General features: G+C 42.9%; 2 protein-coding genes across 11 annotated transcripts in view; both read left to right on the top strand.

The window, feature by feature from the left end:
* iqgap1 (IQ motif containing GTPase activating protein 1) overlaps positions 1-30334 on the top strand; it is a 44301-nt gene extending 13967 nt beyond the window's left edge. Inside the window, exons 3-37 of one of the 2 annotated variants that reach the window (XM_069175126.1) lie at positions 5412-5568; positions 6579-6656; positions 7839-7915; positions 9172-9239; positions 9531-9644; positions 10376-10554; positions 11735-11819; positions 11931-12088; positions 12177-12261; positions 12661-12824; positions 13565-13725; positions 13824-13948; positions 14175-14338; positions 17494-17584; positions 17700-17867; positions 18052-18194; positions 18308-18478; positions 19089-19172; positions 19271-19342; positions 19637-19706; positions 19798-20162; positions 20604-20767; positions 20853-21077; positions 21557-21697; positions 21803-21887; positions 22997-23229; positions 23347-23479; positions 24063-24165; positions 24590-24725; positions 24832-24919; positions 25915-26124; positions 26225-26391; positions 27490-27612; positions 27828-27936; positions 28725-30334. In XM_069175126.1, coding sequence (XP_069031227.1) covers positions 5412-5568; positions 6579-6656; positions 7839-7915; positions 9172-9239; positions 9531-9644; positions 10376-10554; positions 11735-11819; positions 11931-12088; positions 12177-12261; positions 12661-12824; positions 13565-13725; positions 13824-13948; positions 14175-14338; positions 17494-17584; positions 17700-17867; positions 18052-18194; positions 18308-18478; positions 19089-19172; positions 19271-19342; positions 19637-19706; positions 19798-20162; positions 20604-20767; positions 20853-21077; positions 21557-21697; positions 21803-21887; positions 22997-23229; positions 23347-23479; positions 24063-24165; positions 24590-24725; positions 24832-24919; positions 25915-26124; positions 26225-26391; positions 27490-27612; positions 27828-27936; positions 28725-28838 — 4810 coding nt within the window. In that variant the 3' untranslated portion in view covers positions 28839-30334. Of the gene's footprint in view, positions 1-5411; positions 5569-6578; positions 6657-7838; positions 7916-9171; positions 9240-9530; positions 9645-10375; positions 10555-11731; positions 11820-11930; positions 12089-12176; positions 12262-12660; positions 12825-13564; positions 13726-13823; positions 13949-14174; positions 14339-17493; positions 17585-17699; positions 17868-18051; positions 18195-18307; positions 18479-19088; positions 19173-19270; positions 19343-19636; positions 19707-19797; positions 20163-20603; positions 20768-20852; positions 21078-21556; positions 21698-21802; positions 21888-22996; positions 23230-23346; positions 23480-24062; positions 24166-24589; positions 24726-24831; positions 24920-25914; positions 26125-26224; positions 26392-27489; positions 27613-27827; positions 27937-28724 lie in introns of both variants that reach the window. The other variant, XM_069175125.1, reaches the window with a different exon arrangement.
* Positions 30335-31862: 1528 nt separating this feature from the next.
* Positions 31863-64030, top strand: crtc3 (CREB regulated transcription coactivator 3). 9 transcript variants are annotated; one of them, XM_069175151.1, is made up of 15 exons: positions 31863-33245; positions 38335-38445; positions 40762-40892; positions 42538-42597; positions 47516-47578; positions 49797-49900; positions 53254-53292; positions 53409-53494; positions 55243-55292; positions 56087-56325; positions 57557-57792; positions 58058-58270; positions 59441-59521; positions 60338-60563; positions 61211-64030. In XM_069175151.1, the coding sequence occupies exons 1-15, from the start codon at positions 32805-32807 to the stop codon at positions 61414-61416; spliced, it is 2286 nt and encodes a 761-aa protein (XP_069031252.1). In that variant the 5' UTR covers positions 31863-32804; the 3' UTR covers positions 61417-64030. The 9 variants fall into 9 exon arrangements, with proteins under 9 accessions (XP_069031252.1, XP_069031249.1, XP_069031251.1 ...); XM_069175148.1 differs by having other exon boundaries at positions 58019-58270; XM_069175150.1 differs by having other exon boundaries at positions 53242-53292.
* The last annotated feature ends 6401 nt before the right edge of the window (positions 64031-70431 follow it).

Raw genomic sequence — 70431 nt, 5'->3', positions numbered from 1 at the left:
CGGTTCATCCTCACAATAGGAGCGCTGGGCAGGACAGGTACTTTGGACACTGTGCTGCTGCCAGATAAGCCTCGACCACAACACGATTTGCCTTTTCCAGCTATTCTGTAAACACACCGCCGCCTCCTTCTCTTATTTTTGTTTTTCCTTTTCGGAGAGCACATCAGATGCATTTATAACGCCGGGAACAATGCGGAGCAGAGCGGAGAGTCGCCGAGAGAAAGTACCGTCGCTTTGTGTGTTGTTGCGTTGACGTCACTCCACCTTTTCCTGCTTTCCATCACACGCCGGAGCCTCTGTTGTCTAAAATTAGCTGAACTTTTTAGCCCAGCGACGCCCGTTTCATGTGTTTTCTGGTCGTTACATCATCGACTGTGTTTACATGCGGTCGATTTAAAGGCGTTTTCTCACCTGCCGGTTGAGAATCCAAAACCAAATGTCGAGTAGACCGACGTTCTTTTTCTGAAACACATTTGACGACTAGATAATCAGTCGATACTCGTTTGACAGCAGATCATATGTTTCGTTGCATTTTGCTTGAGGGTTTTTATTTTGAAAGAGCAGCAGGAAGTGAGTAACATCTACTCTCCTACAGTTATTTTAAGTTTTGTCTTTCAAATAGTTACAAAATAAGAAGAAGTAACAGTTAATGAAAAGTGTTTCTAGTTTTTCTCTTTAACTTAATTTTACACTCAAGACTTAAAGTCTTCCCGGAATAGTTTTGGTGAAAGTTAAAGGTTTTTTTTTTTGGACATTCAACTTCTCTGTAATTATTGTTTTAACAGAATTTCATCAACTATATTATACTAATAGATTTATTTTTAATTTTTTTCCTACTACACATTAAAGTATTTGCCGTATATGTTGTGTAGAAATAACATAATTTTAAACGGATTTAGCAACGTTTTTCACATCTTTCACGTTCTGTATGATTATATTCTGAAGGCCTCCGTGTGCCTGAAAGATGACGGATGAATGATCGCTGTCATTGTTTCTCAATGGCTCTCTGACCCAACTTCTCTAAACAATACTAGGCGGCTCCCAGAGAGAGAGAGAGAGGGGGAGGGGGGGGCGAGAGAACAATACTTTTTCTGAGCGGTACAACTTAACGAGGCCTGTTAGTACAAGCGTTGAATTATCTGGCGGTTATTAAACATTAACTGCTGCGGGAAGGACTCCGCCGGTGGCTCAGGGTGAAACCCGGGAAAGAGGAAGTCCAAAGTTTCTTCATCTGCTGCATTATTAACCTGCAGTTAAAAAAGAAAAAATCTCTGCAATCGTCCCAGATACGGAGGATGTACCTCGACAGCAGCCGGGAAACGAGACGTGCTGGCGAAGGATGAGTCGGTGTAGTTTTCCCAGAGAGGCAGCGGTCAGTAGCGGACCTCTTCCTATGAGGACGACCTCTGAACTCGGCGTGCAGGATCTAAGAAGGGACTCGGTTTCGCTTTGTTTTTCATGTGTGCACTAGTTAGCTTTTAGATGTCTTTTTCTATAATGGATGATCATTACACTGTTGATTCAGAGACAAAAGCTTTATAGAAATGTCCAGGCCAATATTTACACAAGTCACAGTAAATATGTATAGGAAAGTGTTCGCACCTTCCCGCTCTGAAAAATGAGGCAGATGCAGAAGCGTCTTCAGCTGCAATACCAGCGAGTGCCACTAGAGGTCGGCTCCAAAAAGCCTCCGGCTCCATAGACTCCCATTCAACTTCTCTCATCAAATCCAAAGTGAATAAAATGTGTCCATCAGTTATCTCGGTGTTGTTAGCTAAAGTCACTCCTTCTTATTAGTTTTCTGGAGGTCCATCTGAAAATAATCCCTCATTCATTAGAAAAGAAGATTCAAAAAGACCTGTTTTGGGGGGCGTGTCTTGTTTGATTGACAGGCCTGTGGTGCAGTCAGATTATAGCTATCGGTGGGCGGGATGTAGTATCGTCAGGTTTCCAATCAGATCAGTCAGATCCACCTCTCGTGGACTGTGACTGTTGTGACATTCGTGCATTAATAGGATTGATAGAAGCTTTAAGTTTCAGTAAACACTATCTGACACTTTCTTTTTACTGCTGCGAGGTATCTATAGGAAGCTCATTGCTTTATGATGGTCTAACTTAGCGCAATTTATCATTTTGAATAGTTTGATCCACCCATCTGTTTTATGCCACTTATTCAGGTTCAGGCTGAATTCATTTTGTTAAGTACATCATGAGGGGTCCTTGTTTTAAGATAAATAATTCTTCACCATCTTATTCCTACTGGTTATCCATCATACCTTCACACTTTGGTCGGTATAAAAAAATTTGATTTGATTTCATGTGGTTTGAAAAGTCCTGTGAAAGTTTACAACCTTTTTTTCCCCCCGCTGCTCGTTCAAAGACAAAATAATCCAAATGTTTTTGATATCTCCAACTTGCAAATCACAACTACAGTGACGTGATGTTTTTTTCCCACTCGGCCGCCTCATAGTTCTGATATGAACGTATCTTTTGCCTTCAAGACATCTCGTCCCAGAAGACACTCTCACACCTTCGTATCTTTTAATCTGACTTGTTATTTAATCACAGAAATTCTTCGAGATTCCAAACGATTCTTTTCATATTTGTGGCTTTTTTGTTTTGTTTGTTTTTGTAATTGCAGACGTGTTTCTCCGTGTCACAAACGCCATTTGACATTGGTTTATTTTTTTATATTTTTGGCTGCTCGCTGCTCGTTGTTGACGACACCGTTGAGATCCCATTCATAGCTGCCGTTCTCGCTGGTTAAAGAGGAGGGTGTGTCTGTGTTTGTGTTAGCCCTGGAAAAGGGTGTGTGTGTGTGTGTGTGTGTGTGTGTGTGTGTGTGTGTGTGTGTGTGTGTGTGTGTGTGTAGCCCTGATAAAAGAGTCATTACTTTGGGAGCCTCTATGGAGCCTTTTTCACTTGGCTTGTTCCTGGCTGGCAGGCCGCGGTGGTTTCGGTCACCTCGGGCCTCAATGGCGAGCCTGTCCGCGGACCCCCGTGTCGCCACTTCCTGGGAGGGAAGTTGTTTCAGCTGCCGGTTCGCTGGCCGGCTGCAAAGTGTGGGAGGGATGTATCTCGGTGTGTTTGTACAAGGGACCGAGTGTTTTGAAAATCTCCAATTCAAGACTTTGAGTTTTTAATTCTAATAGTCAGGGAAAGCTGTCACTGCTCTGTTAATACATGTGTGTGCTTGTAGAGTCAGGGGTGGGGTGGGGGGGGGTCTTTTTCCTCTGTAGGAGGAAAGGAATCTTTTAATCTCACTCAGGATATAGTTAACCTTGTTGCCGCCTCACAAAGACCCCAGTGACTGAAGAGTGGGAGTGTTTTTTCCTTTGCAGATGAAAAAAAGAAAAAGAGAGAGACTGTTTGACTTCACTCCGTCTGTGAAATTCTTCACTGCCGACGATAAACTCCCAGTCGTCATAACTGGAGTCGGTGTTTGAAGCAAGGCAGACGCTGGAAGAAAACCCCCGTTTTTTTTCATCATTGATAGATGTGTTGCCTCGAGGAAGGCAAACTAGCAGTACATTTTTTTTTTCTGCTGACTCGGACGACCTCTGACCTAGATTTGATTAATGAGGCGTTTCTATCGTTTCCACAGCGATAAAATATAATCGATAAAAGGCTCTCGTGTTGCGAATAAGATAGATAAAAACTCTTTTCTTTTTTTCATCAAATCCAAAGTGAATAAAATGTGTCCATCAGTTATCTCGGTGTTGTTAGCTAAAGTCACTCCTTCTTATTAGTTTTCTGGAGGTCCATCTGAAAATAATCCCTCATTCATTAGAAAAGAAGATTCAAGAAGACCTGTTTTTGGGGGCGTGTCTGTTTGATTGACAGGCCTGTGGTGCAGTCAGGTTACAGCTATCGGTGGGCGGGACGTAGTATAGTCAGGTTTAAGGCATTTCTGCATCGGCATCATATATCGGAGCCGGAAGCTACGAGCACTTTTATATACCGTCAATATTTAACGTGCAGAGTTGCAAGGAAATAGACCAGAATGCATTGCAGCTACACGACTGGACTTGCTGAGTGGAGTAAAGCTATTGAGCTATTTCACCTCTATTCTTTTTTTCTTTTTTTTAAGCCTTTTGTAGCGAACCAGCAAGAAATCAGACGATTTAAAGTTACAGCTTTATCCAACGGAGTGAAATGAGGCGGCCAGGGTGATTTATAAAACCTTTTATATTTTCAGACACAAAAACTTGGGCTGCCTCTCGCGTGTAGTTGGTTACCGGACGGCGATGACATTAAGGTGTTGGAATCCCAGATCCAGTTTGAGAGCTCAGCGTGTGTTCACTGTGGCCCGGCGCTGACTCGGGCACGCAGCAGGAATGTGACTCCACAATATCAACCTCCGAGAAATGAAATGTCACACATGAGGAATGCCGGGAACTCTGCAGAGCTCCACAGGTGGAGGTTGAACTCATTTTACTGTGGGATTCAACTTGGCGGCTCAATACGAGGTTAATTTCAAACCTCATGACGGATGGCCCTCCTTAAAGGCTCCTTATTTACTGTAATAATAATACATTTTATTTGTATAGCACTTTTCAAGACACTTTACAGGTTAAAATGATTAAAAAAAAAACCATTAAAAAAGTATAAATCACACAACAATCACGTTACCAGAAAAACAATATGAATCAAACATTAAAAGCAGCTTTGAAATAATGATGATGAAGTTAATCAACTGGAGTCTGTTTTATAATTAATATTTGCTGGTTAAGAGGTGCCTGCTTTCCTCCTGGAAGCATCCATTTTTTGTTTTTATCCTCCATGCTTTGAATTTTTTTTGTCCTCTTGTAACTTTTTTTTTCAGGGGAATTATATTTGACACCTTAGCAGTCCTTTTTTTTTTTTTACATTTTAAATGCACTTACTTAGTTTCCAGTTTCATTTCCATCACGGCAATTTATGGTTCCGACATCCATACTGACATACTATTTAGTATGCCAGAAAAAGATTTAGTACGTCCCAATTACACAGTGTGTGAAACGTAGGATGCCAATTTCCAAAAGTTAAAAAAAAAAATCCTGACCCTGACCCACAATCCTTTGCGCGGCGGAAGATACGTCACATCGACTGAGCCTCCGAGACGGTCGGTGGCGCTGATGCTCCGCCCACAAAACGAAGAAGAAGCGTCATTAAAACGAAGCGTACTCATTTCTAAAATCGCATCTTTTTTACGACCAAAAGGGTCCAAAAAAATGTACGTTAAATTGAGTTTCTTTCATCAGTTATGATGTACAGTAAAACTAAACTTTTTTTGTTTGTTTTTGTTTTGAAAACTGCTGTTTATTTTTTTAAAGTGCCCATAAAAAATGAAATCAACTATAAATATGCTCCGTCAGCAGTCTCCTTCAAGTATGACCGTATGTTTTCCTCTCCGTGTTTGACATCTGCAGATGGATGGAGGCCTGCCTGGACGAGGAGCTGCCGCCGACCACGGAGCTGGAGGAAGGCTTGAGGAACGGCGTCTATCTCGCCAAACTGGGCAACTTCTTCGCCCCGAAAACCGTTTCCCTGAAGAAGATCTACGACCGCGAGCAGACACGCTACAAGGTGGGAAGCACACGGATGTTTCCTGCATTTATACAATAATGTATGCCGTGTAATTTGATCCTCGGGCCAGTGGGACACTTTGAGATTTGCAGACAGGTTTTTCTTTTAGTTCTTTTTTCACTTTACGACTGCGTGTAATGCGCTTTGAAAAAATAACTCACTCGTAAGAAGATTAAATGTGAAAAGATTGTAAATCACGTTAACAGATGTCACCTTGGAGTTTCACTTAGTAAAGCAAATAAACAACTTAATCCTGTGAGGCAACAAATCATAAAGTTATCCACCGCTTTAAATTCCTGAGTAAAAAAAAAAAAGAGAACCGAACTGACGAAAATATTTTTGTCTGGAAACCAAAAGGAGCCACAACAAGTGTCTGTTGATGTATCTTGGAGTTTTTGGAAAATATAAGCAACTTCAAATTCTTTGATTTATCTATTAAACAATCAAGATAATAACAATAAAAGCTTTCTGACATTATAAAAATGAATTTATAATCACGTAATTTATTGTTTATTTAACGTGTTGGTTGTTTTGACGTTTTAAAGGGAAAGTTCATCTCTAAAATGAGACAACAATCATCTTCTTCACCGCGTATCTTAACAGCCATATTTATTTTGTAGCTTTTTCAAAAGCAGGAAGTGTCAATCAGAAGCTCTGAAGAGAGTATATTACAATTTATCCAAGTGTTTTAACAAACAAAAAACAAAGGTGACAATTAGTTGACCACAAAACACTCGTCTGACTTTTACGGAGCTGAAGAAAGTTGTTTTTTTTAAACTTCTTAATTTGCATCGTTTTGGTTTCAAATGTAACTGCGAGATGAATTTCTGCTCCTTCGTTTGAATCTTTTAAAGTCTAGTTTTTTCCTTTTTCCTGTTTTTCCCGTGTCGGCTGAACCGGCGGGCTGAAAGTCTGGTTTTACAGTTCCTGTCGTTGAACGACTGAAAGCCTTTTTTTTTTTTTTTTTTTAGGCCCTCACTGAACAACATCTTTTGTTCTTCTCTTTCCAGGCGACCGGTCTCCATTTCAGACACACAGACAACGTCATCCAGTGGCTCAACGCCATGGCGGAGAAGGGACTGCCGAAGGTGAGCGTCGAGTCCGCTCGATATAGAGTCGAACCCCGTGTTCGATAATTGTTTATAAATCTTCCATTAAAGGACCATTTACTGCAAATCAAGCCCAGTTTATGCTCAACATTCACGTCTAATTGTTTGCTTTGAGATGGATTTCCTGCCTTCGAGGCATCAAATGGAGCCAATTTAATTCCAGTGTAGTATATATATATAAAAAAAAATACAACTCATCTTCCACAGACTTCATTTTAATTCCGATGAAATTAAAAGTAAATTGTTGTTCCACGGTAATGTGGGTGTGATCAAGGGTGTTTTTTTTTTTAAGTCTCTTCCTTTTGTAGTGGAATCAAGACATTTTCCAATATTTGAGATTTAAGTAAGGTGCTTTAAATTTGACTGTGGTTGATGTTCCCGTGAACAAAAAAGTTCAACTTAAGTTAACAAACAAGCAGTTAATCTCGCTGATGACGATCAGGCGACGTAGCTTGGAATAGTTACTCCCAAAGGTTGTAGTTTCTGAATGTTTCTGTGACGATGTCGTACTGTGCGACCTTTGCGTAAAACAGGAAAAGTTCGCAAACTTTTTGATCGCAACTCGCAAAAATAATGTTTTATTGTAAAATAAAACTTGAATGTTTGAAGTTTTGAGAAGAGTTTTTAAATCACTAGTCACGTCACTATTGTATAACGATAGCCAACAGCGAACACCGTCGATTACGACGGATAATTTACCGCAAACAAGGTTGATGTTCACACTGTGGTGTCATGAACTGAAGCCTGTAGCCTTTCCTGGAAGTTAAGAAATCCATTATAAGTTGTATATTCTTCAGAGAAAATGTTAGAAGATTTGTAAACTGTCCTCAAAGGTCCTTTAAAAAAAAAAAAAAAACGGTAAAAGAAGTAAACAGTCACCACTTATATTCACTTTGTGAGAATTTTCCACCCAACTAAAGGAAAACCGAATACTTGGCGTCATATTGGCAGGAAAAAAAAAAACAAAACAACCTGAATATCAGCCCTAAAAATATCACCGACTGGCAGCTGGAGCAGAAAATCGGTGTAACTGCCTGCGAAGGGCGTGTGAACGTTGCGTAATGCTAATAATCTTCTTTGATCACTCCTGCACACGTGCTGCGACACGACATGCCGACTTTTTAACCACCACTCTTTTAATGAACTCATTTGTGTTTTCAGATCTTCTACCCCGAAACCACAGACATATACGACAGAAAGAACATGCCGCGGTGCATCTACTGTATCCACGCGCTCAGGTCGGTTGGCGCTCTCCCTCTTTCACTGTGTTTCATTTTTGAATTCGGGTTTTACTTGTGAAGTTCAGTTGGACCGCAGCTTCGAGTCCCTTCAGGGGTCAACGAACACAAGTGGAGTCTTTATTCACTGCATCACACAAACAGCCGAGGTGTGTGTGTGTGTGTGTGTGTGTGTGTGTGTGTGTGTGTGTGTGTGTGTGTGTGTGTGTGTGTGTTTCAAGCCCATGACATTTTTACGAGGTGAACGGTGCAGTTTGTTCTTAATGGTGTGGCTGTTTGTGTCCTCCATGCTAATATAACTCCAAAAAAAACCTTGACGACTAAATACTGCAGCGCTGCCACCTATCGGCAACCAGCAGTAACGTCACAACGTGACTGAAGCCTTGGCGCCGTCTTTGCTAGTTCGGAGCAGGAAGTGACCATATTTGGGCGAGCGGTGGTGGATCCGACGCGATTTGATTTTCTCTAAATTTTGACTTTTTTTTTCTCTCGCCATTTCTAATGTTTTCTCCGAATAGTATTTCAACTTTATTCTTGACATTTTGACTTTTTTCTCCAAATCAAAATTTGTTTCTCCAGATTTGTACTATTTTCTCGACATTTAGAATTTTCTTACCCGTCCACCGATAGCTGTAACCTGACTGCACCACAGGCCTGTCAATCAAACAGACACGCCCCCAAAAACAGGTCTTCTTGAATCTTCTTTTCTAATGAATGAGGGATTATTTTCAGATGGACCTCCAGAAAACTAATAAGAAGGAGTGACTTTAGCTAACAACACCGAGATAACTGGTGGACACATTTTATTCACTTTGGATTTGATGAGAGAAGTTGAATGGGAGTCTACGGAGCCGGAGGCTTTTTGGAGCCGACCTCTAGTGGCACTCGCTGGTATTGCAGCTGAAGACACTTCTGCATTGGCTTCACGTTTCAGACCCGGAAGCTACGAACACTTTTACACACCTGTTGTTCTCTTCTCTTTTTTCACACAAAAATCAACTTTTCTACCTGTAATATTATTAAATTGAACTTTTACTATGTTATTTTTTGGAATCTAAGAATCCTTTTACTCATCTGTTTCTTTACCTTGAAATTGACCCGCCGACCTTTGAACGACCCGTAACCCGGTCTAAATCGTTATCTGGAATAAGAGTGTGTACAACGTCTGAGTAAACGCCATCTCAGGAAACTGGTTTTCAGGTATTTCATATATTTGACCTCTAAAATTCATCCTCCTTTTTGTCGTCTCTTTGCAGCCTCTACTTGTTCAAGCTGGGTTTGGCGCCTCAGATTCAGGATCTGTATGGAAAAGTGGATTTCACCGGTAAGACTTGTTTCCCTCATTTTTTCCTCTCTCAGTTAACCCAATTATGTCGTCTTAAATCCGGAGCGTCACGGACGTCATCGTGTTGCCAGAGTTCAGCAGGAAGTTTTAAGATGTGAAGATTTTTTTTTTTTTTTACGGGGAGCTTTTTTCCTGTCGGTGGAGTCCCCTGCTCTGAGCTCCCCCCCAGACGCTAACACGAATCTTGATTATCACACGCGAGCCAGGAAACAGTCTGTCTGTCTTTTATTTTTTTTCCACTGCAATCTGTGTGATCATCTCTCTTCCCAGAGGAGGAGATCAACAACATGAAGAGCGAGCTGGAGAAGTACGGCATCCAGATGCCGGCCTTCAGCAAGATCGGCGGCATCCTGGCCAACGAGCTGTCTGTGGACGAAGCTGCATGTGAGATATTGTATATTGTAGCTCAAACGTGCTTTGATAATGATATAGATGCATTTATCTTTGACTGTCTATTTTGATTTTTACTGCATCAAGTCTTTAAGCAAAAACTAAACTTCCAAAGTCAGATTTAAAAATTATTTTATTTTTTTTAATAATAACATTTACAGAAAAAACATGAATTTCACGTGCAAAAACTCGTGATCACAGATCTTTGGAACATTTTCATGGTGTAAAGTGTGAAGCTCATGTAGATTCCCATGTAAAAACTTTCCCACGTGTTTTCCCCCATGTTATCGTATGTTTGGGTAAACGTGTCATACATGTGCTCACGCGTGGAACAAAATTGAGAAACTCGTGTTTTTTTTCTGTCAGGGAAACTTTGAAGTGATCGACAGATTAGAATATACACTTTTCTTTTACACCTTTATTTCAGTTAAAAGCAGGTTGTTTTTTTTCATCAAAATTACTAATAGGAACTCATTTCAGAGGCCTTTAGCTGCTAAATGAAATTTGAAAAAAATATCTAATCTCAGCTCAGCTCAAATAAAAAATAGAATATGAACAGATGATACGTAGAAAAAACAAGCGGACATCACAGTGGTCTTCTGATTTATTTTTTTAGGCAAGAATGATTTCGCTTTTTGAAGTTTCAAACTCTTCCTTTAAGGTCAAACACGATATATTTAAACATTATAGGTAAAATACGTATTAATAATCCGTCTCCTCCCCAGTGCACGCGGCCGTGATCGCCATCAACGAGGCCATCGATCACGGAGTACCGGAGGACACGCTGGCCGCCATGCACAACCCCAACGCCATGCTGGTCAACCTGGCGCCCGGCGAGGCCCGCCAGTACCACGACACGCTGTACCAGGCCAAAGGAGAGAAGGTGGCCAGCTCACGCAAACGGGTAAGAAAAGTTCTTAGAACTTCTTCGGCGGCGGGAGGATGACGAAAGGCAGAAATAAAAGGCGGCCGGAGGCGCGTTAGAAACCATAAAAATCCCATCTAATTAAAAATGAGGCGAGTTCAGCGGGATTCGAGTCCACGTTTTGATTAGAAAATAATTGAACTTTCAGCCTGAAGGTGGAAAAAAGAAATTGTTGGCATTTAATGGTGAACTGAAGAAACCTGCAGGGAAGAAAAAAAAATACAGCCGACTGTAAGAAGAATGAAATCACGCCGTCCTCTTTAGAAGTGAGAAATTAATGTAGATTATACAACAAGTAGCTCCGAAGCCAGCGATCTGATTGGTCGACTGAACATTTGGAACAAATCATCGTGACATCACATCCTGCTCATCACTGGAAATATAACTCCGCCTTCTCAATGGGGATATATAACTGGAATTGAATTTCCTATAATATTGATATAATGTAGTTTCTACTTGTTATAGATCTATTAAATGACCCATTTGGTGAAGTCGGGTCTCTTTTGGTCCTTTTTGGTCGCTCCGAGCACCCGTACCGTAACACCACGGATAGTCACGTACTTACAATCCTAGCGGTGGCTAGCTGGACCGTTTAACACACGACATGGTGCTAAAATGTTTAAAATACATGAGTCCATAGATATCTTTTTTTCATCAGATATCTTAGTTACGACCAGACTGAGCTAGCTGAGCAGTTTTCGTGTTTCTATGGGTTGCATTTATTCGGTTTAGGTCTCGTCTCTATTGCTAGGGGCGTTGCTAAGGGTCGGCCTACTTCCCGGAGCGGTAAACATCGCGTACGTTACATAAGAGTCTACTGACGTTGTTTTCCTGTTTTTTAGTCATACCCTGTGTGTTGCCATGGAAACAGAGATTGCATGAACAAAAAAGTTTAATATTTTTGAGAATTCGATTTTATTTAGACGGTAACTTGCTGCACAATCGAGGCCGTGCTTTAACGTCATTATTATAACGACGTTAGCGCACACCCTCGATGATCGTAATCTCGCTCAAGCACGAGATGTATTATGATTTCAAATGTGAAAAATATACATAAATGACCCAAAATTATCCCAAAATACGTCTTTTATTTTCCGACGGGTCCGATTGGCGCGTAGTCCAGTTCCCGGTGTTCATATTTTCTTTGCCGTTACAGCAGATGGAGAACGCGGACGCAGAGCGAGACGTCTACGACGAGCTGCTGACTCAGGCTGAGATCCAGGGCAACGTCAACAAGGTCAACGGTGAGTCGGACCAACGCACGTACGTTTATTTTACGGATTTATTAATTTGTTGTTTTTGTTTTTTTAAACGTCGACCCCTTTTTTTCTTTTCTTTTTTTTGTCCTCCGACAGTAAGCAGCGCCCTGAGCGCGGCCGAGCAGGCTGTGCTGAGCGGCAACGAGGACAAGCTGTACGAGGCGCTGAAGGCCATGGGCGTCCAGAACCTGCAGGCCCACAACAAAGGCTGGTACCTGAAGCAGCTGCAGGCCGACCGGGAGAACAAAGAGCAGGTCAGTTTAGGGCTCGGTTTTACTTCTACAGCGTGACGAGAGAGAAAGCAGAAACCTCCTCGTTGTAACGCCCTCCTCCGTCCACTAGGGGTCTCCGGGAGAAGCGCTGACGAGGGAGGAGCTGCAGAGCGGCGTGGACGCAGCCAATCAGATGGCAGAGAGCTACCTAAAGAGTAAACCGTCTCGATTTCTACTTCCTGTCCGTGTTTGTTCTTGTAAAGCTTCAGACATATTTTTCGCTTTTAAATTCAGGCTCCGTTGTTTAATTTATCGTTTGAGTTTTAATTCGGTTTTATTCTTCCGTCTTTGTTCTACTTTTCTCTTGTTTTTTTTGTTGGTTTTTTTATTATATTTTGTTGTATGAAAGGGTTTCTCTATAAATATATAAATTTGAGCTATCGGCATATACAGGCAGAGGGTAAAGCAATACAAATGACAGAATAAAAATAGAGCTTGTAAAAAATATCAAATATAACAAATGTAAAAATGCCCATCGTATACAAAATAAATATAGATTAATATTGAATTAAACTATGCCTAAATTTAACTGTTGCCTTCCCGTCTCTGCGTAGTGTTGAAGGCGGTGGAGCGCATCAACGGCGCCGTCCAAGCCGGCGTGCCGGAGAAGACGGTGGAGGAGCTGATGAACCCGGACGCCCAGCTGCCCGAGGTCTACCCGAGCGCCGCCGACCTCTACCAGAGGGAGCTGTCCAGCCTGCAGCAGCAGAGCCAGGAGGTGATCCCAAAGAACGACGAGATACAACGCAAAACAAAAAAAAAACTAGAGCTCGACACCTGCAGCAAAATCAGCATGAAAATAAAGACATCACTTTGGCTTTTTTTAGGGCAAATTACACGATCCGATGACCTGAGAATGAAAACTACTCAGCCTCCTCATCAACAACATGTTTTATGGTTTATACAGAACATAACAACACAGGTGTGAGACTGTAATCAGGCCCTGTCTGCTGATAGCACAGTTTATTTTCTTTGTTTAGCTGAAAAGAAATACAAATTTACCAGCGTTATGATGCATTAAATGCGTGACATTTTTTTCTTTTAAACTGCATATCTTTACTTCTGTTTTTAATCGCAGTGCTGCAGTATGACGGAGCGTTGAGGTCACATTGTGGAAAAAAAAGTCAAACTGTCGAGAATTAAGGTCAAATACTTTTTGGAGAAAAAAAGTTGAATTGTCGAGGAAAAAAATGTCAAAATGTCACAAATAAAGTTGAAATACTATTTTGAGAAAAAATTCAAAGTGTCGAGAAAAAATTTTACATTTCCGAAATGAAATCACATTTCAAGTCAAACTTCTCAGAATATAAATCCAACTTCTTCGAGCGTATGATTCTACCCGATTTTAGTAAATAGGACTAGTCTGTCTCTTTCAGCTCACAAACCCAGTTTGATAATACGTTTTATGACTTTGAAGATGTTGCGTTGAAACATACGAAGCGTGTTTGTGTCCCTCAGGGCTCCCTGACCCACCCGGAGCTGCTGGTCGCCGTGGAGATGCTGTCGTCGGTGGTGCTGATGAACGAGGCGTTGGAGGTGGGAGACCGAGCCGCGCTGTGGAGGCAGCTGTCCAGCACGGTGACCGGACTCAGCAACGTGGAGGATGAGTACGCTCAGAGGTGAGCGGGGACGCGCCGGGACGTCTCGGGTCGTCCTCAGCGGCCGTTCGGTCATTCGGGGCGTTGACGTGGGACTGTCCCCTCCGTGTGTCTCTCAGGTACATGGACGAGCTGATGCGTCTCAGAGCGGCCGCCAGAGAGGAAGGCAGCGACTACCTGACCTGGAACGACATCCAGGCCTGTATCGACCAAGTTAACATGGCGGTGCAGGAGGAGCACGAACGTAAGAGACACATTCAGTTTCCAACATTTTAATTTGAAAATAGTTTACAATGAATACTTCATCAAAAGTAGGTAAAAAAAAAAAGAGGAAGCAGCTCTCTGACCCATAAAGTAAATAATCTCAAGAGATTTGAGTTCGATTTCATCTTTAATCATCGTCCTCCCGTATCATCTTGCGATCAGTCGATTTAAAATTTTTTGTATTAAGTGTATTCGTGCGTCTGCAGGAATCGCCGCCATCGGGCTGATCAACGAGGCGCTGGACGAAGGCGACCCGGCGAAGACGCTGGAGATGCTGCAGAACGGCTCCGCCAAGCTGCTGGACGTGGACCCGTCGGTCGCGCAGCACTACCACGACAAGCTGCTGGAGGCCCGCCGGGAGAAAGCTCACGTAAGACACGCCTCCACGTTTCCGAGGCAACGTCACTCCGTCGGTGTTCCTTTATTTGCCTTTTTTCCCATGCGTGGTGTTGTGGTTTACTGCGGGGAGCAATTATGCAAAAATCGGTTCATGCAAAACAGAACTCGGCTGCAGTCGCAGTGCCGGTTGTTACGTTCGTTTACTGTAGGGCACACGTTTGGCGTATAGATTTGTTTTTAGGGATTTAAATGAATGTATTTGTGGTGGAGTTGTTGTAAAACAAGTCACAAGGGGCCGGACATTTTTTAGAATTCAGTCGCTGCAAGACTTTTTGTTTTTGTGTGATTGATGTGATCAAAAATATTTGATTCTTCAAAGGATTTTCTATAAAAATGTTATATTTACACACAAGTACTACAGAACGGTCAATACAATATAATATTTACACAAATACTACAGAACAATCAATAAAATATAATATTTACACAAATACTACAGAACAATCAATAAAATATAATATTTACACAAATACTACTTAACAGTGTCAGTGAGTCTGCGGCTGCAGACGGCTTCATGTGACTCTGAGCATCACATGACTTGACCAAGACGCTGATGTCACGGTGATGTGATCATCTCCACACACACACACACACACACACACACACACACACACACACACACACACTTCCTCTCAGATCTTCTGTTTTATCTCAGCCTCTTTTACTTCCTCTTCCCTCTCTTGGATCTTTTGCTCGGACCGTCCGGTTCCGTCGGACTCGTTTGCTTGTGCTGTCGTTACTCGAGAGACGCCGGCTTCTCGTTCCGTGGCGTGTTTGTGCAGCGCATTTTACATTCGGTTCATCTTGTTCGGGATGTTTTTCCCTGCCGGAGCCTGTTTTAGCTGAATCCAAGTTAAATGTTCCCATTTTCTCCCAAGTCTTTTTTTTGTCTTTTTTTTTTTTTTATCTCCCAAGTCTTTTTTTGTCCTGCGTAAATACAGATAAACTTCGCCTTTTTATCAGGGTTACAAATACTTGGCCGCCCCACTCCTGTTTTAAATGTCAACATCATGAGTTACATGTAAAATCTTGGGAACTATCTTCATAAAAAAAAAAGAAAAAAATGTGGTTTGGAAAAGAAAACAGCGAGCTATTTTTTTCCTGCCCATTTCACAGGCGTCGGAAATAACAAGCTTGGGGCCTCCGTCGTCTGCTTCCATAAAAGGGCAGAAAGCTGTAGCGCCATATTAAACCAGGGGGGTGGGAGAGGGGGAGACCCACGGGCACACACACACACACACACACACACACACACACACACACACACACACACCGTCTTCTGGTTGAATGAGGTGATGGAGGAAGTGTTTAGAGCAGCGCGAGCTTCCTCTTGGTGTTTCAAAAGCGTCGATGCCAACGAGGTATTTCTCCTCAGAGGAGGAAGAGGAGGATGGACGAAGATGAAGTCGAGCTTTCAGGTGACGTGAGGCTGTCGGCCTTCTCGGTGCGTCGCCTCATTTACCTCTTGCAGGATTTGAAAGAGTGAGTCAGAAAGACTGTGGGTCTGTGGGCTGGGGAGGCGGGGCTTAGATGAACAGCAGGAAGTCCTGCCAGACTGACTAACAAGCTGAAAAATGCTTCTTTCAGATGGTTATCGCTTCACTTTGTAGCTCGCAACAATCGCAACAGGGCACTATGTAAAGAGTGTGTGTGTATGTGTGTGTGTGTGTGTGTGTGTGTGTGTGTGGATGTTTTCAAGTTTCCCACATAAAGACACACAAATGATGTCACGGTTTCTGAGGAAGTTCAAAAAGAAAAAGAAAAGAAAGAACCGTTGTCTTGAAGTAAAGTTAATAAAGATTTATTATAAATATGAGTAAAACTAAGCGGCAACCAGCAGTGATGTCACCCGTTACGAAGCATCGAGTTCGGAATTTGGTCGTCGCCATCTTTGCTAGTTCAGAGCGGTTTGGAGCAGGAAGTGACCATATTTGGACGAGCTGGGGGAGGAGCCAGCAGTGGATCTGACTCGATCTGGTCGGACACCTGGCGATACTACGTCCCGCCCACCGATAACTGTAACCTGACTGCACCACAGACCTGTCAATCAAACAGACACGCCCCCAAAAACAGGTCTTCTTGAATCTTCTTTTCTAATGAATGAGGGATTATTTTCAGATGGACCTCCAGAAATCTAATAAGAAGGAGTGACTTTAGCTAACAACACCGAGATAACTGATGGACACATTTTACTCACTTTGGATTTGATGAGAGAAGTTGAATGGGAGTCTATAGAGGCTTTTTTGCAGCCGACCTCTAGTGGTGCTCGGTGGTATTGCAGTTTAAGGCCTCATATTTCAGAGCACCGAAGCTACGTCCACTTTTACAGTCAGTGGTAGTAAAACCTCCTTCTTCTGTCACTTCCTCTATTTCCACGACGAGCTACAATCAAAGTCCTCCTCCTCCTCCTCCTCCTCTTCCTCCTCCTCTTCCTCCCCCCGCCTGCGACACACCCTGTCTAGTTGCGGTGACGCATCACCGACCCACAAACACTCATTACAGCACTCGAACGCACACAAACACTAATCAGCGCCGGCTCAGGTACGACTTCATTTACTCTAAAGACGGAGCCCATGTTGGATTAACTCTGCATGCTGCTGCAGATGTTCGCAGCCCAGCCTCCCTCCTCCTCCCCCTCCTCCCTCCCCTCTTCCTCCCCCTCCTCCTCCTTCATAAGAAATAGTGGAGCTCTGGTATCAGCCTCACCCGCCCACTTCTTTCACATACACACACATGAACACACCTCCTCTCCACCGCCCTGTAGCACCACATGAAGGGGGGGGGGGGGGGGGGCAGCAGCAACAAGTAGCAAACAGCTGCCACTAACTGTATTACAGAGACGGAGTGCACCACCTGGAGGCATCTCTGTGCCACTGCAGGACTTCAAATTTAGAAAATCAAAATTTTAACAAAATCAAACCAACATAAACTTTTTCTTTTACTACATACACTTCCTAACAACCTACTTTTTGCAATAAGGTGTGTGTCCTCTGTCCAAGGTCCAGATGTCCATCGGGATTTTCTTACCCACTCTGCTACTTATGCTACAAATTTATACATGCGTGTGCGTGTGTCTGTGATTCTTGTCCACTTTCTAAACATGCTTCATGTTTCCTGTCCTTCCAGGAGACCCAGGATCCCTCTGCTGTGCTGTGGCTGGATGAGATCCAGGATGCCATCATGAGGGCGAACCAGGACACAAAGGAGGCCCTACAGTGTAAGAAAACACACACATTTTCATTTATTTTTATTGGCTACCTTTCTGTACTCGTAGTCAGAACAAGACAGAAAAAAAAAAGGCTTGATGATATTTGTGTTTTGTACCCCTGCAGTCTCTCAGTCCATCCAGGCGGTCAATGAGGCGGTGGACAGCGGAGACGCCGCTCAGACTCTGGCGGCGCTGCGTAACCCGGGAGCGGGACTGTACGGCGTCACCTCGGAGTGCTCGCAGACCTACCAGGAGGACCTGTCCAAGATTAAAGAGGACAAAAAGAAAGACGGTGAGGAGAGCAACGGGGGAACGACCTCTCGTAGAAGGAGCGCGGTCTTAAAATCAACACGGTCGTTAAAAAGTCTTCTTCCAAACCGCGAAGAAATTTACTTCTTCCGAGAGATTTAAAGTCTCTCTGGATGCAGCCGTACTGTCTTCTTGCTGACACGCTTCCCGTCCTGCTGTCTGTCCAGGTGATAACGGCAGTGACTTCGTCAAACACTGGGTGAAGGGAGGACACAACTACTACTACAACCTGAACACCAAGGAGGGCACCTGGGTGGAGCCGGAGGGCTTCCAGCAGAACAACACCCAACTCAACAAGGAGGACATCCAGGTACGTACCACTCTCTGCCCCCACCCGCATCCCACCACCACCACCACCACCACCACGCAGCGCTCCATGTTCATGGGTTTCCATTAAACTGTCTGTTTTACTCTCCCTGTCAGGGGGTGGTTTCCGGGGTAACCACAGCCTACAATCGAGAGCAGCTGTGGCTTGCCAACGAGACGCTAATTACCAAGCTCCAAGCTCGTTGCCGTGGCTACCTGGTGAGAAATGGCCAGAAGGAGCGGATTAACTTCCTGAAATCCCAAGACCCGGCTGTCACGTGCATACAGGTGAGATCGCAAGTTTATACGTGGAAAAAACATCAGTCCTAATATAGAACCAAAAAGTTGGGACGCTGTGTAAAATGTTAAAAAATCATTGTTTATCAACGATAGTACATAATATGATTCAAGGATTCAAAGAATCTGGAGAAATCTCTGTACGCAAGGGACAAGGCCGAAAAACCAAGATTGAATCTTGGGCAACATTGTACTAAAAAATAGACATAAATCACGGACAAGAATGGGACAACATTTTACTTTCAAAACTCCAGAAACCAGTCTCCTCAGTTCCCAAACGTTTTCAGAGTGTTGTAAAATAAAAAAAATAAATAAAAAAGAGGTGATGCAACACACTGGTCCTGACTTTTCTGAGACGCGTTGCTGGCATCAAATTCAAAATGAGCACATATTTTTCATAAAACAATAAAATTAGTTTCAACATTTGACATGTTGTCTTTGGTCTTTTTTCAATTAAATTTGGGTTTACATGATTTGCAAATCATAGCAGTTATTTTTTATTTCTATTTTACCAGCATCCAAACTTTTTGGGAAACTGGGTTTCAAGAACTTATTATTATAATTATGTCTTGCTGATCAAACATGTTTGTTTTTTTCTCAGGCCCACTGGAAAGGCTACAAACAGAGGAAGAAGTTCAAAGACCGTAAGCAGTTCCTGGGCGATCACAGCAAAGAAGCCGTCAAGGTAAAAGTTTTGAAAGCAGTCCCAGTAATCTGTGATATTTATCAGTGGTGTAAAAAATACAGGTTTTTGAAAAGGGATTTGCTTTTGTTCCGTCTCAGATCCAGTCCATGGTTCGGATGCATCAAGCTCGTAAGAAGTACAAGGATCGCCTAAAGTACTTCAAAGATCACGTGAGTTGTTTGTTGCCTAAAAACCCTGACGAGTACAATTAGCTGATTCTGGACAGTTAACAAACAACCCGGAGAAGGAATCGCATTTTATTTAATGAAAGCTTTAAATCATGTTACCGGGACATAAATCTCCTTCTTGACATTTACCCAGCGTCCTGTGGGGTTTGAGGGACGTCTCATTTAACACTTTGACATATGAAAGTCATTTCCTTTCCTTCTCTCTGGGGATTCCTTCGTTTGTTTTCGAGTTGCTATCGATCAGCAGAGTGATTGGTGTTTATTTTACGCTCACAGATCAATGAGGTGGTGAAGATTCAGGCTTTCATTAGAGCCAACAAGGCCCGCGACGACTACAAGACGCTGAGTAAGTAGGACCCCGGACGGCGGATTTGAACGAAGTTATCGGTGTCCCGATGTCTCGTTTTGACGAATTTCCTCCCGATCGTTCCCGACAGTCAACGCCGAAGACCCTCCGATGGCGGTGGTGCGGAAGTTCGTCCACCTGCTGGACCACAGCGACCAGGACTTCCAGGAGGAGCTGGAGCTGATGCGGCTCCGCGAGGAGGTGGTCACCAACATCCGCTCCAACCAGCAGCTGGAGAACGACCTGAACCTGATGGACATCAAGATCGGCCTGCTGGTGAAGAACAAGATCACCCTGCAGGACGTGGTGTCGCACAGCAAGAAGCTTACCAAGAAGAACAAGAGCCAGCTGTCCGACATGATGATGATGAACAAGCAGCGGGGCGGCCTGAAGGCTCTCAGCAAGGAGAAGAGGCTCAAACTGGAAGCTTATCAGTACCTGTTTTACCTGTTACAGGTAAACCAGTACAGCACAGCGTCGCTCTTTGATTCAGGGGTCGACCGATCCAGCCTCAATCGTTGACTGTATATAAAAGTGTTCGCAGCGTTCAGGTCTGAAAAGTGAAGCCGATGAGGAAGTGCCCTAAGCTGCAATACCAGCGAATTCCACTAGAGGTCGGCTCCAAAAAGCCTCAGGCTCCATAGACTCCCATCCAACTTCTCTCATCAAATCCAAAGTGAATAAAATGTGTCCATCAGTTACCTCGGTGTTGTTAGCTAAAGTCACTCCTTCTTAGTTTTCTGGAGGTCCATCTGAAAATAATCCCTCATTCATTAGAAAAGAAGATTCAAAAAGATTGAATAATAGCCAATGATCGGTCGATCTCTACGTTGATTGCTTTATATCTGTGTTTTTAATGAAGAACAAAAATCTGAATATCCTCTTCCTTTTTTGTAGACCAACCCCACATATCTCGCCAAGCTGATCTTTCAAATGCCGCAGAATAAATCCACAAAGTTCATGGACTCTGTGATCTTCACGCTGTACAACTACGCCTCCAACCAGAGGGAGGAGTACCTGCTGCTGAAGCTCTTCAAAACCGCCCTGCAGGAGGAGATCAAGTGAGAGCTCGCTGAAATTCAAACGTAATAACGCAATTTTTTGAGATCCCGCCCGAACGTCGCCTCTCGCACGCTGCGTCCGCAGGTCGAAGGTGGACCAGATGAAGGAGATCGTCACGGGCAACCCGACCGTCATCAAGATGGTGGTGAGTTTCCACAGAGGAGCGCGGGGCCAGAACGCCCTGCGGCAGATCCTGGCTCCGGTCGTCAAGGAGATCATGGACGACAAAACGCTAAACATCAAGACCGACCCGGTGGACATCTACAAGAGCTGGGTGAACCAGATGGAGACGCAGACCGGGGAGGCCAGGTGAGCCATAATAACTTCTTTTTAAGCACCATTTTTATTATATCGTTCAAGTTAAATAATAATATTTTGTTAATATAATTCGATATTTTTACAAATTTGACAGGGAACAGTCCTGATTAATTAACAGAAAAGTCATTTAAAAAAAAAAAAAAAAAAAAAATCAGCTAATTGGAACACTCGGACAAAACTTTAAACAAGGAAACACACAAAACACATAATCTTTTATTAAGATATCAAATCTAAAAACCCGATTCAGTCACTTAATCTTGAATTTATGGATTAATTCAACTGTATCAAGTCTTTTCGCTACAATTCGGATCACACGTCGTTTTGTTGTGTCCTGATTTTCTTGCCTTCTGTTATTATTGTTTTTTTTCTGACACTAGACACCAGTAGATTCCCATCAGCACTTGACGGTAACAACATTTTTTCGGTCTCTCTTTGTTTTGTTTTTTCCTCCCCTGCGCCGTCGTCAACAGCAAGCTGCCGTACGACGTCACTCCGGAGCAGGCGATGTCCCACGAGGAGGTGAGGACGCGACTGGAGGCCTCCATCAAGAACATGAAGACCATCACCGACAAATTCCTGTCGGCTATCGTGGTCTCGGTGGATAAAATCCCGTACGTTTCCTACTCCTCCTCCCCCCCTCCATCATCGACTCCATCCGATGCGTGGATCGCATTTTTACAAACTGGACTGTCTGTGTTTGTGTTTTTGTCCGTCAGATACGGGATGAGGTTCATCTCCAAGGTGCTGAAGGACACCCTCCACGAGAAGTTCCCGGATTCTACGGAAGACGAGCTGCTCAAGGTTTGTGTCTGAAATTTCCAAGGTTAAAATGTCGCTCCTCTGTCTTTTTAAAGGGTCAGTTCATATACATCGCACAGAATATTTATCGATGCCCAGTTCTCACGTAACCCAGTGGTTTCAATTCATTTTGATTATTTGTATATAAAAAGGGGCGTAGCCTTAAAACTGCAATACCACCGAGTGCCACTAGAGGTCAATTCCAAAAATCTCCAGCTCCATAGACTCCCATTCAACTTCAATCATTAAATACAAAGTCAATAAACATTTTCCACAAGTTATCTCGGTGTTGTTAGCTAAAGTCACTCCATCTTATTAGTTTTCTGGAGGTCCATCTGAAAATGATCCCGTCGTTAATTAGATATTAGGGCCTCAAAAAGACCTGTTTTTGGGGAGGCGTGTCTGTTTGATTGACAGGCCTGTGTTGCTGACAGGCTGGTGGGCGGGGACGTAGTATTGGCTACATCCTTCTCCGGAGAGATAGACACGTTGGTGTAGAAGGAAATACTGTGGTTGAACTGACCCTTTAATTCTGGCGTTTCTTCTCTTTCCCTCCTCATCTAACTGCTTTTTACTGACAACCTTCATCGTTTGTTCCACATTTCTTTCCCGTTTTGTTTTTTTTCTTTCCTTTTGTGTCGCTCTTCTCTTTCCGCCTTCTCATCAACCGGCTCCAGCGTCTCTTTTCCGAGTTTCGGGTTTTCCTCCTTCTGTCTTGTCTTCTGACATCAAGGTGAGCCACGCCGCTCCTCCTCCTCCTTCTCCTCCTCCTCTTCCTCTTCCTCCTCCTCCTCCGGACACTTTCGTGAGCTTTCCCGCATCTTTGCAGTCGCACTCAACAAACCGTTGACTCTCCTTATTTTACTCATGATTTATCTAAATGGTTCTAAAATAGTCTCTCAAAAATGAAAACATTTCCTTCTGAAAATTAAATTGATCACAGGCATTAGAAACATTTTAAATAATTCAAATCACAGCGATGAATGTATTTGGCTTAATATTTGCCAATTTAAAGAGCATTTATATGCTAATAAAGGGAAATAAACCCTTGAACTGACGCCACATCTTCTGATCATTTGAAGCATTTTATTTTTTATTTTTTTACGTTTCAGATCGTGGGGAACCTTTTGTACTACCGCTACATGAACCCGGCCATCGTGGCGCCCGACGCCTTCGACATCATCGAGGTGTCCGCCGGCGGTCAGCTGAGCACCGAGCAGCGCCGAAACCTGGGCTCCGTCGCCAAGATGCTGCAGCACGCCGCCTCCAACAAGATGTTCCTGGGAGACAACGCCCACTTGAACCCCATCAACGAGTACCTGAGCACCTCCTACCAGAAGTTCAGGTCCGACATCTTCACGTTGACGCCTCTTATTTCTTCTCCTCGCATTGTCTTTGTCCTTAAAGGCTCTTTGTTTTTTGTTTTCTTGGCTAACTTTATCCCTCCGTCTTCCAATCGCAGGCGCTTCTTCCTGGCAGCGTGCGACGTCCCCTCGCTGGAAGATAAGTTCAACGTGGATCAGTACTCGGACTTGGTCACGGTCACCAAACCGGTCATCTACATCTCCATCGGTGAGATGATCAACACTCACACGGTGAGTTTGGATCACCTCCCGTTATCGTTTGGAACTTTCTTTCTATTTTTTTTACGCTAAATATGAAGCCGGAGATATACTTGCGAGCGGTGGATCTGATTCGAGCTGAATGGAAACACAACAATACTACATCCCGCCCACCGATAGTGGAAAACTGACTGCACCACGGGCCTGTCAATCAAACGGACACATCTTTTTGAATCTTCTTTTCTCATGAATGAGGGATTATTTTCAGATGGACCTCCAGAAAACTAATAAGAAGGAGTGACTTTAGCTAACAACACCGAGATAACTGATGGACACATTTTATTCACTTTGGATTTGATGAGAGAAGTTGAATGGGAGTCTATGGAGCCGGAGGCTTTTTGGAGCCGACCTCTAGTGGCACTCAGTAGTATTGCAGCTCAAGGCACTTCAGCATCGGCCTCATTTTTCAGACCCGTAAGCTACGAACACTTTCATATACCGTTCACGACACATGGTTAAAAAACAAGTAGTATCTCCGGCCTCAAGTGTTTTTTGAGAGTTTTTATCTTCTACAGTTTGACTAACTAAGAGATTTGGTACTTTTTTTTCTCATTAGCTGCTGCTGGACCATCAGGACGCCATCGCTCCAGAGCACAACGACCCCATCCACGAGCTGCTCGAGGACCTGGGCGAGGTTCCCACCGTGGAGTCCCTCATTGGTGAGCGGAGGCGGAGGACGACTTTGTAGTAACAAGAAGATGAGATTTACAAAAATATAAAATCAAAGAAGCAGGATTAGATTATGGCTTTTTGTTTTGTTTTCAGAGCATTTTTTAAATTTTTTTATTATTCAGTTATGCTTGTCAGTACACGCCCCCCAAAAACAGGTCTTTTTGAATCTTCTTTTCTAATGAATGAGGGATTATTTTCAGTTGCACCTCCAGAAAACTAATAAGAAGGAGTGACTTAAGCTAAAAACACCGAGATAACTGATGGAACAACTGTATTGACTGAGAATTTCATGAGAAGTTGAATGGGAGTCTATGAATTTTTGAAAAAGCCTGACATTTTTAATTCCGCGTAAATGTCTTGACCTTAAATCAAGTTATTTACAGGAACTACTCTTGTGTTGTACGATCTCAGGTGAAAATCCTCTCCCCGCCGACGACCCCAACAAAGAGCTGATGGGGAAGACCGAGGTGTCGCTCACGCTCGCCAACAAATTTGACGTGCCCGGCGAGGCCAACGTCGAGATGGACGCCAAGACGCTCCTGCTCAAGTGAGTTCGTACTTGTCGACGCGACGCCGACAAACTCGAGCACTGATTGGTTTGTTTCTTTTGGTTTCTTACGTCTCTCTCTCTGTTTCTTTGTGTGTCCTTCCAGCACCAAGAGGCTCATCGTGGATGTGATCCGGTTCCAGCCCGGCGAAACGCTGACCGAGATCCTGGATTCGACCGCCAGTCCAGAACAGGTCGGTGGAAAAGAAACAGCAACTCTTTCAGTCGCAATAATTCATTGAAATTTAACCCAATATTGTAATTAATGCATTTTACTTTGTGTTACTTGGTTTTACTTTGTGTCTATGTTGTTTATATTTAGTTGTTGGAAAAGTCTTATTTTGTCTAAATCTTATCTTAATCTTAACTTGATCTTATTTGATCTTATTTTAAGTTTAGCTTAGCCTTAGCTTTAGCTTCAGCTTAGCTTTATCTTTATCATTATCTTACCTTTGTCTTTATCTTTATCTTTATCTCAGCATTAGTTATATCTTATCTTTAGCTTGTCTATATCTTAATATTTGTGAGAGTTTGCAATTTTGTCTCCGCAGTAAAAGGTTCTCAACAGAAACTCCGCTGAAAGAAACACGGCACAAATTAAGCCTTTTCCAAACAAAACCTGCTTTATCAGCAAAAAAAACCTATTTTACATAACATTCAGTACACTGCTGATGCCGTGGACCCATGGTCCAAAAAAACCCAACCCTAAACAGACTGTGTTTATGTTCTGAACATTAATCATTTGAAGCAGTAATTACTGTCAACAAACCAGAATCTCATCAGAAGATTTGTACCTGCATGAAGCAATTTTTCTTTTTTACCCTGAGTGGAAAACTACTGAATCGTCTTACGACATAAAACAGGAAGTCGCTTTTCAAACCTGCCCAAAGACAAACTTTATTTTGTAAGTACTACTAAAAGTGGTGATTACTGCAGCAACTCAGTTTATGGTAAAGTATATAATAACACTACTGCTGTTTATTTACAGCAGAATGCACCAAATTAACGTATAAGAAATAATATTTATACACTGGAGCCAAACCAATTTAAAACGGACATTAAACTTTCACTTTGAAATTTTAAAGGCTGGAAAAGGTTATTTGGTCTGTCGATACAACTAAAGACTTTACGTTCAGTTCTATTCGAGCTCTTATCGTTGACGCGTGTCGGTGACCTGCTGCGTTTCCAGGAAGCGGAGTACCAGCGCGCCATGCAGCGGCGGGCCATCAGGGACGCCAAGACTCCCGAGAAGATGAAGCAGGTGAAGCCGGTGGTGGACGACAGCCTCACCCTGCAGGGCAAGAAGGACAAGATCAAGAGCAACCTGCAGAGGCTGGCGGAGCTGGGCAAGGTGCACCCGGAGAACCGCTACCAGGACCTCATCAACGACATCTCCAAGGTAAACCCGACGAAAACGGATAAACGCTCGGAGGGTCGGACGGTTGAAAGAAAACGGGTTTCCGTCAGGTGTTGAGTTTGTTTTGCGTGTCGTCTTACAGGACATCAGGAATCAGAGGCGGTATCGGCAGCGTCGGAAAGCCGAGCTGGTGAAGCTCCAGCAGACCAACACCGGCCTGAACTCCAAGACCGCTTTCTACAACGTGCAGATCGACTCGTACAACCAGTACATCAAGACCTGCATGGACAACCTGGCCAGCAAGGGCAAGTGAGTGAGCTCCGAGTCCCCGAAACCTCCCGCAGAGTCGTGTAACGGCGCTGTTTGTTCCACGTCATACCGGTATAATTCTTAATATGACGTCATACCGTTACGCAGCGAAATCGTAGGACTTACATTTATCCAGCATCAAGCACGGCCGCCTGTATTCTTCAGTTAAATCGAGTTAAATCGATGGATTCATTGTGCGGACTAAAAGGTAAATGATTCAGTTTGACACGTTACTGTAAGTGAAAATAAAAGTTCAACGAAAGCCAATAATTAGTTTATTAATGGATAAACGTCGGCGTTGAACTTCAGAAAATCAGACCGAAACATCGTCGAATCTGCCGACAGTGCAGTAAAATAAACTTCTGTATTTTGCAAGCGTCAACCAGCAATGATGTCACCCCATTAACTTTGTGAACGGCCGATGTGAAGCCTCGAGCTTAAATTTTTGTCCGGCGCCATCTTTGCTAGTTCGGCGTGGTTTTGGAGCAGGAAGTGACCATATTTGGACGAGCTGGGGGGGAGGAGCCAGCGGTGGATCTGACTCAATCTGATTGGAAACCCGATATCGTTATTGCAAAAAACATTATTATTAACATTATTTTAGATCCATAATCGCCCAACTTAAATTGACCTATCTCAGATTTTATTTGTTTATTTGGCACCAATCTAGTGAAAAATTTGGATAATTGTCTTTTTATTTTGGACCTGTAATCTGGGCCTGTGTTACTCCTGGAGGGCTGAATGCTGCTGTCTGATCTGAATCAATAATTTCCTCTTCTGACTCACATGTTTGTGAGTCAGAAGAGGAAATTATTCCGTGTTATCAGACCACACGTACACACACACACACGTACACACACACACACACACACACACACACATGCATCTGTTTCACATCGAGCTGATGATTCACCATATTCATCTAAAGAAGAAAAAGCTACTCTATATGCACCAAAGATTAAAAATATTCTTTATGTTTTCCCGCTGATTCTTTTCCAAACAGGTATTTGTGAGAATAATGCAGTCGAGGAACCTTTAAAACCTTTAATGTTGCGTTTATCTTGTATTGTACACACGTCTGTCTCTTTCTGTCCTCAGAGTGTCCAAGAAACCCGGCGACAACAAGACCAAGAAGAGCAAGCAGGTTTCCCAGAAGTACACGGCGTCCCGGCTGCAAGAGAAGGGCGTCCTGATCGCCATCGAGGACCTGCAGCCCAACCAGTGAGTGCTCGTCTTTTCTTTAAAGTTTAAGATGTAGAAAAAAATTATATTCTGGAAAAACTTGATTCAAAATGGCTGTTGTTACAAAATTAAACACAATTACAGCTTTTTTTTTTTTTATCAAAATGTGTGTATTTCATTTCATCTTGAACTTTGACCCCGGTCACTCTTTCGATCTGTTTTCACTCTTTTTTTTTTTTTTTTTCTCGTCGCAGGTTCAAGAACGCGATCTTTGAGATTTCTCCGTCGGAGTCCGTCGGCGTGTTCGAGGTGAAGGCCAAGTTCATGGGCGTTCACTTGGAGACGTTACAGTTAGAATATCAGGTATTCTTCCCGTTTCATACAACAATATCCCGTCAAGTTTTTTTCATTTTTTTGTTCCCGATCCGACTCCTTTAATACGGAGTATCTTCAGGTTAATTAAAATTATTACAATCAATCCAATCTATCGAATTGAAAACTGAAATGCATGAGGAAAAATATGACCTGCTCCTTCATGTATTTTTTTTTTCTTTTAACAAAATAAGTAATCAAACATAAATATCACTATAAGAAAATGTTCAAAATGACCTTAGCAACAGCTGAACTTTAACTTTCAGTCACTTTCAATAAAAATCACAATCACAGTCATCTTGGTGAACTCGTTGTATTTTATTGTTTTTTTTAGATACCGTAAATTAATTAGCAGCATCACAGACATAACAAGTGGCTGTCGATTTTTAAGATATTAAAACAGAAAAAAAGCACGCACACGCTGTTGAATCGAAGCTGTCGGGATACAAAACGTGTGCAAACGCTATCAATGTGTTCCTGTTCACATGAAAGAAGCTGGTTTGGGTGGAGCTCAGCTATGTGAATAAATGGTACTAAACACGAAGAGCTCGAAAAAGGTTGGAGACTCCTGTTTTTACACTGAGAGCAAAGAACAGAGTCACAATTTCATGTGTGGAAACATACTAGACCAAAAAAAAAAAAATGATGCAATTTAAAAAAAAAAAAAAAAAAATGCCTCAATCGGCTCCGCTCCAGATGTTTTGAGATCGTCTGAACGCATCCTGTTGTGAAACCGTCTGATCTTTCTGTTCTGGTTCTTTTTTCTTTTCTGTTTTCAGGATCTCCTGCAGCTGCAGTACGAAGGCGTGGCGGTGATGAAGCTGTTCGACCGCGCCACCATCAACGTCAACCTGCTCATCTTCCTGCTCAACAAGAAGTTCTACGGGAAGTAGAAGAAGAAAGAAAAAGAAAAAAGAAGGAGTGAAGGGCCAAAACACAAAAAAAGGACTCAAAACCCCCTCCAAGGGTCGCCTTAAAGCCCTGACCTGAACCCCTCCCCCACAACCCCCTGCTGTGCCTATGCAAAATTCATGTGCATTATTTTCCCCTACGTTTCACCACGTGCTTCATTTCCTGAATGGAACTTTCCATTTGTTGCGACTGTCCAAATTGTCTTGTAACTGCAGCTTAGTCACAGGTTTAAGATTTTTTTTTTGTTTTTTTGCTTTAAATATAATTATCTCGTGCATGGGCTTTGATTAATTATATATATATATATATATATAAAAAAGAAGAAAAAAGAAAAAGAATATCTATTATGTATAGATTGATTTTTTTTTTTTTTTGTTGGTCTTTCTTAGTTGTTCGGTTCCCCGCGCTCACCTGACTGATGACGGCCCGAGAAAAACGTCGATGCGAACGCGCCGTGTACTTTTCAGCGGGGCTGTAGTACATGACGCGGCGTTTTTCCGTTACTTCCTGAGACATGATTAGAAAAAAATCTGTGCGAAAACAAAACAAAAACAATTTGCACTCTTTCTTCTTCTCCATGATGTATTTTATTTTGAAAAACACTGTAGTTAAAGTATTTTTTTGCTCGTATTTTCCATTAACTTTGTTCCGTTTGTTTTTTTTTTCCTCTCTTTGATCTGGACTTGGCCCCGCCCACCTTTTAAAAGCCTCATGTTAACTTTTCTTTTATTTCATAACATCCGTGAAAAGAAAGAGTGGCGTCAGATTTGGTGTTGAATTTCAAAACAAAACGCCGTGCTCATATTGAGCTGTTGAACTCCAATCGTTACGTTTTATTTAAAGGATTTAAATTCGGTGTGTGACGGGTTGACGTTACATCGCTCAGATCGGCTCTAACGTGGCCCCGGAAACCTTTTTTTTTTTTTTCCTTTTTTTTATGTTCGTGACGACGCACTTGCAGCTCATCTCGTCAGCTGGAAGTCGGCTGAATTCCTGGAAATGATCTCGTTGGCTTTGTTTACCTTGTTTGTCTGTTTATCTGTAAGACAGAATTGAATCTGGAGGTTTAAAGCTGGTCGGAAAAAAAAAAAGATTTTTTTGTTTTGTTTTGTTTTGTCTAGTTGAAAATAACTTCAACTTTCCCTTATTTATATTTTATATGTCGTCAGTCTGCTTCATACTGTAGCTGTAAAAAACTCGAAGATGGATTCCCGGGAGTCGAGCTTTTTCTGAGGATGTGCAGTATTACAGTAACTCCAGCAGAGGGCGCCGTACACCACCGGTGCTCACACGCAAACAGGTCTGTGTTGGCAGAATTATTTCAAGAAGCCTAAAAAATTTTAGATTCCACGCACACACTTGCAATTGAACTAGATGTTAATTTTTCATGCAGAGCGGAGGAGACGACGCTCTCCACCTCGTTCAGTCGATGAAATGTACTTGGACCTGTTTTAGAATAAAGCTCTATACCGACGCAGCGCGCTTTTTCTTTTTTTTTTTCCTCATCTTAGAGGCATTTTTTTCCTCATGTATGAAAATACAGTTTCAGAGAAAACTCCAGAGTATTTCCATTTTTTTAAGGCTTGATATTTCAGCTACAGACACCAGAAGGAGAAATTTAACCCACAAAAACTAGTCGGTTTATAAAATGTGACGCAATGTCATATGTTTAACTAGAAAAGAAAGTATAAAGACATTATTGACGACCAAATATAATATTTTACACAATATAAACAGCCGTTCTGCTGCATAAAAAGTACTTTTACTTTTAAAAATGAAAGAATATTTGATAATACTTGTACTGTAAAGCGGACACATGCAGCCACAACACTGCACTGGAGTACAAATTTGAAGTATTTGTTTAATTTCCAGTTTAGTGCAACTTTATACTTCTACTCCATTAAATCTCAGAGGTAAATGTTTGACTTTTTGTACAGCTCTACATTTGTCTTGACTTTTCAAATTACAGTTTTTCATACCCTTCGTGTCCAGTAAAAACCCGTATATCTCCAAAATTTGGTCATTTTTGAATTTGAATGTTTAAGATAAATAAAAGTTTTAGATTTTCCTTAATGGGCTGAGAAAAATCTACTTGTTTTTAAAGCTAAATAAATATTTTAAAACCCTCTTGGATTCACTGGAAAGTTTTCTGAGTTTACGGATTTTTTTTAGAGATATGTGGTTATTACAGAACAGAAACACCATATGATGATTTTATAGGATATGATGCGTCACTGTAGATTAATACTTTATTGAGCCCGAGAGGGGAAATGATCATGTTACAGCAGCATGGGTTAAAATAGATTAAGAATCTTTTTTAAAAAGGCAAAAAAAAATACAGACTGAATACAATCTTATATTTTTACGATGTATATCTCATCATAATTAAAAAATAAAATAGTGCAACTTAAGTTAGGTTTTAAATGCAAATACTTTAACTTAAAGTGGAGTAATTTCACAGTGCAGTTTTAATACTTTTATTTAAATAAAAGAGCTGAATACTTCTTCCATTGCTGTTTATAATGTGTTGAATAAGTTTTGATAGATAGATAGATAGATAGATAGATAGATAGATAGGACTTTATTAATCCTACAGTGGATAAATCAAGTTGTCACAGCAGCATAGAAACCCAGTTTGGAATAAAAATAAAAAATAAATAAATAATAAAAAATTAAAAAAAGATGCACACAATAAGAAAAACTTACAAATAAGTATACAATTAGTAAAATAGGTTAAAAAAAATGTTTTTTTTAGAAAAGCAAGAAAGAAATGAATAAATACACATAAACTATATACACAAAAACAAATAAATATATATTTTACTGTAGTGTATTTGAGCTGATTAAATTAAAGCTCTACCCTCTTCTAAAGATGTTATCTTTTAATAATAGTGATAAATATTAATAATCCCATAGAGAGCCGGGGGGGGGGGGGTGTTCTGTGTTGACTCTGTCGCCGCCCTGCCGGACGCCGCTGGTAGCGCCCTGTTTAACGAGGTTAATATTGTTCTCGCAGTCCTGTTGAGGATAACGAGCCTCGCGGATCCGAGTTTGACGTCCCGCAGCTCCGGCAGCCAAGGACGGGTACGCTGTCTGCTTTGAGCCGCGACGAACCGAACCGAACCGAACCAAAAGCCGAAGCCGAAGCCTCTCTCCGGTTCACCGTGCGGGGGTTTGTTTATCTCCGCGCTCGGGAGGAGGAGGGAAGAGAGAGCGAGTCGTCGCGCCGGAGTTCGCCGGAGATCTCCGCCCTGCTGCAGCTTCGCTTCGCCCGCTGCGGATTAACAACAAGACCCGGGACGTCCGCAGGTGGGAGGGGAGCCGCGGATGGGGCTCCTCCGTCGGGTTGGTGGTTTGGGAATATACTTCTCCCGGTTTGGTGCGGGGTGAAGTCCCCCCGCCGGAGACCAGCGGACACTTGTTGAAATACAACATTTTACCGAACAAAAAAAAACAAACAACAACAAAACAAACAAAAACAACCTTTTTGTTTTTTTGTTTTTCCGCCCCGCCGCCGGTTGAGCTCCGCTAACGAGATCTCAGCCCGACGGAGGCTTAACAACTCCAACTCCACACACACACACACGGATACTTATATTGACATTAATCGGCCTTTACGACGGGTTTTTGTGTGTTTTTTTTGTCGGATGTTGACTTGAGGAGGAGCGTTGAAAGTGTCCCAAAACCGTCTCGGGAGGAGGGGGGGGGGATGGCGGCGCTGACAGCAGCAGCTTAGCTAACGAACGGCGATGCTGCGTGGTGCTAGCAGCGAGGCGCTAGCGGAGCTACATTCAAACAAGTGGTTCAAACAAGTCAAAATGGAAGAAGTTCCGTCGCGGCGCGAAAGTTATTAAAGTGAACTCGGGTCATACGCGAAAGGCTTTTATTGACTTCCTGCTTTTTTTTTTTTTTTTTTTTTTTTCTCTACGCGTAAGAAGACAACTTTTATGAACGGAGTTTTTTTTTTTTTTTTTTTTTTTTTTAGCCGTGTTAGCTCCGAGAGCTCTCGGCTCAGCTGTGACGCTGCAGCCGAGCCAGCGTTGAGCTCCCCCCCGCCCCGGTTTGGAACTATAACCGGTAAATGTGGTGGTTGTAAAAAAAAAAATACAAAAAAAAATACAAACTCTGGATGGCTTTGCGGCAACGTTCACCGAGAGACTTTGGAAAGTAAAGACCACTTCCACTTTTTTTCTTTTTTTTTTTTCTCTTTTTTTTGTGTACCCGAGGAAGTTGTAGCAAAGTGCGGCCCTGCAACGATGTCCGGCTCCCCGGGCACAGGTGGCTCCAACCCCAGGAAGTTCAGCGAGAAGATCGCGCTGCACAACCAGAAGCAAGCAGAGGAGACGCGGGCCTTCGAGCAGCTCATGACGGACCTCACCGTCTCCAGGGTAAAGTGTGCTTCATTATTGGTTTTAATATCAGTTTATTGTCATGATATTGGTGGTCTTCTCCCCCCCACCCCCCTCGCCTCCCTCTCCCCACCCCCTCGCCTCCCTCTCCCCCTTCCCCTCCACCTGCCACAGCACTCCCGGCTGCTGTCAGACAGACTTTCCACCTTGCTGGCTCAGGTTGCTGCCATTCAAACCAGTACTTCTTGTTTCTCTGCATACATTCAACCTGCAAGTGAACTTGTGTGCCATTAAAAACAAACAGCAGTTAAAATAGTGAAGCTGTCGGGAACAAAAGGAGAAAGTTTGGAGCAGATGTGACACAGCTGGGATGTTTTTAAGGTTGCAGTGATTTGCATAAACAAGTTATAACTATTACAGATATCCAAAGGAAGGCAGTGTCTTTCCTGTCGAGTTATACTGTGTAAAGGTTTGCCAAGTTTTGGCAATTGATATCGTTGAGACCAGATACCGATTTTTGGATATCGTGATATACCGTAAATTTGGTCTTTTCCCAGGTTTTGAAGCTGCATTCCAGTAAAATTATATAATTTTTCTGCCTCCTATTTGCACCCCCCCCCCCCCAACAAGTCATTATATACACATTATCGATTATTATTCACATAAATATGGCATTTGGCAGAGCTTCCTTGTGCATTCGTCGGCCCTCAGGTGTTCCCGTGTGACTCATGAAATATAGAGCACATCGTCCAAATGCCGAAGCAACGAGGAATCCCGACAGTCTCCTGCTGCGTGGGGTCACGTTTTATGTACCTGAAGACGGCTAAGAAATTAATTTCATGTTTTTGATATAATTGTAATTATCAACTGTGTAAAAAAAAAAAGAAGTGTATTTCAGAAGTAGGAATGAGAGTTTTTGTCTCAAACATTTCGAAGGTTTTCACAAAAGCGTGAAAAGTTTAAAGAAAAAAAATCTCATTGAAAACGATGATTTCTGTCGTATTGGTGATATATTATTAATTATTCAATTAATTATTCAGACTTTAAAATGTCAGAATGTGCTTTGAAAAAACCATCCGAGATGACCCATTCACAGATTTCCTGTTTACACTGACGGGTAACAGAAAAAGTACCAAATCATCCCATTAAAGAAGTTGGAATATCAGAATTGTATTGAATGTTATCGATTAATCAATTAATGGACTGATTGTTTTAGTCGTATCATATCAGAAAGTGTTGTATTCACTCTACAAAGCAGGACATGTAACATAAAATAGAGATTCATCAATGTTTATACAGAAAAACAACTGTTTTGACAGTTGATTAATTATTTCAGTAATTGTTTTGAGCCATATCGGTCAAAATATAAAGTATAAATACAAAAGTTTTTGCTGCCTTTGGTTTGTTATAAATCATTGTGAATTTAATATCTTTGGGTTTTGGGCTCTTTGTCCAACAAATATCACATTTATAGATCTTACTTGAGGCTTTGGGTACATGTGATGGACAAAATTAAATGCTAATAAATAGCTTCGGTTGCAGCTCTAAAATGAACATACTCTGATGTCAGAGTGTCACGACACACAATGAGGATTAATAAAGAACGGGAGTGGAGACTGATATTTACTCGTAAGCGGAGATTAATATTGATATCGAAATCTCTTAACGGCTCCTAATCGTACTAATCTCAGGCCGGATTGGAAGTTCGTCGGAGCGGTTTCCGTTTAAACCCTTAAAACACATTTTGATTACTTGGTGTATTTCCAGATATTGTTTGAGCCGGATGATTGGAAAAACCTTTAAAAAGCCGATTTGTGTTTGTGTGGATTGTAATCTATGTGTCGTCCGTCTCCCCCCCCCCCCCCCCCTGCCCCCCTTCCCCCGTCTTTGCCATGGTTTCAGTTCAAAATGCTCTTTTAATGGAAGTATGTCTTCATTTTGTTTTCCCCTCCAAGTCCAGAAAATGTCAAACCTACACAGTACACATTCCTGGTAATAAAAATAGTGTCTCTCTGGGTTGATTATAAAAGGGCCCTTTTTTTTTTTTTTTTTTTTTTTATGCATTATTCTCATACCATTGATTCACAATGTGCTCTTTCTGTGCGAAGGGAGTGTCCTGAATGCGGAGTCGCGGAGGATGTGTTTTTTTTTTTTTTAGGGCGACGCTGAATGAAAAAGTTGTCCACAAAGTATATGAACTGTCGGTGACCCCGGCGAGACAGAAAACGCTCCATCAGTGAGGCTGAAGGGCACGCTGGCAACAAACGGCTGCAATTAGAGGTAGCTGCTTCCAATGGGTTTTACACCAGCGACCAAAGGGCCCCCCGAGGGGCCTCCGGAGAACCGCACATTGTACCCGAGTGCACGAACTCTGGAGGGATTATGCATCCTTGTGAGGGATGAATGCTTGCATGCTGGATGTTGCGTAATATCCAACAGTTGAGCAAGAGGTTTAAGTAAGGATTTGTTATTATTATTATTTTCATGTCTTTATCATATGTCCTACATTATTACCAACCGGGAAATCTTGCGGTCGCAATAATTTAACGCAAATTCAAGCAAACTTGCGGTTTCTTTTTAAATTCCCGCAAGTGAACAAATCATATCACTGGAATATAAACTGACACTGACGAGTACAAATTTTAACAACTCTTCATCCCAAAGGTGTTGAGAGTGCACTGACGAAATTTCAAGTCCGTCCGACAAAAATCTGTAGGAGTTCGTTACAGTACAACACGTGCGAATCACCAAAAATGACGACTAAATTCAAAATGGCGGACTTCCTGTTGCGTTGAGGTGCAAGAGACTTTTTTTGTACATCTAGGTGTGTAATACACATGTCCACCGAATTTCGTGCATGTAGGTAAATATAGCCGCCGGGGCATCAGTTTAGGGAGCGCCAGCGAGCCATTTGGCCACGCCCACTTGGGAAACCACTAAAATACGTAATTCTTCGCCGGGACTGACCTGAGGACCAACTTTCATGAGTTTTTGAGTATGTTAAAACTGCCAAAAAGGCAATTTATTTAGTACGAAAAAGCAGAATAATAATTCCTTGAAAACCAATAAGGCTTTCGGACCATTTGGTGCTCAGGCCATTCGGTGCTCGGGCCCTAATAATAAAAATGAACAAGGAACTGTCCGCGGTGGCGCTGAGCAGAAAAACGGGGACGTAATGACACGACTTTAAAAGATAGAACCAGTCACACATCATTAACAATTAAATGTGACATTTCTGTTGTTGTTTTTCATCCTGCTGTTTTTATGAATACGGACGAATGGAAACGTTTCTAGCAATTATGCAATAATATGAATGCAGTCGGCTCACATAATTGCAATCAGGCGCTTTATGTAACAATTGTGTCGGGCTCAGTTCTCACCAGGACTGTCGATGGTGGAGAGAAGAGGAGGTTTCCCTCAGTAGGCTTGGTTTTTTTTGTTGTGTTATTTTTGCTTCTTTCAGGTTCAGCCGTGACCGCAGGCGTGTTTCCAGGTCTTCTCGTCTGTCTTCACGTACAATGATGTCTGTGCACAATATCTCGGGAACACTTGGAGGGAATTTTTTATTGTAATTCGGGCACAAAAGGGACTGAAGGAGGAACTGAGTGTGTTTTGGTGTTCGAAGGGTCACTGTGGACTCACCAAATATGTTTCAAGGTCTCAGACGCTAAATTATGACAAAATATCACACGGATGCGTGAAACGGATAAGACGATGAAGTAATGACGACTTTATATGGGGGGGAGCGGTGGATCTGACTTGATCTGACTTAATCTGTTTGCAGACCCCGGCGATACTACGCCCCGCCCACCGATAGCTGTAATCTGACTGCACCACAGACCTGTCAATCAAACAGGCACGCCCATAAAAACAGTTCTTTTCGAATCTTATTTTTCCAATTTAATGAGTGATTATTTTCCAAACTAATAAGAATGAGCGACTTTAGCAAACACCGAGCATAACTCGTGGGGAAATTTTATTGAGTAGTTGAATGGGAGTCTATGGAAACAGGAGGCTTCTTTTTTTTTTTTTGAGCCAGCCTCTAGTGGCACTCGGTGGTATTGCAGCTTGAGGCGCTTCCCGCATCGGCCTCATTTTTCCGAGCCGAAATCTACGAACACTTTTATGTACAGTTTTATGTCGGGCTGAAGATGTTTGTGAAGCATCTACCTTTTTACAACTTGTAGCTTTTTTTATATATATATATATATATTAATTTTTTTTGGAGCAACATCCATATTTGAAGCTTTATCTACTGTTTTTAGCTTTATTGGCCAAAACTTGAAAACATTAGAATTCCGTTTTTTTTAAGTCTTCACTATATACAGTGTATGATATAAGTGCAAAGCCACGGATAAGGCAGCGATTCCTAGTTTTTTGTTGTAACTATCGCGACTTTATTTCGATTCAATCTAACCAGCCAGAGAAAAGTGTCTGCAAAACAAGGTAAACGCGCCGTCTAAATAATGAACAGAATGCAGCTCCTAGTTTTTAGTCACGTTTTAGTCGCTTATTATTATTTTAACTCTCTTTGACAGATCTCTGTCTGCTCTTTGTGAATCTATTAATAACATCAACTGAGGTCAGTCTTTGAGATTCAAATTGTGCCCTTTCGGCAGTTGAAGGAAAATGTGCCCTCTTTATTGGCCTGGTTGTGGTTCTGTGTAACTCACCTGGACGCAACAAGCTGCCCTCTGTTTTCCGAGACGAGATCGTCGGCTTTGCAAGTCGAGCGTGGCCATTTTTCCTCGAGTGTGTTCTTGAGACTCGCGTTGGTTAAATTGCAAATAATGCTGCCTTTCATTCAAGATAATCAATTTTAATTGTATTTGTGATCAATTCTTTTTTTTGGCATTTTATCACGTATGAATAGGGGCGGGGTCAAAGATTCATACAACGTGGCGATAGGGATGATGAATATCTTCTCAAATGTGAAACGTGACTTAAATGACGAAGTGTTTTAAGAAGAATGAACATTTTAAATCTTCAAATCCACAGTTTTCCTTCAAATCCCTGGAAGAGGCACTGACATTTGTGAGGTTTTCGAGGAAGGAAAGGAACCAGAATTCATAATCTCTCTTGACACTTGTTTTGTCTGTTTTTTTTAATTTTGTTTTGAACCCGACAGGTGCAGTTTCAGAAGATCCAGCAGCTTCGTCTGTCTCAGTCTCGGGCTCAGTACTACGGAGGCTCGCTGCCCAACGTCAATCAGATCGGCAACGCCAGCAATGAATTTCAGGTGAGGGAGCTCATCGCACCCACGCAAAGCACAACAATTCAAATGTACTGACACCTCTCTCTCAAGACAGAAAGCAAATATGAAATATCACGGATTTCATAATACTTGATTTACAATTCATTCCCACAGAATACAATTTTTGTTTACACCATAATGGGAAAAAAAAAAAAGAAAGATATAACAACAAGTAGCTCCAAACCCAGAGATCTGATTGATCAACTGAACATTTGGAACAAATCATCATGACATCACACCCTGATCATCACCAGTAAATATCACTCCACTTCCTCAAAGGGAATATACAATTGGAATTGAATTCCATATAATATGTAACATAATGTAGTTTCTACTTGTTATAGGTCTATTAAATGACCCATCGATATATTTTTTCATCAGATATCTTAGTTCCAACCAGACTGAGCTAGCTGAGCAGTTTAGTGTTTCTATCTGCTGCATTTATTCAGTTTGAGAAACCGTCTCTAGAAAAGCAAATAAAACGGACTGGATCTCGTCTCTGTTGCTAGGGGCGTTGCTAAGGGGTCGGCCTACTTCCTGGAGTCGTAAACATTGCATACGTTGCATTCGCTTCTACGATTGCTTTCCAGTTGTTGGTCATAAACCCCCGATGTGTTGCCATGGAAACGGAGATCCCTCCAGAGATACATGTTTTCTTTGGGTCAATTTTCCATTAAATATCATTGGTTTCTGTTTTTTTTTTGTATGTGTGTATATTTAACAACTTTTTTGGGGGAATTGGAGTTATTATATAATTCCACATCTAATTAGTTCTTTCTTTTTTTTTTTGCACTGACCGTGTGGTTCACCCTGTAATTCCCGCTCGTATAGAAATCAACGCATGCATTTAATTGAATCGGCGCTGACAAACGATTATCATCCGGTGGGATCTGGAAGCCCCTTTTCTTCCCGGGGGTTCGTCGTGGTTTTGGTTCCCCAGAGGAGGCAGTGAGAGTTCGGCCTTCTCCCTCAGTGGAGGGTTTCTGGTTTCTGGTTTCTGGATCACGGCGTTGCGATGACTGCTCCGTCTCAAAGGGTTATTCTTTTCCCCGTGTAACAAGGCCACCTTCACCTGGACTTTATTCTGGTGTGCCGCTCCCCTCGGAGGGCCGACACAGATACAGGAGCCACAGAGGAGCCATGTTTCAGTCGCACAGTTTCAACCGCCGCACCGAGCAGAGCCCAGAAATCACCGCGCTGATATTTTATTCCATCTTTTTTTTTTTTTTTTTCAGTCTAGCAGAAGCTCTAAATTATTTAACGCTCTCTCAGGAGATGCTTGTTTGCACTTCTGAAGGTCCGTTGCTCTGCATCGCTGTTAAACTGCCGGTCGGACGCGATCGTCCTTGAAAAAAAAAAAAGACCTTGAATTTGGTAGATTGAGATCTCAAGGTGAAGCGGGAGTTTTAAAGACAAACATCCATGTTTTTTTTTGGGGTTGACTTCAAACGTCTTTTTTTTTTTTGGGGGGGGGGGGGGGGGGCCTTATAGTCCATTCTGACTGAATTCACTGCAGCACCAGAACCTCCTCAGGCTCTGTTCAGACTGACAGGAGTACTGTGAGAATAAAAAAATAAAAAGCCGCCTCCTCATGTATTTGAACAGCTCTGCAGCTGCTGATGCAGAAGACTTCATCAAAAATACAAAATAAAGACAGACAGAGAGAGACAGAGACAGACAGACAGACAGACAGACAGACAGAGAGAGAGAGAGAGAGAGAGAGAGAGAGAAATGGGTCTGTCGAGCAAAAAAAAAAAAAAAAACTTGAACAGGACTCAACTTTTGTCGCAACACGTCCGGACCTCCTCGGACCCAAGAGCACATTCCTGCGAGATGACTTCACATTATCAGCTAGTTTACTGCACAATCGTCACGGCAACGGACAAAAAAATGCGTTGCTATAACTCCCTGAAGTGTTTGTGGCGTCTGATGAGCTTTTTCCCAAATTGTATTTCACCATCTTATTGCCACCTGCAGCCCTTTAAATTGTTTTATTGCAGTTATGTTTTTTATTTTTTATTTGTTTTTTTATTGGAGCTGTAATACACACGATGCTCTACGACATGCTGTTAAATCACAAGTTTGAAAGAGATCCCTTAATGATGATTTGTTGTTGTCATGACGATTTGTTCCAAATGTTCAGCTGACCAATCAGATCGCAGAGAAACAAAGAAACTGGGTTGTACTTGTTCAACAATAACAGTGTACTTAATTGTACTTTTATTACATTCAATTCACATAAGCACACTTTGATAACTAGCTAATCCATGTGGCCCCGCCCCTTTCTCCGTCTCCCCCCAGGGCGGTTTCCCCTCCGGGTTGGACTCGGTCCGAGGGACCCGCCACCACGGGCTCGTCGAGAGGGTCCACAGGGACCGCAACCGCATCAACTCCCCCCACCGCCGACCCATCGACAAGCACGGACGGCAGATATCCTTTTTTTTTTTTTGTCTTTTCCCTCTGTGTGACGCCGGTGGCGTCGTCACGGCGATGCGGAAGGTGGGCGTCCAGGCTTCCAGGTGGTCGCTCATCTTTCCTTGTTTTTCTGACGTGTGGTTTGTGTTTGTGTTTGTGGCGGCGTTTTTTTTAGTTTTCTTTCACATGTGACGACACTTCCCAGCGGAGGCCGCCGCCGCTGCCGGCAGCACAAATTAGTCAGTATGCTAATTTGAAAGGTGACGCTTTACTTTACGCCTCGTGGACATTTGACAGCAGGAGAGTCATACTATGAGCGCACGTTGAGGTCGTGTGTGTGTGTGAGAGAGAGAGAGAGATTTATTTTTGTTTTGTTATGAAGCTGCGAGTATCGATTTAAGTTTTTGTTTTTTTTACTTTTTCTGTAATTTGAAGTTACCATTCAGGGTTGAATGTGCAGATATTTTATTTGTATTTAATTTTTTTATTTTAAATACATATATGTTGATTTGGCAGCGAGTCAGATATGGTTTTACATTATTTTATTTATTTTTTTTAAAGATTGCGATGTAATTAGCGAAGTTTTAAGTGGTGTGAGACATGGGTTCACATGCCGGATCAGAACAGATGCATAAAATCTTTGTCGAGGAAAATCCAAAATCCGAAATCCGTTCCCCTTTTCATTGACCGTCCAACGATGTTTTCATGTTTCTTTCTCAGTTTTTTTGTGTGATTATTTTTCCTCAGTAAAGTCAAGTTTTGTCCTGATCATAACAAAAAGATTGAAGGACGGTTTTACACATTTGCACTCAGTCCATCTTAAATGAGCTCGGACCCAGAGAAAGTACTCAGACTATGATTTTCAGTAAATGTTCCTGAGCCCATGCAGTGATTTCCCAAGATTGATTTTCCAGCCTCGTCCGTAGCGTAAAGATATTTCTCCGTACGTATTGTCTCTGGCCGGTTCTATAGCCACCGTGGTTGTTAAAAAGTTGTGTTAATCCAGTTTGACAGGATTGTGGCAGGTTTGTGTTTGTGTATGTTTTTACAAGGAGGGCTTAACCCCTGTGTTTTTAGTGCAAGAGGTGATGAGTGACAACGGTCTCCGTAAATCTGCCTCGCTGCTGATAACAGTCCATAATAGTCTAAGGCCTTTCGGCGGAGGCTTCGTGGAACAGTGAGCGGCCTTGAGTGGCTTCTGCTTCCTTTTTTCTTTTCTTTTTTAACACCCGGTCTTAAAAGCAGCTGCCTTTTAAAGTGCCGGAGCTTGGGCAGAAGAACCCCCCCCCCCCTCCCTCCCTCCTGCGCCCCCCTCGGCCGAAGTCCCACCCTTCTCGCATTCGGCAGTAAATCAAATAATGCTGTCGTTGTTTCATGAAATATTTGAGCTCTATTGTTCGCACTTGTCTTTTACTGCAACGGGGACTTTTTCTTTAAACATGTTAAAACCTTTTTCTTTTCTTTTTTTTTTTTTTTTATTTCTATGCAGTGAATTTGTGCTTAAACATGGAGGTAGAACACGTCCTCGTCCCCCTTTTTTAATTTTTTTTTTTTATCAAACATCGGCGTCAGAAGTCGCTTTTATGTCTAGAGTTTTATGTCATTGTCTTTCATATATTTCTGTGCTGTGTTTTTAATTTCCTTGACGAAAACCCGCCACATGGAGAGCTCTCCGTACGGAGCGGTGTACCTTTCCCCGCCGCCCGACAACAACTGGAGGAGGTGAGTAACCGCATCGGTTGAGCCGTTAACGTTTGTCGTCTTCTTCTGCTTCCTCCTCCCGACTACACTATTATTTTACAACAGGAACTGTTTCCTGTCTCTGGAAACATTTCCTGTTTTGAAGCCTCTCCTGTGCCACGCTAGTATTGTCTTTTTCAGCCAATCTCGATCAAACGCAAATTTAAGAAGTGGGAATCATCTGCGGATGTCCGAGTGAAGGAGCGCGGGGCAGCGTGATTAGGGGGCGTGGTGGGTGGGGTGGTGGTGGTGGGGTGGTTGGCCTCGATTGTCGGCCTCGATTGTGCCCGCACAAATTGTTTGGAGTGTGTGACTGCTGTGTTCGCCCCGGGAAGGGCTGCCTCTTAAACTGAAGACGTTTGACAGGTAGCCTTTTCTTTAGTTTTTTTAAAGGTCATGCCCGTCAGCAGTCGTCCTACTGTTCAAGGGGGGTTTTATTTTGTCGCTGCCCCCACCCCCACCCCCTCCCCATGACCCCCTCCAATTTAGTTGCAATTCAATCTCAGTGTCGAGCAGGAAAAACGACGGCCTTGATTTGCACCACAAGATTTCTTCCTCCTTGCAGCTGTGATCGTTGCCTTGCTGAGCAGTCAGTGTATTTGGCAGACAGCTTCTTTCTTTTTTTTTTTTTTTTCTCTCAGTGTTTATGAGGGAGTGAATTATGGGCCTGTGATAAAAAAAAAAAAAAGCTGAGCCAAGCTCCTCCCACCACTCACTTTCCTTTCAGTCTCTGTCTTTGCACTTGTGTTTTGTGTTCTGCCTTGGCGGGCCGCCCGTCCCATCGTCCTCTTCCACCAACGAGCCCCCCCCCCCCCCCCCCACCCCACCCCTCTCTCGTCATTGTTGACGACACAAAAAACACGTCCTCGCCGGGCCACCAGACGTCGGTGGGTGTGTCCGGCGGAGAGAGAGCCACGTGGCACTGAGGCAGCGACTGCTTTTAGATCAAGATTACATTTCCTGATCAGTTCCTCCTGGATTTTTTTCTTTTGTGATTGTTGCAAACAAAACATGTTTTTAATTTTGCAGCAGATCTTCCTCAAAAAGTTTTTATTGCGGGAATTAGTCGAGAAAGAACCTTTTTTTTTTTTTTTTGAAGTACTACCTGGTAAAGGAATAAAAGTGTAATCGGTAAACAGTTGTTGTTTTTTGTGATTGCAGCTTTTTAGTCGGAGAAAAGTCATGAAAAGTGAGTGTTTGTTGGAACCCTGTTGAATGAAACTGCAAACAGGTTCTCCCTCCTCCGATTCACTGCGCTCGTCTCCTCTGTGATCGGCTCCGTTGGCTCGCCAAATCTGGCCTCCTGCTCCGACTTGCAGCAGATTGTCGTCACAGTGTGCAACGGGGATAAACTCCCCCCTCCCTACCCCCGCCCCCTCAGGAGTGGATTTTGGCCCAAATTCACCAGTCACAGGCAGAGATATGGTTTTGGCCTGAACCGATGTTGGTTTGACAACTTGGAGAACACAAAGAAAAAAACAATCTGCCAAATGTTCATGCGTCTACTAACAATCAGAGGATTTTTACTTTAGTTGAGTTATTTGTGGGAGATTTCTGCACCGTGATGAAAAGAATCGGACCAGTTAGCCACGTCAAGGTGCACGTTACACAAGAAGTGTTTGTAGAAAAGCTTTTCTTAATTGCACGCGTAGCTCGAGCCCGCCTTCTCCGAACAGAAAAGAAACCATGAAGTCAAGACGAGACTGACGAGCGGCACGGTTCAGGAAAGCAATTTAAAACGCGTGACGTGAACGCTCACCTCAAAATTCAACCGCTCTACTTCCTCAAATCAACTTTCTTTACGATGTATTTTATGGATTAACACGTGACGAAAGCTTCCAGGTTGATAATCGATGGACCCATGAAGTCAAATATCTCGTCTCTGCGGTTTGCAAGAAGCTGATAAGCTGGTTTGGGTGGAGCTCAGCTCAGCTAGTTGTCAAAGTATCTGGAGACCCCTCATCTAAGATCTACAGGAGACAGTTGGACGACTTATCAAGAGTCATACTGAAGACAGACGGCTCCAGTTTTCACCACTCAGCGTTTGTGTGTGTTTTTTTTTTTTTTTAAACGGACGTTTCCAATGTGCAATCTGGTAATTTCATAAATTAGGTTATGATTAATGTCATTACAACAGCAGCGTTGTGCAAGAGTGGCCTCTTTGCTGTCTATGTGGACGGTGGAGCAGGATTATTATTTATTTTTTTATTTTTTTCACAATGTTTTGTTTTCAAGTGGAACTTTAAATAAAGACGTAACACACTGTTGGAAAGGAGGGCTGGGGGGGAGGGGGGTCTGTTCCTTCTGTTGCTCCCGTCTTAATATGCTGAACACATTTAAAACCACGTTGGTTAAAGTTAACGAGCGTCCTTGGGCTCTTGCGTCGCTGCTCTGGAGAAGGAGATTCTCGTCAGTCTCGGGGGAGGAGGGGGGAGTCGGGGTGGAGGGGGGGAGGGTGCAGGAGAGCAGGGCGGTGAAGTGTTTACAACTCCAGCTACATCTGCACTGCATTATCGCTAGTCAGTTGTGGAGAAGAGCCGCAGAGCTCCTTTAACTGTTTCGCGGCAGCGGTGCGACGCTTTCTGCTGACGCAGCGCGAGACATCTGTTGAAGTCTGTTCGGACCAACTTGAGCAGAAGAAAAGGGGAACACGAGAGAAAAAATGTGCAGCTTTAAAATATGTGTCCAAAAGTCTCAGGCACTTGAGCTCTTTAGCATTTTTTTTTATTTATTTTTTTTTAATCGTTTCGTACCAATACGCAGCGACAGAGATGCTGCGACCTCAGGAAGTGTCTGAAGCTGCAATACCACAGAGTGCCACTAGAGGTCGGCTCCATAGACTCCCATTCAACTAGTCAATAAAATTTATCCACGAGTTATCTCGGTTTTTTTGTTTGTTTTTTTTGCTAAAGTCACTCCTTCTTATTAGTTTTGAAAGTAATAAATCTTTAATTAGAAAATGAGCATGAAATAAATAAGTCGTATTTTCGTCCAAATATGGTCACTTCCTGCTCCAAAACCGCTCCGAACTAGCAAAGATGGCGCCGGGACAAAAAAATCTGAAAGAACTAATTATTGAGTCGATCTGAATGGACATAATCGAGACACTCGGCACATAAAAACACAGATACGGCTACATCTGCATGTATTACAGCGACACACGTCAAGCTTATTCCAGCCTCCTGCTGTATTTCAGTGTTTAAAAGGCAGCGAGGCCGGTGCTTAACGGCTCGACAGGAAACTGAGTTCACAGGAACTTTTAACCGCTCCGGCCAACATGTTAGGGGGAACAAAAAAAAAAAGGAGTGATTTCCCAACTTTAATCCCTCCATCGTGATTTGGATCATTTTTTAAATTTAATATATCCAGCATCGTTCCTCTCGAGGTCACGGACGGTGTCATGTTCGGACACAAGAGAAGCTCTTCGAGGGGGCGGATCGGTTCCTGAAAGACGGTCCCGGAGGTATCGGACCTCGGCGTCCCTCCGGAGACCATCTTGCATTCAGGGGTCAGAGCCTCCATCCCGAGTCCCACGCCCTCCCTCCTCCCTCCTCCCCCCTCTCCCTCTTCCCCCTCCCTCCCGCCCCCCCTCCCTGTCTCTCTCGCTCTCCTCCATTCAGCCATCTTTGGCCTGCCGTTCCCGTACCGAGCATCTCTCTCTCCCGGGATGAAATCTCAGACCGAGGCTCCCCGGAGACGGCCGACCGCTAGAAAAGAGAAGGTTTTTCCACTGCTGTGTTTTTCTGGGAGGTTGTTGTTGTCTGGAGGGGCTTTTTGATTTTTTTTTTTTATCCTCCATCTAGGTGGTCTGATTTGCTGCTTTCATATATATATATATATATTTTCATATATATTACGACTGCTCTCGGCCGAGAATCTTTTTTTTTTTACTCTTTCAAATCAACACGTCAACGCGTGAGATATTTGTGTTTTGACGGGTGGAGCGCCACGCAACTCATCTGCATTCCTCAGTTTAGGTCATGCATCTAAATATAAGTTACAGGCGATACACCCTTCAATCACAAAGCGTTGCTTCACCAGGTAACGACACACACACACACCGAGGTCAGGGAGTTTCAGGAAGTTTACCACCAGAGGTTGGCTCCAAAAAAAGTAACTTCTGAAAAATTAAGTAGAAGTGCCTCAAGCTGCAATACCACCGAGCACCACTAGAGGTCGGCTCCAAAAAAACCTCCGGCTCCATAGACTCCCATTCAACTTCTCTTATCAAATCCAGCTCGTCCAAATATGGTCACTTCCTGCTACGAACTAGCAAAGATGGCGCCGGACAAAATTCTGAACCCGAGGCTTCGATTATCACTCAGGTTACATTCTGGTAAACAAACACGCCAACAACACGGACAGTTTGAAGAAGCCAGTTTTCAGTAAAACTTTGTTGTATTTTTATTTTTTTGCCTCTGTTACTCTCAGGATGAGTCAGGACCCCCTTTTCTTTTTTTTTTCTTAGCTGAACGCTTCAGTAAAGATCCACTTAGCCCCCCCCTCCCCCTCCCCGGCCCATCTCAGCCCTCCGACAATGACTCTTCACATCGACTTGTTTTCGTTGTTCCTCGGAGGACTGCGGTCGTCGTTCCCATTAGCGCTCGTCGTCTTTGTTTTCACTTCCTCTGATCTTCACTTCTGCTTTTCCTTTTGCTCCCGTCTTTCCATTTTTTTTTATTTATTTTTTTCCTCCTTCAAGAGTAAAAAGCAGCATGGAGTGTTTTCCAGGGTCTTTCTTCTTTTCTTTTTTTTTATATCCAATACAAATGTGATTTTTCTTCTTCTTCTCTTGAAGCAGGATTCAGGGGGTCTCTGCTTTCACCCACTCAACAAACAAAAATAATGTGTCCGTCATGCTTTTTTTTTTTTTTTTTTCTCTCTGTCTCTCTCTTTGAAGGGAACAGCAGCCATGGACTGAGGAAAAACGGCCTGGGTTTAGATTATTATCACAACTCAACAGGTGACCCTTGACCTCCACCCCTCACCACCACCACCACCATCTCCTCTCTTTACTACTTTTATGCCTCTCGCTCACAGACGCCAACAGTTTCTGTCCTCTTGTCTCTCTCGGCTGCGTAACATCCTTTTTTTTTTTTTTTTTCTATTCCTTGTGAATCTCCGGCTGATTTCTTAACATCTCAATAATCCTTTTTTTTTCCTTCCTTTAAAGCGCTGCTATAGGAAAGGCTGCAAAAAAAAAAAAAAAAAAAGTCACGAACCCTTCTGGTTTCATTTTTCTCTTTGTTGTTCTGCGCTCATCTTTTTAATGTGCTGTTTTCTGGATCGATAGTTGTTTCTCGTACTAACCGGCTTCAGGACTCCCGGCTCCTTCGCACTCTAACATCAAAGCTTCCCTTTTTGTTGTTTTTCACGTTTTCTCACTTTTCTTTACATCCTTTTTGTTAAAAAAAAAACAAAAAAAAAAACGTTTTTACTTGTATTGTTTGTGAAAATGTTTTCCTTTGATTCCTCAAAAGTTTTCAGTAGAAATTTCATTAATGTTCACGGCAAAAGAACATAATATTTTGCTTTGTTCTGGAAAAAATATCAGAAATATCAATGCGCCCGAAATTGAACGGTGATTTAAAAAAATATATATTTTGTAAATAGAAACGTGCTTTTTGGCTGTCTTGATTAAAACCTGAATCCAGTCAGGCCTCAAGAGTCAGCTGGGGTTTCCTTTAGAATTGTGTGAAACCAACAACAACAACAACAACAACAACAGGACTTCTCTGAGATGTCCAACTGTAAAAAAACTGATGCTCATAAAATCAATTTACTGTTATATGAACACAAACTGCCGGACTATCATTTAAAACCTTTTTAAAAAAAAATCCTGATATGACAGTAAAAAAAGAGGAAAAACATACTTTGAGAAATATCAAATTTTTCCACAAAAGCAATTTTGTCATTTAACAAAACAAAATGATGATTTAAGGAAATATTTTATTTAAAAAGTGGACGACTACAAATTTAACCATTTACTGCTTTTAATACAGAACATTTCTAATGTTAAATATCCTGCCATTAAAAAAAACAAAAAAAGTGATAAATTAGATTAATTACACCGTAATACAGAAAATATACACCAAAATGTTGTTATTAAAATTAAAAAATGCATGATTTTTAATATAAAGCTGGTCACTCTGGTTTGCTGCAGTTAAAGGAACTTGATGTGAAATCTCCTTCAAATAACCAAATCATTTATTAACAAAACAAAAAAAGTGCCATAAAGGTCTTTAGAATCGGAGTTTTTGTTCAGGCGGTTTTTTTTCTTTTCTTTTTTCTTCCCCAGAATAATTGCGTCTACAATAACTGACAGAATAAAACCAAAGCCGGCAGCTTTAAAAGCATCAGCTCGGATCAAAAGATGTGATTACAACACTTTTTCTACCGCGAACTGGAAGGAGAGCGGGAGTGACTCATGAAAGAGTCTTAATGGAGTAAATAAAAGCTCTCAGCTGAGGTGATATAGGTGTGTGTGTGTGTGTGTGTGTGTGTGCGTGTGTGTGTGCGTGCCTCCCCCTTTAGCCCGCCACCAAATATGGTTACTTCCTGCTCCAAACTAGCAAAGACGGCGCCGGTGCCAAATTTACAAAAACTCGAGGCTTTGCGACGGCCGTTCACAAAACCAAACGGGGGCGACGTCGCCGCTGGTTGCTGCTCGTGTGATTTTATAAGATGGTTGCAAAGACCAGGAAGTGCTTTAAAAATCAATGCAGAAGCCGACAGGCAACCGATGTAAATATTTTAAGAAAATATGTTCAAATGGGTGTACCTGTCTCGGTATAATTAACAGATAATAAGTGTTCCTCTAAAGCGCTTTAAGGTGATTTGTTTTTGAGCCCAAATGTTGTTTACATCACTTAGTGGAGTGTGTGTGTGTGTGTGTGTGTGTGTGTGTGTGTGTGTGTGTGTGTGTGTGTGTGTGTGTGTGTGTGTGTGTGTGTGTGTTGCTGCTCTGCCTCCAAACAGGCTGCATTCATCTGCAGGCTTCACATTGACCACACACACACACACACACACACACACACACACACACACACACACACACACACACACACCGAGTGACTCACTGACCTTTTATGGCCCCTGAGAAGCCCTCTGCCTCTGTCCAAGGTGCTGGAACACTTCGTATAACTCTTCTTCCTCCTCCTCTTCCTCCTCCTCCCACACAGAACCAACTCGGACTCGGCTCTCCATACGAGCGCGATGAACCCGAACCCTCAGGACCCGTTCGGCATGAACCAGCAGATGGGCCGAGGTCCCCCCCAACGCAATGGTGAGAGGAACACACACACACACACACACTCACACACACACACACACACACACACATACACACACACACACACACACACACACACACTCACACACACACACACACTCACACACACACACACACTCTCACTCACTCAAAGGGAGTCTTCATTTTATGTTTCTGCTTCAGTGTGTTTTAATATCGTCGTAGAACGAACTGCTTTACTCCGACACGTCCTCCTCACTTCACCTCCACCACCTCCACGTTTATCTGAGCTCGTCTCAGATGACACCGTCGCCGCTCGGCTCCAACCGCCCCGTCGTCTCAGTCTCCAAATCGAGATCTATATTCAAACCGGCCTCGTTAGCCGTGCGCTCATCTTCCGTCATCAGACTTCCACCTCGGCGGCTCAGAGAGGCCTGAAGGAAGTGGGAGACAGAATCCAGATAGAAAAAGTTTAAAGTCTCCTTTTTATTTTACTTTTACTTTTCAGAATGATGCTTTATGAGACTTTGTGTTCAGACTGCCAGCGTACATCAGATTTTTGTCAAATCCAGTCATTTAACGACAGGATATTATATAATATTATTATGTATATACATATAATAATACGTAACTCAAAAATGGGAGTCTGTTAAGTTTTTAACGGCTTTGAATACATTTTTTTTTATGCAGTCAAATCCAATTTTTTGTTATATTCATTACTGTATGATAATAAAAGGTGAGCAGAATCTACGCTGCCGCTAGCAGAGCTATCGGAGAGCGGAGATTTTTATTTCGATAAGAAAAAACAACGTCCGTGTCGGAAAGCCGCGTCAGCGGCGTAGCTACGTGTACGTCGTTACCACAGCAACCCACGCAGACAGCTTGGTGATGTCGAGACGAATCTCATCTGTTCACTTGCAAATAGCAACAACAACAAAAAGCCTCAGATACGTGCTTACAAGTGTGATATGACACGGTCCGATAAGTTCACGCGCGTGATGTGGAAAATTTGAAAAAGAAAAACATTATTTTTCAAATTAGAGTATTATCTTATCTTAAGAAACGTCTTCAGGCTTATTATGAACTTATTTTTTTAAATTTCCATAAAAAATTTTAACTCAACTGCTTAAAAAAAACCTTTTTCATTATTATTACCATTATTATTATCATTATTGTTATCATAGTCTATTAAAGTACCAGAGCTGCTGCCTCAGACGATCCGAATCTTTTTTATGATTATAGAAAACGCTTTTAATATTCCGATTTGTGCTCTGACTACACTGGATTATAATCTTTATGCCTCTTTTAATTGTTATTTCGCTACTTCTTTTAATGAATATAACTTTTATAGTATAAACTTAAAATAGTAGATGTCTGCTCAGCGCCTCAATTAAAAAAAGAAGAGCATCTCAACCAGGAAAGGTTGTCGCTGATGTCCTCGGCATGTTTCATCTCCGGAGCCGAGCCGAGAGGATCCATGAGCAGATGTAAAAACCCGGCGGGCGACGAGGGGACGAATCGGACACGTCGAGACATCGAGCGCAGAGCCGAAACCGGGACGTCCTCTCGGACCCACGCGGGCCGCTCCCATTACGTTTATGGTGTTTGTGTTTCTGCTCCTTCGGGTCATTCATTAACAGAGAACACCGTCCATCCGGCCGGCCGCTTCCACAAATCACCAGTCAGTTCCTCCGCCGGTGTAAAACCTTCTCTTTATGCTGCTTTTAAAACTCCAGCGTCCGCTCTGCTCAGTTCCCAAGTGTTTACAGAGTGTTGTTAAAGCAAGAGGTGACGCAGCTCGGTGGGAAACGTCAACCTGCCTGTTTGTGGGCGTACAGCCATGATGTGTCGCTCTTAAGCCAATCCACCAATAGAAACTCCCGTCTCCGGCCTTTGTCCCGCCCACCACATCTAACTCAACTCAAAACAAGGTTTTTGTAGGTTTTTTTTATTCATTCGCAGCCAAAAAGTCTAGTTTCATGATCAACATTCTCAATTCTTTGACCAAAATGAACAAAACCGTTAAGAGCGAACTTGTTTATATGATTTTATTCTCACTTCAGATACATTTTTACTTACAAACCTGATTCTTAATGCGACAAATTTGCTCTCAAAACTTTTTCTTTTTCTTTTTCATCTTGCATCATAAAGACACAAAAATACCTCCGTATCATCTAATCGGTCTCCAAATACCTTTCGGCTCCGTTGTTGTGCCGAGTCAGCGTATTATAGTTAAACCGTAAGGAGGTCATTACGTTTCCCTGAAGACGAGCGGAGCTCCCTGTCAAGTGTATACAGTCCCGTATATAGTCCACCGGCACATACCAGCACAGCACATACCTCCCCCACCCCGGGGGGCCTCGTTGACACCTCTCAAGGTTTCTGCGAGGTGTTAACCCCCCTTCACCCCGGCCGATTAAAGAAGCATCTAACCAGGAATTACAGCTATGAGTCCACAGCCCGGGTGGAAAACAGTTTCGGCCTCACTCGTATATATTCCCATCAGTCAGCTGAGATCTAACACTGATGATATTTTGTTTTTTTTAAATCCCGTACGGAGTGCTACCGAGCGGCGCGATGCCGGGGATGCCAGCCAGACATTTTCCATCCCAGTTGTCTTTGTTTCCGTCCTAGTTGCGAGCTACAGTGACCAGACACCTTTTTTTTTTTTTTTTTTTTATGGAGAAAGGAGCGGTGTGTGTATGGGAGGGGGAAGGAGGGAAATGCAGTGATTTTTAAAAAAATATTTTTTTGCCAGACCGTTGTATCACCTCATTGTCCCATCTGTTGAACCAGCAAGGAGAGGAAGGAAAAAACAAAACAAAACGCTGAACGGGCTCCCAGAGGGAAAACCGGGGATCAAAGTCTTAAAGAGTGAAGCTCAGCTCCAGTTTTTAAAAGGTGACGTCGGAAAAAAACAAAACAAAAGGGATATTCTCCCTAATAAACAACAGGCGTGTTGCATAGGAAGCCCCCCCCGCCCCCGACAGAAGAGTTGGAGAAAAGTAAAAAAAAAAAAAAAAAAAAGGCATGTGTATCTGGCATGGAGAAGAAAAAGCCTCTTTGTGGAGCGCGAGAGAAACAATTGCGCTCTCTCTTTTATTTTATTGTCCTCACCCGTCAGCTCTTCTGCCTTCGGCCTCGTCGGCGTGATTAATAACTCGGCTGCAGCGTTCGTGAAAGCGCGCCGCTAATTGCAGAGTCGCTCCACAGAAGAGCGACGCCACGATTATCAGAGCAGCTGCTTAATATTCCCACTAATGTCCTGTCTCTCTTTGGGTTTTTTTTCATGTCTTTTCTTTATTTCCTCTTATCACCCCCCCCACCACCACCACCACCTCCCCCTTCTCTTGTTTGTTTGTCTGTTTGTCGTGGAGGCTGGCGTGCAGCGAGCTTAAACGAGGCGGAGGTGGACGGCGGCGGAGACGGTGAGTCGCGTTTTTTTTTTTTTAAATTTTTCCGAAACATAAATGACCGTTTAAGATTGTGTTTTGTTTACATTTAAAATTCAACCCCCCTCCCCTCTCTTCCCCCCACCTTGCAGTCTTCTCCTTCCCCGCGCTGCCCAACGAGGAGAATCTAATAGGCGTCAGCAAGCCGCTTCCCAAGCAGCTGTGGGAGGCCAAGAAGGTGAGGCATCTTACATCCAGCATCCGGGCGTCCCGCTGCTCTCGGTGTCAGATCAGGTGATCGCGACGCCTTTCGGAGTTCCCGCCGCGACACGGCGGAGAGACTACAGGTCGAAAAACCGGTCTTTCCCGCACGGCCGTAAACAAAACGATGTTTCTGGAATCGGGAATGTCGCCGGCCGCAAAAAACTCGGGAAGCGCAAAGGAGGAAGAACATGATCAGAATAAATGTAGGAAGTTCACGCTAGTCTCTCCGTTCAAACCTCGCCAGGTATCAGAAGTGTTTTTTTTTTATTTTATTTTTTAAACTGTGTCAGTGCAGCAGAGGTTTAAGCTCCGCCCACAGTGAGAAACGCAGAGATCAGAGGACCAAATACAATAAATGAACAGAGGCTCTCACAACGGGAGCTGGAAACAAAACGTCTGCTCAGAAATTAGGTTTAAACAACATAAATACAATATTTTTTAGGCTGGAACTGCAACAAAAGGGGGCGGAGCTATAAAGTGGAGTCTGTCACTGAGTGAGGAAGAGAGAGAACAGAAGTTAAGTAAATAAACGTCGTTTTGTTTTCTTGCGATGGATGTGAGCGGCGTCATCAACTGAAAACATAAAGAAATGCATATAGGAACAAAAACAAAAACAAATTATTGTTGACAAAAGAAGCTTATTCAGCGGATTTTGGGTGGAGCTCAGCCATGTGAGTAAATGTTACAAGGAGCTCTCGGACACTTTTCACTTCGTCAAAGTAGCTCTCAGCTCTCATGAGGCGCCCCGGACAAAGAAGAAGCTGTCTTTCATAATTACACCCAGCGGGGGAGTGAAAGAAGGGACATTGATCTTTTGTTTTTTTTTGTACTCGACTATCGAGAGTCTTTTCGATCTGTAACTTCGGACAGATATCGAGTTGTTCAGGTCCCGTCAGGAAGCGTGTCGTTACCCACTTTGTTGTAAAACTTTCAGTGGATTTACGGATAGACGTTAAATACAGTTTCTCGCTGTCAGCGTGGTAGTAAGACGTTAGTGTTTCTCCACGACCTTCGTTCGGTCCCGGCGGGCTCAGCGTGGCTCTTTGATGTATCGGCAGATATCGAAGTATCGTATCGGGGGAAGAAGAAGTTCCCCAAATAACAGATGGTGCATGCAGGTACCAGCAGCTGCTGCCATCGTGTCCTCTTCTTTCTTTTTGCAGCAGCAGCAGTCTGGTTATTTTTGTCCTGTTTTGCCCCCCCCCACCCCGGCCCCCCCCCCCCGTCCCCACCAACCTAATTCCATCAGACATCTTTAGGCTGGATTAATAAAAAAACAACAATATATTGTGACATGAAATCAGACGGCAGAATTTAGGGCCGCGCGATTAATCGTAATGAAAAAACACGATATTGATTTATTCCTTTGTGAAGTCTCGTTACTAAATGAGAGCGACTCATTTTCATCAGCTGCTGCATCAAAACAAGCGCTCCCACTTTGTCCCACTCAACAAATGAAACAAAATTAATAAATGGTACGCCGTGTGGTGCAGAGCAGCAGGAAGTGAAACAAACCCAGAGAGAAAAATACTGGTTTCAATAGAGAAGACAAAGGACGTTCTTTGTTTTTGTTTTTTTATGGGTTAATGAGGGAAATGAATATTTACATTAACAAAAAACAAATTGTAAGCCAGAAAATGTTAAATTCTCTGGAGCCATATCAGGATTATTATTACTTGCTCGTGGTTTCTGGCTGTGAATAAATGTTTTTGTCCTTTTCAGGTTCAGTCTCTGGCGTCAAGGCCCAAATCATGTGAAGTGCCTGGAATCAAGTACGTCTTTAAGTCGAGTCGGCATGTTTGTAACGAAACATTTCTCATGTCGTTGTGTTTGAATCATCGTTAATGTGACGACACACAGAACCTCTTTGGAAAGATGATGAATCTGCTGCAACGTTTCACTGAGACGTTTCTTCCTGCAACAAAACCTCCGATGTCACGTGATTTAGGAAAGAACACAGACATCTCCTTCTCCTCCTTCTTCTTCTTCTCCTCCTCCTCCTCCCCCTTCTTCTTCTTCTTCGTCTCCTTCGTCTTCTTCTTCTTCTCCTTCTTCTCCTCGTCCTCCTCCTTCTTCTTTTTTTTCTTCTTCTCCTTCTTCTTCTCCTTCGTCTTCTTCTCCTCGTCCTCCTCCTTTTTCTTCTTCTCCTCCTCCTCCTCCTTCTTTTTCTTCTTCTCCTCCTCCTTCTTCTTCTTCTCCTTGTCCTCCTCCTTCTTCTTCTTCTTCTTCTTCTCCTCCTCCTCCTCCTTCTTCTCCTCCTCCTTCTTCTTTTTCTTCTTCTCCTCTTCCTTCTCCTCCTCCTCCTCCGGTGTCACATTGTGACATTGAAAAGAACACAGACATCTCCATGTTTTACCAGCATCATAAGAGCATCATAAGAGCATCATGTTGCCATGTTGCCATGTTGCCGGTTGCCGGTCCAGATCGGTTGTGATTTACGATGATTTACGTCTCGTGTGTTCGTCGTGGAGACAAACGGGATTTAAGATTCGGGGAACGTCCGGCGTCTCGTTTTAAGGTGGCGATGACTAAAGCTGCTGAGTGGACTGTTTTCACCTCCCTGCAGCATCTTCCCGTCCCCGGAGCAGAACGCCGGTCTGTCCCACTACCAGGGCTCCCTGAGCACCGGCGGCTCGCTGCCCGACCTCAGCAACCTGCAGTTCCCCTCGCCGCTCTCCACGCCGCTGGACCCCGACGACGGCGGCGGCTACGCCAACCTCAGCGGCGGCAGCAGCACCGGCAACCTGCCGGCCGCCATGATGCACCTCGGCATCGGCAACTCGCAGGGTGGGTTGGAGTTCAGAGGTCAGAGTTCAAAGTGTTCAGTTACTTGATCTACACACCCTCCAAGTTTTTGTTTACTTTTCTTCTTCTTTGTTTTCCTCCTTCTTCTTCTTCTCCTCCTCCTTCTACTTCTTCGCCTCCTTTTCCACCTTTTTCTACTTCTTCTCTTCCTCCTTTGCCACTGTTGCTCGGCAACACGGCGTGATAATTGTTGTGAAGTTTTATGATGTGACATGAGAGATGCCACAAGATGTTCTCACTGACAGAAATATTTCTGTCAGTGAGTCTTTGTAGGTTGTTTTTTTTTAATCATCTGAAAAGTCGCTTTCAGTGTTTTTGTGCTGGTAAGTCGGGAATATACAAGTTTTCCATTTTTTTTGATCCGGTTGAAATTCACGTTCATATTTCAGCTGTTTCTAAATCCAGAGTGTGTTTCATTCAAAGAGAGCCAATAAAAACAAAAGGAACGGTTTCAATTTCTTTTAATTACATTTCAAATGAATTCACTTGAAGCCTTATTAGGATCCCCATTAAATGTCAATACAAACTCAACACTTAAGCCTTAAAGCGGTTTTATACAAGCGGCAACAGATACTCCATCCCGCCCACCGATAGCTGTAACCTGACTGCACCACAGGCCTGTCAATCAAACAGAAACGCCCCCAAAAACAGGTCTTCTTGAATCTTCTTTTCTAATGAATGAGGGATTATTTTCAGATGGACCTCCAGAAAACTAATAAGAAGGAGTGACTTTAGCTAACAACACCGAGATAACTGATGGACACATTTTATTCACTTTGGATTTGATGAGAGAAGTTGAATGGGAGTCTATGGAGCCGGAGGCTTTTTGGAGCCGACCTCTAGTGGCACTCGATGGTATTGCAGCTGAAGACACTTCTGGATCGGAACCATTTTTCACATTTCCTGCGGTCTGAAAACGCCTTTCTTCTCTATTATCGATAACTCGTCGAAGGATCTCTGTGATGTGACTCCGCCCACTGCTGCTCCTTCTTCAGTGTTTTCCTCTTTGTGCTCCAGCTTGGCGCCAGAGGAACTTTGACCCTCTTTTTTTTGTGGAGGGGGGGGGGGGGGGGGGCTCTCTACAATCAGCTCCTCTCTGTCCTCTAATCGCCATCTTTCTCTCCACACACACAATAAAGTCCAGTGTTTTGGTTCTGCAAGAGCATGCTGGGAAGAAAAAAAAAATCCACTTCATCTTCAACTTTTTCCCAACCGTCTCGTTGTCCTTCAGGTCTGTCGTCCTCCCTGAGCAACCCGTCCATCCAGGCGTCCCTCAACAACTGCCAGCTGCAGTCGTCGCTCAGCAACCCCGCCATCAACTCCTCGCTGCGCCTGTCCAGCAACTCGCCGCGGCGACGGCCAGCTCCCATCAGCCCCCTCACCCTGTCCCCCGGCGCCGAGCAGCACCGGGGCCTGGCCAAGCAGATGTCCCCCACCATGTCCCCCTCGCTGTCCCCCATCACGCAGGTACTTTCCAAGGCTTCGTCTACTTTACAATAAAACTTCATTACATGAGTTCGGGTTTTTTTTGTGTGCCTTGTATTTCAGTTTTTATATAAATAAATAACGTAAACATAAAGTATGGGGGGGTGGGGGGTCCCACTGCGGAAGTGATTGTTTTTCATTGTTTTGACGGAGACGGCGTTTTGAGTAACGACAGAACAGATCAAACTTCACAAAGAGTCGTATTCAGTCCGCAGTGACTCCTGCTGGCTTCCTGTGCTCCGTGCAGGGAGTCGCTCTGGACACCAGCAACATGCCGAGGGAGCCGCCGCCGCCCTACCCGCTCTACCAGCAGTCCCAGCATGCAGCGGTGGAGCAGGGCCGACAACGCCAGCAGCAGCAACAACAGCAACAGCAACAGCAACAACAACAACAACAACAACAACAACAACAACCGGTGTCTCCGCTGCAGAACCTCCAGCTGGACTTCAACACGAGCCAAGTAAGAGCGACTCTGGTGTGAAGGTGCGGACGGAAACGCAATCGTTTTGTTTTTGTTTTTCTTGCAGAACACAAAGTTTGTATGCAAATTAGTTTGAATCTATTTATGTTGAGAAAATACTGTTGTTGTTGTTGTTGTTGTTTTTGCCTAAATAAGATAAAAAAAAATATCAGAAAATAATCTGGGAATCGACTAACCAGTTAATAATTTGAACCCCCGTGACCCTACAGGCTGTAATAGGATTTGTTTATCTATTCGGGTAGTTACATTATATCGTGGTTACAAATCGGTTATAAAATTCGCTCTGTAATTACCGTAAGTACGACCAGAAGAGTCCGTGTGAACGGCGCCCTCTGGTGGTTGCACACGACGTCGGAACTCTAAAATTGTCTACAAGCCCTCGAGTTCACGAGTTGTGACGTTGTTCGCTGACGTTTACAGAAAGGTCAGAGGTCACGGAAGTAAATTGTAATTTTAGTCACGTAGAGTTCGTCGGCGTAACTTAGATAATAGTCTGAGGAAAATGTTCATCTTCCCAACGACCTCTTTTTTTTTTTTTTTTTTTTTTTTTTGCGTCTTTGCATTCCCAGCATTGTGTTACCCGCCTGTTAGCTTCATAAATTGTTAGCCTCCGTGGCCTCTAGACGCATCCACGTTGCCTAGCAACAGTGTTTTTCCAATCATACGACTTCCCAAGTTCCATTTCGACCAAAACTGTCACAAAGACGCGCTGCTCTCTAGTGGACCGATGAGTGTATTACACACTTTAAAGCTGTGACGAGATACAAAAATAAAAAAAGTGTTGGAGTATTATTCACGTTTATCGAAAGATAATTGGAAAAACCCACCCCTGTATCATCCTGATGAGTCGACCACTTCCTGTCAGCTCTGCACAATTCACTCAGCATGTCAGGAACCAAAAAACAGCATCATGAATAATAATCAAAGAAAGATTTCAGTTTCTGTTTTTTTGTCAATCTACATAAAATTCTAAACATTCGTTTTCACTTAAGAAAAAAAAACGAAAAAAGTTATTTATCGTAGATTAATGGGGGGAGGGGATTCAAATTTCATCCTTTTAAACTTACTTTAAACTCGTTAAATAAAACGCAGACGATCGGTTTTCTGTCCACGTTTGATGTTTTGAGCGTCTTCCGTTTCCCCCGACAGCACAACAACATGGCGGCGCTCTTCAGCGACTTCATGGAGCCGCAGTTCTCCAACCGGCAGAGCAAGACGCTCCCCTACCAGGTAAAACACGCCGATATCACGTCTTGTGTCTCAACTCTTCTTATAGTTTTGGTCCCAGAATTAAGAATTTTGATTCGGAAACTCGACTTTTTTTTGGCTGCGAATCGAAACCCTTCGCCCTCGAGTCAAAAACCAATCCACCAATAGAAACTCCCGTCTCCGGCGGATGCCCCGCCCACTACGTTCAACTCGACCCGTAGGTTTTTGACTTGCGGCCAAAAAGTCGAGTTTCAAAAGCAAAATTCTTAATTCTGTCACTAAAACTACAAAAAAAATGTGTTTGCAACTCAAATCATTTCATTCTCCGTTTATATATATTTTACTTACAAACTTTTGCGCCGAAATTTGCGATTAAAACTTTGTGTCTAAGACGCAGAAATACCTTCATGTGTGTATTCGGTCAGAAGTGATTCATAATGAGACATCTCGGTTTAAAAAAAGTGTCACTGAAGCTTTTTCCTCATCAGCAACAGAAGAAGAAGAAAAAAAAGCTTTAAAAACGGTGAAAACATTTTGTGTTAACGGGGAAAACTACGGCTGCAAAACATGTCGGTTTTAAAGCGGCAGGATCTTCCCAGTTTTCAGTTCGTCCGGGTGAGCCGTGTTTTCATCGTGCCGTCGGTGTTATATGAAAACACTGTTAAAAACCCAACAAACAGCCTGGATCGCATCAAACCGGCTGCCGGCACCGAACAGGCTCCTCATTCATCCTCGCTGCTCTTCTTCCTTCCGACTTGCCAATTTTTTTTTTAATTTTTTTTTTGTACTCCTTTTTTTTTTCCCCTCCTTCTCTTCTCACCACCATCTGCCGGCCAGTTGGATCAGTTCAGCCTGTTGGAGAACGCCATGAGCTCGGCGGCGGGCGGCTCCTGCTTCGACCCGTCCTCCTCCTCCTCCTCCCCGTCCTCCTCGCTCTACTACTCCCAGGCCGCTCTGTCGGGGCTGGCCGGCGGCCACGGCGTTCTGCAGGACCCGATGCACATGAGGGCCAACATGCTGTACTCCAACTGCAGCGGAGGGCTGCCCAACATCATCCTCACTGGTGAGCTGCTGCTGCTGTTGTTGTTGTTGTTGTTGTTTTTTTGTTGTTTTTTTTTTTTTTAAGTCCTCATAAAAAACAGAAAAAAAATCTAATAAACAACGCCCGGATCGATTTGAAGAAACGAGGCATAAATAGTTTGTTGTGCCCCTTTGAAGCTGCGTCGCTTTATTTTTAGCCACCAGGGGGCAACGACACACCGCAGACTGGATATTAAAAGTGTTCGTAGCTTCCGGGTCTGAAAAGCAAAGCCGGTGCGGAAGCGCCTTGAGCTGCAATACCACCGATGGCCACTAGAGGTCGGCTCCATAGGGCCTCAAAAAGTGGTATGTTTTTGGGGGCGTGTCTGTTTGATTGACAGGCCTGTGGTGCAGTCAGGTTTTTCTAGTATAAGTGGGCGGGGCCTAGTGGGCGTCGGGTTTCCAGTAAGCTCATCTTACAGCGTTAGTGATTCTTTTCTGAGACTGAAACCCAGATATGAGCGTCAGGAAGACGACGATCAAAACTAATCACGAGGTGTTTGATTTTAGTCTGACCGGTGATGAAACTTCGGTTGTCGTGCCGACCGAAAAAGGCCCAAAAAAAATAACGTTCACCGCCTGTCGTCTGCTTGTCTCCGCCCCCTTTTTTTTGTGTGTTTTCCCCCCCAGACGACTCCCACCCGAGCCTGTCCAAGGACATCAGCAGCGCCCTCTCCACGGTGCCCGAGTGCTTCGACTCGGAGGGCGGCTTCCCGCTGGAGGACGAGCTGCGCATCGAGCCGCTCAGCCTGGACGGACTGAGCATGCTCAGTGACCCCGACATGGTGCTGCCCGACCCGTCGGTCGAGGACAGTTTCCGCAACGACAGACTCTGAACGTAAACACACACACAAAAAAAAAGAAGGAGGGCGTCAACACGTTTAACAAAACACACACACACACACACACACACACACACACACTTGGATTTGCAGTGTATCGTGTACAAAATACTGAATATGCATGCAAGACAATCTGTCGGGCCGCCCTGCATGTCGTCCGCCGCCGCTAACGAGTCGTGAAATGTGAAAAAAAGAAGCCGAGTCAGCACGCACGCAGTTTTTACACACGGAGACTCAAGAAACACTGTTTACACCTGCAAAGTTACTTCCTCCTCCCCCTCCTCCCCCCGCATGCTTCAGCTCATCTTTTCTCATATTATCTAAAAAAAAACAAAACTGTTTTTTTTAAACGATGCAGTTTTTTTTTTTTTTTTTTAAACCTCCAACCCCCCCAAAAAATAAACACAAACACAGAGGACGCCTCCTCCCGCTTCATTCCCTCATCACCAGTCTCCCCCTCCCCCCCTCTCCCTCTCCCTCTCCCTCCCCGAAGCCATGGCAACCTCATCACCATGGCTACACACCATAGCAACCGCATCACGATGCTGAGAAAGAAATGCCAACACACGCTTTCTCTTCCAGCTCCGGTCGACTTGGTGGAAAAAAAAAAACAAACAAACATCTGTCAGTAAAAAAAAAAAAAAAAAAAAACCAGCTGAAATGAAGCTTCTTTTTCAAATGTGTGTCTGTGCATAGTGTCAGATAATTTTTTTCAAAATGTCTGCCGCAGATTTATAAATATATACAGTATATCAATATATATATATATATATATATATATATATATATAAATATAAAAGCCTCAAATTCACTCTGATTAGAATGTATTTTCAAACTAGAGACAAAAAAAGGGCAAATTGTTTACAAAAGATGAGATTTTTAATAAGTAAATACTACTAAAGATTATAGATTTATGGATTTCTAATTGAGAAACACAATTCTGAGATGTGTCACTATATATGTATATTTTTTTTGTTCTTCGAGAGTTTTGGATGGATATTGTTTTTGTTTTTTAATTTTTCCTTCAGGCAGAACTCGGACAGCTCTGGGACAAACAAACAAACAAACAAACAAACAAACAAACGTCAAAATCCTATTTTAAAAGAAAGAAAGAAAGAAAGAAAAAAAAAGGAACTTTACATGATTTTTTTTTTTTTTTTTTTTCATAAAAATACTTCAGTGTACATTCATGACGTGTTTTCTTTCTTCTTTTTTTTTTCTTTCTAAGTTTCTGTTTTTTTGTACTTCGTAAAAAGCGCTTGTACTGTACTCGGTTGTGTATTGAGGGCATGAGCTGCATCTGTTCTGGCTTCCTGTCCTTTTTATGTTACAGCAATACACACACACACACACACACACACACACACACACACACACACACTCTCTCGGTGTAGTGAATCCCTCGGAGAGCAGGCTGCTGGTCACGTGGACATCGGACATCGCGTAATGTTGCACTTAAAACCGCTTTTTTTGCACTAAATTGGTTCACTTTGTGTCGACTTAACGTTTTTCCATCATCATCATCATTATTATTATTATTATTATTATTATTATTATTATTATTATTGACCTAATGACCCAAAGAAGTTGAATGAAGCCATTGCTACATGATTCGCCATGTACACACACACACACTCACACACTCACACACACTCACACACACACACACACACACACACACACACACACACACAGCAGGTGTCTAAAATAATTCGGATTATGATAAAAACGTTGTTTTCTGGCCCTTCGATCACTTGTTTTGTAAACAGCTCATTTACAGGTGATTATGTAACACTGGGACACGGAGGGCATAGACTGCCCCCTAGTGTCTGTTTTCTTTTTCGTTTTTTAAGTCGAGGTTGTTGTTTTTTGTTTCTTTTTATATTTGCTCTTATACCTATGCAACTTTTTCCAAGAGAAAGTGCAGCTTGTTGAACAGGTGCAGCTTTGTACATTTATGCAGTGTGGGATCAACACATTTTTTTTATTTTTTTTTATTAGAAGTCACTATTACACGTGTCCGGTGTCCACCTGACTTGAGTTTTTTTTTCTTTTTTAAAGGAACAGCGCGCCGTTTTATCGTCGCCGTTCGGTCGCCTGCACTGATTATGAAACGAGACGTCGTCGTGAGGTTGTTTATAAGAGATTATGTTCAGCTACAGTTACCTGCTCTCTGTTTTTATTTATCCCTGCCGTCTCCACGCCTGCCTTCTGCTGCCTTATACTCTCTCGTACTCTCATATTCCAGCAGTAACCCGCCTCAGCTAACAGTCCCCCCCCCCCATCACCCCCCCGACCCCACTTTTTAGCTTCAGCTGTGGTACTAACTGCTTCTTTTTTTTCTGTCACTTAGTCTCACTGTTTAATTTTTGGGTTTTTTGGTCTTTACTTACCTTTTTTTTTTTTCGTTGCATTTTAAAATGTACAGTTCTGTTATTTAAAAAAAATATTTTTTTTTTGTCCACTAGTGTTACTTTTGCTTTTCTTTTTTTTTATGTCATGAGTTTGTTTTTTCCCTCTCCCAAGATATTAAATTTTATCGGTTTGTAACGTATGTTATAGTGCTTATCTTTCTGATTTAATATAAACAATAAAACTCTATACTGTGTATGAAGTCTGAAGGTTCTGAGTGGCTTGTTGTGCTTGTTTCTGCCACTAGATGGCAGCAGAGTGGTGGAGTTTCAAGAGTTACACGTTTTTGGAAACGACATGAAAACACTTTCAGAGGTGACTTTGAGCCCGAGGATGATTTCTAACGAATGACTTCAACTCCATCACGTCTGCTGTGTTTTTTTTTGGTTTTTTTTTCTTCCGCTGCCAAGAACCTCATTAGTCTCAAATCAAGTTTCTCAAATTAGTTTCTCTTTCAAAATGCGGATAATTTACTTGTCGAGTTTATTTGCCAGGCTCCCAAATTGGAGTCAGCTGGTAGCAATTTGATGAAGGTAGCTTCAGCTGTTGGGGGGGGGGGGATGTACAGGCTGACCTCAGTGGAGGAATAACACCAAATAAAATGCTGATCAAGTATGTTTTATTTTTTGTTACGTTTTAGTCAATCCAGCAGCATTTTCCTTCGTTGAGATATTTAAATTCAAATTGCGACCGTGATGTTCACCACATAACGCTGCTCAGGTTTTATTAGCTGTGACTTGACTTGGAGGACAAAAACCTCCATTAAAAAAAAAAGGCCAGAAAGAAGAATTACATAAACTGCAGTGTTTTTAAAAACAACAACAACAACAATATTTTAACCAGGAAGCCGTTTGGTTTCTGTGGCGACCCTGCAAGCACAACTGTCGTCCTCCGAACGCTGAAAGTCATAAATGTGACATTTGGTGCTCAGCGGGGAGGGAGTTACAGTCCCTGCACACACACACACACACACACACACACACACACACACAGTGTGTATATACACATATATATACATAGGAGTGTGTGAGGAAAGTATAGTCTGGCAGATGGACGGTGTGGGCTCCTGCGGACCTCGTAATATAGCAATCTGGGAGTGGGTTTCCAAAACAACAACACACACACACACACACACACACACACACACACACACACACACACACACACACTGATGGAGGTGAGCAGATAATCTCAGTTGGAGAGCTGGAGTCGGTCCACAGTGAGTCTGGGCAGGTCAGGAAGGCAGCCTGACATTTCTGAGGAGGAGGATGATGATGATGGTGATGATGATGATGATGGTGTGTGTGTGTGTGTGTGTTTATCTTAAAGGACCATTCACATGTTTTTTTTCCAGAGCTGTCAGTCACATCTGCATCTGGAGTTATATGATTTCCTCATATTAGCAAGTTGTCTTGTTTTGTTGGTTTATTTGAAGTGAGTCCTCGTCATAAACCTTTGTCTGACTCCTCCTCTTCCTCTTCTTCCTCCTCTTCCTCCTTCCTTCTTTTCCCTGAGTCGGCACGAAAGCGACTTCGGAAGCAGGAACGACGAAGGTGCGTCTTCAACTCCGGCTTCACGGTACGTTTAAACACAAAACCTGTGTGAGTTCCAAATTAAAACAAAACCAACAAAACAAAAAACGCTTAAAAACAATAAAAGAATAAATAAATGAATTCACAAGTAGGCAGTTCTGTATTCGACATTTCCAGCTTCTCCGCAGAACGTTTTGTGATTTATAACTGTTAAAACTTCACTTTTAAAAATATCTTAACTCCAAAGTACTTGCTGGAAATATCTTTCAATCTCTTTCTGTCTTATTATGGTCTAAAAAAATAAATAAAGCAAAGGTACAAGATCACAGGTCGAGTCTGTAAGAATCAGTCCGGTGGTTATGTTGATGCCGTACGTATGTCCTTCACACTCAGCAGCTCTTTCAGCATTCACACTGAATTCTTTTTTTTGTTGTTGCAGGAAATGCCTGCAGTTCAAATTTTTACCATATGAAATTCTTTCTGTATTTGTGCGTTCAATACTGTCTTTGTTAACCGCCTCCAGATAAATGACTAAAACCACATCATTTCCTGAAATCTAAACATTTTGGTTCTCGTGTCCACGTTCGTTTCATTCTTACAGCTTTTTTTTGTTTTTTTGTTTCATCCTTCCTTTTTGTTTTTGTCCTTTGCTTGTGGTTAACTTGTCAACTCGCGTCCTTCTTCTTTTACTGTTGGCAGTAAGAAGCATCTTTGACTTTCAGTGTGTTTGTGTGTGTGTTTTTTCACCATATGTTTTGCTGATGTTTATGTGGCTCAGCGACTCCGACTTTCCTCGTGGCTGTTTGGCTGCTTAATTCCAGCCAGACCCCACAGATGACAAAAAAAAAAAAAAAAGCAACAACTATGAACTGCGACTGAACGCGTCTCCAGTTTCGGATTTCTTCAGGTGTTTGTGATATCGATAAAAGGAGATTAAACGCTCGTTTTTGAGCAACGTTGGCGGGCAATGAAAGTCGAGGAGCGGCCCACACTCTTTCCGACGGACTAAAAGCTCATTCAGTGCAGAATAAAAGACTCACGACACACAAAGAATACAGTGAAGACATTTAACAGTCTGAAAATCTTCTGCTATTCTGACATTTTGGTTTCAGAGAGAAGAAAATCCACTAAAATTCCACTTCAGCTCAGCACATACAATCTGCAGAGGTAAAAACAAAACATCAAAAACAAACCTTTTTTTGTGGAAGTTTTTTGAAAGAGTTTAAAAATCTACTAAAAGGCAAAATCCACAAGTCATGAACAACCCCCTTCACTCCTCTGTAGGGGGCCCGAGGGGACGGAGGGGGGACGCAGCCTTTGTTTAAAATGACTGTTAACATTTCTCGTTGGAAAGTCAATCAAATGAGCACAAAGATTCTCAAACAAAAGACAGAGACAGCGAAAGAGAAAAGACACCAAGCAAATCACAAAGAGACGCTAAACAATCGTAGAGAAGGAAAAGGACCACAAAGAGAATCAAAACGACGATAAAGACGTGTGGAAATGACCACGGGGTCACGGAGAGACACAATAAACAACCACAAAGAGATGCAAAACAACCAAAGTAAGATGTCAAGTGACCACAAGGGACTCAAAACCACCACAAAGAAACACAAAACAATCAGTAAGAGACGCAAAATGACCACAAAGAGACCTAAAATAACCAAAATAAGATGTCAAGTGATCGCAAAGAGACTAAAATTACTACAAGAAAGAAAAACGACCCCCAAGGAGACAGAAAATGTACACAGAGCCTGGAAGAGACACAAAAACACTACAAAGAAACACACAACAATCAGTAAGAGACGCAAAACAAACACTAAGAGACAAAACAAACACTAAGAGACAAAACAAACACTAAGAGACAAAACAAACACTAAGACACACAAAACAAACACTAAGAGACAAAACAAACACTAAGAGACACAAAACAAACACTAAGAGACAAAACAAACACTAAGAGACAAAACAAACACCAAGACACACAAAACAAACACTAAGAGACAAAACAAACACTAAGAGACACAAAACAAACACTAAGAGACAAAACAAACACTAAGACACACAAAACAAACACTAAGAGACAAAACAAACACTAAGAGACACAAAACAAACACTAAGAGACAAAACAAACACTAAAAGACACAAAACAAACACTAAGACACAAAACAAACACTAAGACACAAAACAAACACTAAGAGACAAAACAAACACTAAGAGACACAAAACAAACACTAAGAGACAAAACAAACACTAAGAGACACAAAACAAAAACTAAGAGACAAAACAAACACTAAGAGACAAAACAAACACTAAGACACACAAAACAAACACTAAGAGACAAAACAAACACTAAGAGACACAAAACAAACACTAAGAGACAAAACAAACACTAAGAGACACAAAACAAACACTAAGAGACAAAACAAACACTAAGACACACAAAACAAACACTAAGAGACAAAACAAACACTAAGAGACACAAAACAAACACTAAGAGACAAAACAAACACTAAGAGACACAAAACAAACACTAAGAGACAAAACAAACACTAAGAGACACAAAACAAACACTAAGAGATAAAACAAACACTAAGAGACACAAAACAAACACTAAGAGATAAAACAAACACTAAGAGACACAAAACGACTAAAAATAAGATGTCAAAGGACCACAGAGACAGAAAACCATAGGTGGCGCCAGAGCCACAGACCACCCTGCTTTAACGGCCTTCCTTGGGTATCCACGGCAACCGCCCTAGCAACCCCCAAAAAATGTCTCTGGTTTATTTATATTTTTTAATTTGCCACGTGTGAATGCTAAAATTGATCAAAGTGACAGGACACATTTAAACAAAACAAACCAATTATCGTTTTTGTTACGATTCAAAGATTGAAATCAAATCAGTTCGGCTGTAAAACATGAAGAGAAACGATTAAAGTCTTTACGACCGGAAAACGTGAGCAGAGAAACATCAAATTTTCGGGTGGGGAACAGAAACTCTTGAACACGCCCGCTTACAGCCGAGTGTTCCTGAGCCCATGCAGTGATTTCCACTGCAGGATCACATCTGGTTTTATATCAGTGTCGCCTGAGGATCCAGAAAAACATCAGATTCTGGGTCGAACTCTGGAAACGGTCAACAGAGACCCTTGAAATGAAATCGGTTCAGTCCTGCCACTAGTGCGGTAAAACACGAAGAGAAATTATCTGAAGAAATGTCGTTTTATTGGAACGAGGGATCAGCTGCCAGCCGGCTCCCTGAACTGCCTGACATCTGTATTTTTAGCTGTCGGACTCGGATGGTTTGCGCGGTCACACCTCCGGTGTTGTGTGTTGTGAGCGACTGAAATAGACTAATCCCGCACAGCAGGAGCCGGATCAGATCCGAACGGGGCTCAAATATAAAACCTGGTTCCTGGAAGAGGAGGAAGAGGAAGAGGAGGAGGAAGAGGAAGAGGAGGAGGAGGAGGAAGAGGAAGAGGAGGAGGAGCATCTGATCTGCAGCTCATTTCGGTTTCGGGTTGGTTTTTTTTGTTTACATGCTTTTTGTGTTATTCTCAGCCAACATGCACATTTCTGTAGTGTGTGTGTGTGTGTGTGTGGGGGGGGGGGGGGGGGGACATCTGACAGCAATCAGCTCGGTCAGGACTCGACTGTGTTGTAACTTGTGTGTGTTTGTGATTTTCGTTCGAAGTTATTTGACCTGCAAACACGCGTACGCAAGTGGAGCTGATTCACTCCTGCAGCCGGCGGGCGTTTCTCGACGTTCCAGAAACTCCCGCGTCGTTTTGGCGTGAACGCAACTCGTGTCGCCCGGCGCGCCGGAGAGGAAGGCACCGAGAGGTTGTTGTTGTTTTTTTACCGGACTTCACGTGCGAAGTTAGCGTCGGCGTGGACGGCGGCGGCAGATGTTTCCCATCCGGACGCCTTGTTTCCACCGACGCTGACGGCTCACAGATCGGTTTGAATTCACAGAGTTACAGCCGCCATGTTGTTGTTTTTACCACCTCAGCGTTTCCGTTTCCTCTGAAACCAGCGACGCTGGAAACGAGTCGAACGGATTTCCCCTCCTGCATTAAATTTGACTTCGAGGTTTGGACACCGTGTTTGATTACCAGAATTTACATGCAGATTCGAGCTTCAGGATAAATAGTGTTTTCGGCACGCGTGTTTCATATCGGAGACGAGTGGAAGAACAGCAAGTTTGAATAAGTATGAATTCTTCATCAAGTGACTGACGAGTGTGAAGTTTCATGGGTGGAGCGAACGGTTCGGAGGCTGCTCCTGCTGCGCGCAAAACGGTGTACAGCACCGAGAAGCTGTGGCCTTCGTGAGGAAGTACTCGAGTTTCGTTTTCATTTTGTTAACTTGAGTTTAGCTGTTTTTTTGTTTGTTTGTTTTTTTTAAAGCAAAATTGGCTTTTTGTGAACACAAACTGTTTTTTTTTTACCGCCTCACGGCATTCAAACAGCTCCGTGAATCCAGCGGATGGTATTTATTGGAGGCTTTTTTATTTTTTTTTTTTAAGTGGCTTTTTTTGCGCGTGTTATTATTTTCTCCTATATGGGGAAGGCGGTTTGGTAAAATGACCGCGTTTGTAATGAGCAGTTGTCATGACGATGAGCTGAAGGACTGCAGCGTTCTGCAGAGCAGCGAAGCTCGTTGAGGGATTTCCAACCTGACTGAGTGTAGTTCCCTCATCATACCTTCCAGCCTGCAGTAAATCAAAGTGCCTCATCTCTTTGTTCCACCTCTTTTTATTTTTTTATTTCGTGAACTTTATGACCCCCCCTCCCTCCCTCCCCCTCCCCCCACCACCACCCACCCTCCCCATACATCAAAAACCCTTCAGAGCGCACTCGCTCGCCGCGTAATCCCACCGCAGCCATTAAGCGTGGTGCCCCATCCCCGACATGTCATAACACAAAATCCGTGGGAGACGACGGCAATGTGTGTTGCCTAGGTGACGGACGACGCGAGATGAAAGCACATATATCTCCACTTTACTTGCAAAATACCACCCAAGATGCATGCTGGGACGCTGCCATTCGGTTTCATACG

This window comes from Embiotoca jacksoni, unplaced genomic scaffold, assembly GCF_022577435.1.
Source record: "Embiotoca jacksoni isolate LCO1_2020_lvr unplaced genomic scaffold, fEmbJac1.0.p SCAF_64, whole genome shotgun sequence".
Classification (NCBI taxonomy): Eukaryota; Metazoa; Chordata; class Actinopteri; family Embiotocidae; genus Embiotoca; species Embiotoca jacksoni.
This window is presented reverse-complemented; position numbering and strand designations above follow the sequence as displayed.

Bases quoted from the DNA above. Each gene is read 5' to 3' on its own strand.
- crtc3 (XM_069175147.1), top strand. From the start codon at position 32,805: ATGAACGGAGTTTTTTTTTTTTTTTTTTTTTTTTTTAGCCGTGTTAGC. The intron at 42,598-47,515 runs GTGAGTAACCGC...CTCTCTTTGAAG, and splicing joins CCCGACAACAACTGGAGGAG to GGAACAGCAGCCATGGACTG. The intron at 47,579-49,796 runs GTGACCCTTGAC...CCTCCCACACAG, and splicing joins TTATTATCACAACTCAACAG to AACCAACTCGGACTCGGCTC.